This window comes from Rhinoderma darwinii, chromosome 10 (genome assembly GCF_050947455.1).
Source record: "Rhinoderma darwinii isolate aRhiDar2 chromosome 10, aRhiDar2.hap1, whole genome shotgun sequence".
NCBI classification, from domain to species: domain Eukaryota; kingdom Metazoa; phylum Chordata; class Amphibia; order Anura; family Rhinodermatidae; genus Rhinoderma; species Rhinoderma darwinii.
The window spans coordinates 89,200,305-89,256,211 of record NC_134696.1 but is presented as its reverse complement, the minus strand read 5'-3'; the positions used below and the strand labels follow the sequence as shown (position 1 = coordinate 89,256,211).

The 55,907-nt window shown below is 43.4% G+C and overlaps 2 protein-coding genes across 3 annotated transcripts in view; both read right to left on the bottom strand.

Annotated features, from left to right (window-relative positions):
- The window catches only part of LOC142662185 (ras-related protein R-Ras2-like), a 34,844-nt gene extending 24,374 nt beyond the window's left edge, over positions 1–10,470 (bottom strand). The window contains exon 1 of one of the 2 annotated variants that reach the window (XM_075840219.1): positions 10,155–10,470. In XM_075840219.1, coding sequence (XP_075696334.1) covers positions 10,155–10,265 — 111 coding nt within the window. In that variant the 5' untranslated portion in view covers positions 10,266–10,470. Of the gene's footprint in view, positions 1–10,006; positions 10,101–10,154 lie in introns of those variants that run through there. The other variant, XM_075840220.1, reaches the window with a different exon arrangement.
- A 27,970-nt stretch (positions 10,471–38,440) lies between these two features.
- On the bottom strand, positions 38,441–52,175 carry LOC142662184 (ATP-sensitive inward rectifier potassium channel 11-like). Its single transcript, XM_075840218.1, has 2 exons — positions 52,027–52,175; positions 38,441–43,350 (listed from the first exon to the last, which is right to left on the bottom strand). Exon 2 carries the CDS (start codon positions 43,297–43,299, stop codon positions 42,109–42,111), a length of 1,191 nt encoding a protein of 396 aa, XP_075696333.1. The 5' UTR covers positions 43,300–43,350; positions 52,027–52,175; the 3' UTR covers positions 38,441–42,108.
- Between the last annotated feature and the right edge of the window lie 3,732 nt (positions 52,176–55,907).

The following is a 55,907-nucleotide window of genomic DNA, read 5'->3' as shown; positions in this document are numbered from 1 at the left end:
CCGTACGATGTATCAGGCCCTTGTCGGACATGCAATATCCCCCATTAGTATGTGACTTGTTACAAGTAGTCCACACCGCGCCATTGCTTTCCAGTTGTACATAAGAGAAATGTAGGATTATAGGTATTGCGCCTCCTCTGCTTTTCACTTTGTCAGGAAAATCATTTAATCAGTGAACTATAAAAAACTAATAATAATAATAAAAAAAAAAAAAAGAGCTCTTGAAGGGATTGTCTGGTTAGCTGAAATGGAGGACCTATCCTCAAGACAGGCGATCAATATCTGATCAGTGAGGGTTCGGCTTTCAGCAACCCCGGCGATCAGATGTTTGAAGGGGACGTGGCGATTCGGTGAGCGCCGCTTCCTCTTCATCACTTACGCTGCTCCATACTGTACCATGGCATCATACTCGTATCGGCTGCTCACAGTAATACAGCATCCTCCCGTTCAAGTGAAGAAGGTTGTAATACTGTAAACAGACGCTATAAGGGCAACCGCGCGCACGTAAATATACACGGCGCATAAGTCCTAGAAGCAGCAGGGAAATCTGCCCGAAAAAATGCAACAAATTGTGGTGCAGTTTTTCAGGTGGAATCTCCGCTGTGGAAATACTGCTAGAAAAAAAAAAGTTCATACTTAACCCCGTTCTTCTAGGGATGCGTCCCCGAGTACAGCCCGGCCTCCTGGGATGTCGCTGCAGTCCATGTGACTATATGTGATATAAAACGTCTTCCCAGGAGGCCGGGCAGCAGATCGCCCCCCCTATGACAACGGCCGGGGGCAAGTATGAATCTTTTTATTTATTAAAAAACAACAACTTTACTTTCCCCTGACTTGCCATTTTTGTAGCAGAGTTGCCGCTTTTTCGCTGCAAACAAAACGCAACATCTGCTATTTGTTGCGGAATTTACCTCCCCATTGAATTCAATGGAGAAAACCGGCAGCAGAAAAGCAGCAAATCCGCAGCATAACTTGGCATGATGAGGTTTTTGGTTGTTTTTTTTAAAAAAAAAAAAAAAAACACGTCAATTTCTGATCGGTATCTCTGCGGATTTTTTCCAAAAAGTGTGCGGATGAAATTTGTTAAAATCTCATCCAATCTGCTGCTACTGTAATACGCTGTGGATTTTCTGCAACGAAATCAGTTGCGGAAAATCTGCAGTGTTTACGGTGTGTGTCTCCTTACACAAGTATCGCCGCTAAGCAGAGCTAGGCCATCAACTTTATCTCACCGGTCAAACCTTGAAGCGTCGTTCACATCTGCGTCTGGGCACCATCGGAGATCTCCGAACCCATGAACGATCGAACCCGTAGTCGACTGCGCTATGGTTTCCTAAAAAAAAACTGAACCGTTACGGAACGAAGACAAACGGAAGCTACGGTTTCAGTTTGCCTTTCCATCAATGAGTTCCTGCGATGGAAACCATCAACGGAAAGCAGACGCTGATGTGAACAGGCGCTTACATCACTCACACCTACATATATAAATGTTCTAGAGGTTCTTGTTCACGGGAGCAGGGACTTTCTGGATTTCCAGTCCTCCCATTAAAGACCAGCACAGTCACTCTCACTAGCCTGAAATAGCCGATAACAGGGAACGATTGAATGTGCGTAACGCAATGCTAGAAACACTTCAGGTTTAAGGCCCTAGTCATGAATTTTTGTATCACAATTAAAGGGGTTGTTTCACCACAGACATTTATAGCATATCCACGTGATAGGCTATAAACGTCTCATAGATGCGGGTCCCTCATGTGTTTAAGGTGTACCACTAGTGTTAGGGCCTCCGTCAGCGCAGTAATGTAAAGAGGGCCTAATGCGGACGGTTTTCACATTTATGGTGCAGAAGGAAACCTCACTTGACCCTTACATAAATATCAGCAGCTCCGCACGGACTCCAGTTCTCCAGTCTTTGTGGTGGTCAGGATCCAGGAATGTCACCTGCGGCTATGAAATATTAGACAGTGACCTCATATTCTGCTTCACGTGGAATGAATCAGCATACAGCTGACTTGGTCGCCGTATAGGACACTTACTTAAAAAAAAAAAAAAGTTAATTCATTTACATAGTCCTGAAATTGCAGGGACCGTCCCTATTTTTATTTTAAGGGTAATTCCTGCAAATATTTGTCCAACAAATGCAAGAACGGAATAAAAGATGAATCAAATAATGGCCCGATTCTCCCCTGGATCCACTATCACCTCCCATTATACTGTCCTTACCATAAGGTCCTAATAAATCGGGAAGAAATTCTTTCATGAACGAGCGATGATTTCGCAACCGACACATTTGCGTAAAAAAAAACAAACTATTACACGTAACAATCGCAAAAGACTTTGCCGTATTGACTAAACGGTGAATTGTTGTCCGCAACAAAACCAACGTCAAACAAAAAGCGCATCATCTCTTATCTGCAAACAACTGGAAGATTTCGGATAAGACGAGGAAATGTGGCGTTGACGAACGGTAAATCTATTACTCCGGTAGATGTGGCCGATCCACAGAAACAACAACTTATCGTTCGTTGCGATTACCTCTTACATTCAAAACAATTATACGAAAATGTGTATGATATTCGCTCCGTCTAATAGTAAGGAGTATGCATGGAATATTCGGGGGGGGGGAGGGGGGGTTAATGGACAGCCATTGTCCTTCATTATAAGCTTTTTCTTTTAAAAAAAAAAAAAAAAAGGGGGCCCTGCCTTTTCTTGGAAGGAAAATAATGGGGGACACGGTACTCACACGGGTTGCAAATTTGTCGCAGATTTTCTGAAGTGAATCATCAACAGCGTTTCTGGATTCCACCCCTTCCACCCCTTCTATATTGAAAAGGGTGAAGCCCTTTTTGCCCAGAAAATGTTCCGCAGCATGTGGGGTGTTAAATCTCACCCACATGGGCGGAAAGGTATTCCGCTGCAATTCAGTCGAAATATCACCGTACACAAAAGTGGCACCGCAGTTTTTAAATAGCCGAGTATACAGTGCCTAAACAACGCCATACTGTGCCACAATAAGACCACCATACGGTGCCCGGATAACAAAGCTCAAGTTCCAACTTTTTTAGCGGAGCATCAAAAACTTGTAGCCACTGTAAATCATCATGATGAGGGAGGTCTAGACCCCAAGGTCTCCCATCCTCTCCCTAATTCTGAAATTTTTCCCTCCTCATGTCACAGCTTGACTCCCACTGCCCCGAACCTGCTCAGATCAAAGAAAACTCAGATCAAGGGAAACACCATCCCAAAACTTCCTGTAATGTCATCTGACCACTGTGAAGGGTCAGTAAAACGGGTCTTGTGCAATAACTACTAGGGCCGCACGGACAACTCCCATTATGTGTGTAGCAATGTAACCAACAATATCGAATCTAGACGGCCACTCTGCCATTTGGGCCATGTGACCAGAATCGGAGACCACCACTTCATTTCTGGAGTCCTGCGATCTCAGCGCCAATCCCCCCCCCCAGCTTCCTTTGGTTGATGTCTCCGATCCCTCCTGCGTCATCTACCACCAGCTTGAAATCTCGTGACTGCGCTGTAGGCCGGAGTACAGGAGCGAAAGCCCGGTCCGAGCTCCGGCTTCATATTCCTTCTGCGTTTGCGTGAGAGATTTACATTTTTTTTTTGGGTAAGTTGTACTATTCCAAGGTATATTTAGGAAGATCTCACCAGCAACTAGATCGCAGTTTAGGGGGCATAAAACTGCAGACAGGTTCCCTTTAAAAGGAACCTTGGGCAAAACTATACACTATATTATGCTAGTGCAGGGTCTGAGGGGGTGGAGCATGACAACGGGATTCTCTTTTTGGTGTTTTTTTTAAATTTGTGTCATGCCCCGACCCCCTCTGGCCCTGCACTAGTCATACCACAGTATGGCCCTGTTCACACTGAGTTTTTTTTGCAGGCAGAAAATTCTGCCTCGAAATTCCGTTTGGAATTTTGAAGCCAGACTTTGATCTGCCTGCATACCGTTTGCTGCGGTTTTCACTCTCGAACATTGAGCGCCAAAAACGCAGTGAAATACTCTTTCTCTGCCTTAAATTTATGTCAATGGGAGGTCAGAGACGTAAACGCCCGAAGAAAGGGCATGTTGCTTCTTTTTCCCGCTGGCGGAAATCAATGGGAGGCATTTTCGGATGTTTTTTGGCACGTTTCCCGACGCGGTTTCCGCGTAAAAAAAACAAAAGAAAAAACCTAGTGTGAACAGGGCCTATCACTTTTCACCAGAGTTTTCTTACCTTTCGTCTGATTGCAACATTAGCCAACTGCAACTTTTGCCACCTGCAATTGGTCATGGGGCACAACGTTATAGGACTTTGGCCACATGATGCGTCGTGGCAGCCGAAGTCATTGCCGCCTCATAGATGTAGTCTTACGTTACAGTATTAGACCACTCAAAGTGTGCAGTCAGATGAAACTTTTGGCATCCATTGTGTCACGGACGCATTGAATTGACCCACTTTGCCACGCCATGCCACCCTATAGGACACGGTGCACACCAGTAATCGTGGTCTTGATCAAGGTTATCCCATTGGTGAACCTACACTATAAAGATTAGAGAAGTACACAAATAATTCCCTAACAAACAGTCATAATCTCTCTGCGGGCTCACGGTCAGCGACACACTTTTTCCTGACCGATTGACGCTTATTATCAGATGATGTCATTTATGGTGAGAGATTCCACTATGAAGTATATTTTATAATAATATTACAATACTTTTATATGCCGGAGTGCGAATAGTAATCCTATTTGTCGTATTCGGTTGAGGTCTAGGACGTCTCGCTAATCCGAGAACATTCCTGGACCTGTATGGATTATTTTTACAATTACAAAACCCCTAGAAAAACCGGCAAGACAGAAGTGATGTGACATATGTACTCAGTATGGAGTATAAAGGGATGATTAGAGCTGGAAGCAAATCTGCCCTAAGGGTAAGATCAGATGTAAGCAGGGTGGGGCAGGTTAGATAAGAAGCGCTGAGGCCTCCTGCTAGAAATCTGTTCTGCACAAATCCCCAATCACCGGCTGGAATGTAAGCGGAGGCCACTGCATGACGGCTAACGTTTACCTCAAACTAAAAAAAAAAGTTCTGCTAAGCCCCCTCCCAAGATGGGACCATAAACAATCTGGGAGGAAGGTTGGCCATACACATAGAATTTTCATTGGCAAGGAAGCGGCCACTCAATCGTCCGTAGGATCGGATCCCACCAGCAACATGCCAAACTAAAGGTCCTTTTACACGGCCAGATATGGGCGTTGAAAACGAGCGCCGATCGACGAGACAGCTCATCGATGGGCGCTTGTTCGCTTCATTCTCAAGGAGTGATGATCGCTAATGTAAGGGGACAAACAATCGTTAATACGGTCATTCGACCCATAATACGGACGTTCGATCCATGCATTATGTCGGCAGAACATCTTCTGGATAAGGAGACGTGCTGCCGACTAGCGACTGCCATTTTATTGTCCGAATAAACGCGCAGACCAATCGATGAACAATCGCTTGCTCGTTCATCGGCGCAGCGTTTACGCAGGACAATGATCGGGAACAAGCGTTTATATGAACGCTTATGGGACTGTGAAAAAGGGGCCTTTAGGACCAGTGAGAAGAAAAACAAAACTTTCTGAAAGTTGTGCCCCTTCAATTCTACAAGATACCAAACTCACGGACTGATGGCAGGAGACCATTTAATGCTGGGTTCCCCCTTAAGCAATGAATCTAGTCTAAAAACGACTACACATACTCCTTGTATAGTTCACTTTCCTTCAAAGTATGAAGTGAACCTTCTATGTAACAAGGGGTTAAGCGAAGACTGAACGCAGCATTAATCAGCAGCGTGCAGATGTGCCCTACGGCGGTAAGAAGGCTTACGCAATAATTGAATTACATCAAAACTGAATCACAGCAGGAGGAATCCGTCTTCCCTGTCCTACCCTGCAGGCGGAGATCATGATTAACCTTGCACAGGGTGGAGCTGGATTTGCACTGTCTTACACCCTCTTTGCCCTTTTACACGGGCAAACTACGTTTCTTTTGAACGGTCCTTCCCGATCATTGTTGTCCTGTTTACACAAGGCAATCAGCCAATGAACGGGGAAGCGCACGATCCTTGGCTGATCGCATCTTTTACGCAGCTAAAAAAACAAGAACGCTAGTGGGCATCAAACCTCCCTGTGTAAACAAGGAGATGTGCTGCCAACATGATGCAAGCGCATAAGGATGAGCGATCGTAGGAATGATAGTTTGTCCCCGTACTAAACCATCATGGCTTCATATCAAGGGAGCAACGAGTGCCGATCGACAAGATGTGAGGTCGATCTGCGCTCCTTATAAAAGTGGTAAACTTGGACGAAATCTGACCGTGTAAAACATGATCCATAATTAAAACCGTGCATACATGTGACCTGGTGATCGATCATTGACAAACGTTAAAGAGGATCTGTCGCTAGTTTAGTGATGCCCCGTCTCCCAACTAATCTAATAGGCGCTGCCACACTGATAAGTCCAGTAACCATTGTGTGCCAAAACGCTTATTATTTTAATAGTTATGAGCTTTTATCTAAATATGTAAATGAGCCTATACTAGACAACTGGGCAGTGATTGTCCTGAGGTGGAGCTTCCTCACAGCCTCTGACGCTGTCCAATCAGCATGAAGCTGCTTCACACAGTGTGAGAGACTGAGGCTGGAGGGAAGGGGGATCACTTCAAATGGCCATATCTCCGGCTGTGGACCACCTAGAACAGCGGTTCTGGTGGCATATGAAAGATGAGATTCTAAAATTTCATATGGCACCAGAATCACAGCTGTGACAGAACCGGAGATATCACCAGTTGAAAACAGAGTCAGGAAAGGAAGCTATATACTATATGATCAGGCTGTGTTGCTGGGCAGGGAAGAAGGAGAAGCTGTATGCTGATTGGGCGGTGTAATGTTTTCTGTATGACGCTGTCCAGAGTGAAGAGTCCCCTCCTATTTGGCTATTAGACCCAAATTACCATATTCAGAAAAATGGCAGTAACTTTGATAAACTTTTTTTTTTTTTTTTTTTTTTAAAACAAAATCACACTGTGGTGATCAGCATGATAGCGCCTATTAGATTATTTAGGACATAGGGAATTTATAAACTGGTGAAAGATCCTCTTTAAGTCTGTGGTTCTTAAAGGAACGGTTCCAATCTTTGGAAGCTGCTTGCAGAGCAGAACCTGCCTACAAAATGTCACATATAGTTGTAGTGGCACGATTTTATTAAAGGGTAACTAAACGTATGACAAACTTCTGACATGTCATAGTGACATGTCAGAAGTTTTGATTGGTGGGGGTCCGAGCACTGAGACCCCCACCAATCGCTAGAACGAAGCAGCAGAAGTGCTCTGTTCAGCTTTTCCGAGAAATCAATGTATCGGAGTACGGGCTCAATAGAAAGTCAATGAGCCTATACTCCGATACATCGGCTTTCCGGACAAAGCTGAACAGAGCACTTCTGCAGCTTCGTTTTAGCGATTGGTGGGGGTCTCAGTGCTCGGACCCCCAGCAAGTTAAACTTCTGACATGTCACTATGACATGTCAGAAGTTTGTCAAACGTTTAGTTATCCTTTAAAGTGATAAAAGGCCACATGACTGAAGCTGGAGGGGTCCCAAAAGGTTGACCCCCCCCCCCAAATTGAGACATTGACAATGTTTAGCCACTCCGACAAAACAGACCCAAATACGGACACTGGGATCTGATCAATGGCAAAAAGGGTCACATGTGAGGGCTTGAAGAACAAATCCTCTATGACAGATTTTCAGCGGACAATTTTAAAACAGAAAAGCAGAACGGAAACCTCTGCCAATTGATTTGAATGGGAAATACGGCGCTCTGTTCCGACGGGGAGTTTTTTTACGCCTCGTTTTACAAAAACGGCACGTAAAAAGACACCCGCAAAAAAGAAGTGCATGTCACTTCTTGGGACGTTTTTTGGAGCCGTTTTTCATTGACTCATTAGAAAAACAGCTCCAAAAACGGCCGTAAAAAACACGAGTTGCTAAAAAATTGTCTGAAAATCAGAGGCTGTTTTACCTTCAAAATAGCTCCGTATGAGCTACGGCTGAAAATACGGGGGCTTAAAGGGAAGGTGTCGCGAAAAAATATTTTTTTTATAGAATATTGCTTTTTAGTATGTCATTAAAATTAATTTTAATTTATTTGTGTTTTTAAAAACGGCCGTGTAAAAAAAAAACGCCTCGTAAAAAGAAGTGCATGTCCCTTCTTGATCCGTTTTTCATTGACTCAATAGAAAAACAGCTCCAAAAACGGCTGTAAAAAATGCCACAAAAAACGGCTGAAAATCAGAGGCGGTTTTCCCTTGAATACAGCTCCGTATTTTCAGACGTTTTTAGTTAAGTGTGTGAACACTCCCGTTCTTTTTAGCCCTACTGGTGCCATACACAAGAAAGCTGGAATGCAATTGGTTGCTAAGTGCAACGGCTCCAATGCCCCCCCCCCTATTTTAATAAATCTCATCCGTGATCTCACAAACATGGAGCACAAGAATGACAGGTCAGACTCGCAGAGAAGGTTTTCGATCGATTCCAGATGTCAGCACCCATATTATGGGCACAACGCCCGGACCTACCTCGGGTCTCCTGACCTGGACTCAGATTACCATAGGATCTAAGTTTGGTTCAGTAGAATTTGCGGGAAGTCCAAGTATTGCAAAACCCGCCAATATTCCGGACATCTGGAAGACGTCTTCTTCAGGACTAGAGAGACATTTACCATAAGACACTGTTCACACTATTAACAGTTTTACAAGAGGATACGTCCGCCCCACTGTCCCCCATCACATACAGCAAAACCACCTCTATACGGAATAAAAACAGAAGACTGATAACGCCACAATATATACTGTACTACCGCGTGAGATTATATCTATAGGAGGTCCGAGCAGTATAAAGGGGGGGGGGGGTAGTCCTAGAACAACCCCCATGAAACACTACCAACCCCCCTTGACGAGGTGATCATCTGTGACCAACCGGGGTGGGGGGGGGGGGGCACCCACGTAATACATGGTTGCCCGGAGTTCTCCGAAGCCCTCGGCAGCAGCTCTCCACTCTTGGTCATAGAGGAGGGGTCCCAAGCGGGGACCCCCCCCTAAGCATGTGCCAAGGGACATGATTAAAGGGATTTGCCCAATCGGACACAGAGGGGGGGGGGATTCTGACTGATTCCTAGAACAGCGCCACTCACTGGTGCCATGTCAGGAATTGCAACGCAGCTCCATTCAAGTGAATAGGGTTTAGCTGCAATTGCAACGCAAGTTCAGTAGTAGCGCTGAATATCTAATCATCAATTTGCATTCATTAGATTTCCCCTTTAGGGTGCCAAGCGGTCTGTAGTCTAGAAGACATTTTGTATTCACAGCCCCCCCCGATTTTGGACCCTGCAAACTCAAATACAGTTCCTATCCAATGTCCTGACTGGTCAGGGTATGCTGGGAGTTGTAGTTTTACAACATATTGGGAGTCCCTGGATTTGTACAGCCGGAAACATCTTTCCCATAAACCGAATGCCCAAACGGTGCGCTGTACGACCAGTTATACCCAAGACCGCCCGAAACCTCCACACGCCATGTTAAGAGCCCCAGCAGGGAAGGAGTAAAAGATGTAACAATTTTTTTTTCTTTTTTAAAACATTTTTGTTGCAAATTCAGAACGATTAACGATAAACCGTGACCGATAACGGCCGGAACGACGGTCACAACTGATCATCTGGTGACAAACCTGCCACCAGTATAGTCACCGTGCCCAGTAGGTGCCACCATTACCATCAATGAACGGTCACATTTAAAGGGGCGATTTGGTGCCATGGACTGGATTGGTCGGATCAATAAAAAAAATTGGCGCCAGGCTTACTGTCGGGTGCGGTGCCACCACCTATATGCACATACATGATAGATTAACCCTTTCAGTGCTGTTTCCTGCATGCATTAGACGGGCACAGCCCATATCTCTACACACCCTGCTCAGAAGTTTTCAATCCCTGCGGCTACAGAAACTTTACAGGTGCCAGCTGTGGGCACCTCTCTGCAGCATCTTCAGTAGGTGCCCCGTTCCATGCCAGGCACATAGCCCCCCCTCCCCCACCAGAGCAGCAGCGGGGTCTTACCTGGATGAACTGGATCGTTAAAGCACTTTTGCCCACTCCTCCTCCTCCTACCACCACCAGCTTATACTTCTCCACCGGGGTGGACGAGTCCTTGGCACTCATGCTGGGCATAGGGCGATAGGCAATACAGGAATGAAATATCAACTTCTCTTCACCTCAGCAAACTTTCCATGGAGTCAGTCCCAGCAAAAAATGGCTGCCCTGCCTTCTCCCGACTCCTCCTGGGGCGTTACTTAGCTATGCTAATGAGCTCATGAATATTAATGAGGACGGAGTGACCGGGGTCTGATTCACTAAACTTCATCTCCCTATTTGGTGAAGGGGCCGCGAGGAGATGACGGTCAGCCCGGTCCCCCGCGGTCCTAGCGCCGCCGGGTTGAGTACATTATAAGAAGCGTCTCTGCCTGCAGATGTTTTTGTTGCCCAGAGTTACTCTGAATCTTCTTGTGATCACAACTGGCTCCTTATAAGGTGGACTGACTGCTTGTAGGACGATTCTGACAGATGAATTGTTCTGCAATGTGTGGAAAGAGGACAACAAGCAGCTATGCCCTGAAGGCGCAGATTTTACAAATGTTCTTCATTTATTGTCTACCATAAACACTTTTCCGCTGCATTCTGACATACTAGTAAAAATAGACATTACGCAGGTTATTTATAGGACAAAAAAAGGATATGTCGATTTTTTTTCTGCAGTGCCCCCATAACAGTGCCATCCACAATGTCTCTATTGGGCTCTGTTCAGATGTGTCGGGCTTGCGGATCGGTGCCAGAAATCAGAGGCTGACACTTCAAGTTTTGCCGAGGATGTGCCACGAATCTGGAATGGGAATAATCTACATGGCGGGATTCAGTGCAGATTCCGCAAATATAAGTGGCATGTTACTTATTTTTTTTCCCCAGCGCAGGATGAAATACGTGGCGCGAAATGAAAACCGGCCGGATATTTTCCGCTGCATAGGATTGCAGAAACCTTATTCATTTGCATTGAAGGCAGATTTGATGCGGATTTCGGCGCATTATTCACATGGAAATCCTCTTCAAATCTGTAAAGTTTGGATGTAGACTAACAATGCCTCCACACCCCCAGTGCCAACAGTGCCCTCAACATCAGCTACACTGGCCCCAATGCCAGCCACTGTGCTTCCAACACCCACCACAGTGCTATACTGTTATCTATAGTGCCAGATATAGTGCCCCCAGCACCATCCACACTGCTCAGTGCACCCAGTATCAGCCACACTGCCCACAGCCACCAATGCCAGCCACGGTGCTCTGCATAATCAGCCACTCTGCCCTCAGTACCAGCCCCAGTATCCCCAGCACCAACCATAGTGATCAGTAGCAGCCACAGTGCCCGCATTACCAGCCACAGTGCTCAGTGCCCCCAGTACCAGCCACAGTGCTCAGTGCCCCCAGTACCAGCCACAGTGCTCAGTGCCCCCAGCACCAGCCACACTGCTCAGTGCCCCCAGTACCAGCCACAGTGCTCAGTGCCCCCAGTACCAGCCACAGTGCTCAGTGCCCCCAGTACCAGCCACAGTGCCCCCAGTACCAGCCACAGTGCTCAGTGCCCCCAGTACCAGCCACAGTGCTCAGTGCCCCCAGTACCAGCCACAGTGCCCCCAGTACCAGCCACAGTGCTCAGTGCCCCCAGTACCAGCCACAGTGCTCAGTGCCCCCAGTACCAGCCACAGTGCTCAGTGCCCCCAGCACTAGCCACACTGCTCAGTGCCCCCAGCACCAGCCACAGTGCTCAGTGCCCCCAGTACCAGCCAAAGTGGTCAGTGCCCCAGTACCAGCCACACTGCTCAGTGCCCCCAGTACCAGCCAAAGTGGTCAGTGCCCCCAGTACAAACCACAGTGCTCAGCAGCATCAGTCACATTGCCAACAGCCACAGTGCCACCAACACCAGCCATGTTGCTCTGCATAATCAGCCACTCTGCCCTCAGTGCCAACCCCAGTGTCCTCAGCACCAACGATAGTGCCCAGTGGTCAACTAAACTTCCCTTAATGACAATCATAGCTCCTCCGTGCTCCCAGCGTCAACTACATTGCCCGATCATCAGTCTACTGAGCCCTTCACCCTGGGCACTGCCACTAACTTTCTGTTCCTGATCTGCCTAGGAGGTCTGACCGCTTACATTATTATATGTAAAACTAAACAAAACAAATAATAATATACTTTTCCTTCACACAACTATAGATTGACAAAATAAAACTGTCTGCCTACACCTGCCAGTAGGGGGAGCTCCCTGCATACAGCGTTATACAGCTCTTATTTAACTACTAGCCGTATACTTTCGCATGAGCTAGTGGTGGCTGCAGGCAGAAATAATTTTATAATTGAATTCTACGGTGGCACAGCTGGCCCCTTGTATGTCGGGCCTGGTGTTTGCCAATTGGTAGTTTTCCTATTGGTCACCCAACTAAGTTTCCTTTTACTCAACACTAGACATTCAGTACTTTTGATTTTTTTCAACAACTGCGCCCTGCCTGTACCCATTGTAACGGTTGAAAAGAAAATTTAAAAAATGCTGCACCCTACTGTATTATTTGCTGCAAAATAAAAAAAATAATATAAAAACATAAATTTGCACTATTTAGGGTATGTTCACACGGCGGGGGTCCGTAACGGCTGAAATTACGGGGATGTTTCAGCCTGAAAACATCCCCGTAAATTCAGCCGTACCGGCATGTGCAGGCGCTTGAACGCCGCGTCAATTACGGCCGTAATTAGCGCTGCTATTCATTGGAGTCAATGAATAGCGGCTCCAATTACGGCCAAAGAAGTGACAGGTCACTTCTTCTACGCGGGCGTCTATTTACGCGCCGTCATTTGACAGCGGCGCGTAAATATACGGCTCGTGTGAACAGACAAACGTCAGCCCATTGCTTTCAATGGGCAGATGTTTGTCAGCGCTATTGAGGCGCTATTTTCAGACGTAATTCGGGGCAAAAACGCCCGAATTACGTCCGTAAATAGGCAGTGTGAACATACCCTTATTGTAGTACGGCTGTGCAACTCTAATCCAGCATCAGATAACCCAGATATATGATAATCCAGCACAGAAATGCAATATAATGTAGAATTTCACAACCAGGATCAGACGACAGAGCAGAGGGAGCCATTTATAAATAATTTATAATCTGAAATTTGTAGGTACATTTCATCGAACTGCCTCTTTATACATTCTGATGTAGCAGAGCTGAGTTTAGCACAGTTAATTGTGATATCACGATATGTAATCTGTGGTTTTACATAGGACTGCAGGTAAACCAAATGCATGACGTCATTTTACGCGGAACAGAAAATAAATGACTATTTCAGCTCTGCTACATCCGTATATGCTTGTTCTATAGAGAGTGCTGCAGCGAGCAGGGCAGGACCCCTGCAGACCAGGATCCCCAGGGAAGGTGTAACCATGACACTACACATTCTTTGTGTGTGCACTGTGTTCAGGACGTGAGTCATGGGTGGACACTCCTCTATAAACCTATCCACAGCTTGAAAGTTCAGGAACTTTGTGCCTAGAAGTTTTCAAATTCTGTGTAAACTCATATTACTATTCCAAAAAGTCGCCCACACATGAACTGTGTCACTGGAACAGCGAGGCAGAGATTACACACAACTCAGCCTCTCTGGAGTCCACCCGCCCCGGGGTTCAGCAGGTTTCTTGTATGAAATCTATACTAATCTTTTAAAAAAAATGAACATGTCAGTGGATTTGATCGGTGGGGGTCCGAGCGCTGAGACCCCCACCGATTGCTAAAACAAAAGGGGTAGAAGCACCCGAGTGCTTCTGCCGCTTCGTTTAAGCGATCGGTGGTGTTCTCAGTGCTCGGACCCCCACCGATCAAATCCACTGACATGTCAAAAGTTTTTTAAAAGTTGAGTTACCCTTTAACTTTGTTTGATACAGCTCCAACACGGGGCTGGGACGAGGGGTAGGCGGAGTGGTCACCTAGCACGCTATTGATTGTGAATTTAACAGCAACAGAATTTTTGGAAGGTCGACAACAATTTTAATGTCTCTCTTGGGTCACTAAAAGTCACCGTGTAGCCTAAGGCCGGATCCACACGAGCGTGTTCGGTCCGTGATATACGGACCGTATGTCGTCAATATTCCCTGGACCGACGACACTAGGAGTCCCTGCCTCGCTGCGGGAAAACTGCCCCGTACGGAAAACATAGATAACTATAACGCTAGGAGCCCGGCTCCCTGCAGTGTGTTCAGTCCGGGAAATACTGCCGACAAACGGTTTGTATACCACGGACCGAACACGCTCGTGTGAATCCGGCTTAAATAAAATGTTCCCAATGAGAAATCCTAAGGGTATGTTCACACTGAGTTTTTTGCAGGCAGAAAAATCTGCCTCCAAACTCATTCAGGAATTTTGAGGCAGATTTTGCCCTGCCAGCACTTTCTTTGCTGCGTTCTGTGCAGCGTTATTCGGCCGTGGCCATTGAGTGCCACGGGGGAAAAACGCAGCGAAAAACGCTTTCTCTGTTTCCCATCTATTTCAATGGGAGGTCAGGGGCAGAACCGTGGCAAGAAGGAGCATGTCGTTTTTTTTTCCCGCAAGCGTTTTTTTCCGCCCTGGATTTCAATGGGAGGCGACATCTAACCCTATCGTCTCCTGAAAGGGTCACAGCTCACGTGGATGCTCAGACTTCTTCAGTGTGAGAAGATTACTTTCCTTTTAAAGGGAATCTGTCACGGTAGACAGGATTTTTATTTTAATGTAGTCTGCCTGCTTGACAATCTGGAGAAGTAATCACCTATTAAGGGGGCATTATACTGTATGGGGGGCTGATATGAGGAGGGCATTATACTGTATGGGGGGCATTAAACTGTATGGTGGCTGATATGGCGGGCATTATACTGTGTGAGGGCAGCTATGGGGGCATTATACTGTGTGGAGGGCAGTTATATTGTAGAGGCTGGGCATGCAAATGCTATGTGGCATTTAGAAATGAACTTCTTCTTGTGCATGCCATGGCACTGCCATAGCGACTACCTGCAGCCGCCACTAGGGGAACTCACTGCACACAGATTTATACAACTCCTGTGGAGTTCAATACTAGTGGTATAAATCCATATGTCATTAGCTCCCCCTGTTGGTGGCTGCGTGCAGCCAGAATTATATAATTTATCAAGTCAGAAAAACAGAGCTCCCCTATACAGATTTATTATTAATCAGTACAGAACATTTTGAGTTTGTCTATCATTTCTGTCTATGCCACTGGATAAACCCCTTTACTTTTGCATTCACACACAGTGTCTAGGGCAACTATAGCCCTAAACCTAATATATATTACAACGTATGATCAGTTTATAATCTGGCACTGTGAGAAACACAGGCACAATCCTAGCATCCATGGTATGTGAAGTCAGCATTATACTCCATTCTTAGCATGCACATCTCATCTAAAATCCAGATACAGTTCATTGAACCTTGTAAAGGAAATAACAACAGTTCATAAAAGTATTCAGAGCGAGCAGACAGCACACACGGATACAGCCAATATAGCAGAGATAAATATATATGTTCAGTTTCTTCTTCCGGTCATGCCGGGGCTAAACATTTACAAGTTAACATGTGGCCCCATAGCAAAACTCGTAATGGGGCCTTACTCTACCCTGACCAGCAGCAAGTTCAGAACATGAAAAGCTTATGATTATTTTGGTTTCCCTAATGCCCAGTGGGAATCAACACAGTGATGTCACGGTATAGGGTAATAGATGTAGTGATGTCAAAGTACAGGGGTAATCATCATAGTAATGTCACAGTATAGGGATAATCATTAAAGTGATATCACAGTATAGGGATAATAGACGTAGTGATGTCACAGTATAGGGATAATAGACGTAGAGATATCACAGTGCAGGGATAATACACGTAGTGATGTCACAGTATAGGGATAAGAGACGTAGTGATGTCACAGTATAGGGATAATAGACGAAGTGATGTCACAGTTTAGGAAAATTAAACACTGTGATGTCACGGTGCAGGAATAATGTACACATTGATGTCACAAAGGTGAGATTATGTGCACAATGATGTTACAGTACAAAGATTATGTACACAGTGGTGTCACAGTAAAGGATTATTGTACACAGTGAGGTCACAAAAGTATGCTTATGTGCACAATGATGTCATAGTACAGGGATTATGTGCACAATGATGTCATAGTACAGGGATTATGTGCACAATGATGTCGTAGTACAGGGATTATGTGCACAATGATGTCATAGTACATGGATTATGTGCACAATGATGTCGTAGTACAGGGATAATGTGCAAAGTGATGTCACAGTTCAGAGATAATACACAGTGATGTCACAGTTCAGAGATAATACACAGTGATGTCACAGTTCAGAGATAATACACACAATAATATCACAGTATAGGGATAGTGTACAAGGTGATCGTTATCATTAACTGCATCTTATGTCTGAGTGGAAATGGCCACCCTTGGTTGTTGGGCCCCATAGCAGCGGCTATGCCTGTAATGCTGATTTTCACGCCTTTGCCACCAATCATGAGAAAGTTTCCCAATGACATGGCGTGAAAGCGAATTAACCAGTTTAAAGGGTATTTAGACTTTTGAAACTTTGCAAAAAGTCATGATTATAAATATCCTACCTTTTTGTGTATAAAACTCCTATGTAGACTTATGTATCTTCATAGATAAATGGCTACAAGATCAAACTTAGTCTCTGGTCTGCAAACATGGAAACACTTTGGTCTGCATTAGAGTAGAAGACACAAAACAGTGGTATGGTTTTCCACTTTCTGACAACGGATGACCTATCCACCGGATAGGTCATCAGTACATGATCTGTGTCGGTCCGACACCCGAGCCCCACACAGATCAGCTGGTCCAGTGCCGCGGTGCACCGGACGTCCATGCCGGAAGTAGTTGGCTCTGGCCACGGAATAGCGGTCGAGCTGCAGTACTGTTCAAGTGAATAGGAGCTGACCTGCAGTTCTGCAGCACGGCCGCTATTCAATGTACGGAGCCAACTGCTTCCAGGCTCCATACATAGCATTATGTGCCACAGCATCCGATGCCGCAGGCCACTGGTGCGGCTTATCGGTGCGGGGTCCGGGTGTCAGATCTGCACCGATGACATACTGATGACCTATCCAGTGGATAAGTCATCAGTTGTCAGAAGGTGGACAACCCCTTTAATACTATTTGATTGATTTTTTATTTTGGATGCATTAAAAATGGGGGAAAAACGGTTGCACACGTGCATATAGCCTTTTGTGTGGGATTGTGCACCTTGATCCTGCTGTAAGCCAGAACTACAGATAAAGCTACATTCACACGAACGTAGCCAACCTCGGACGTGAAAAACTACAGTTTTTCACGTCTGAGATGCATCCGTGCAGGACGCGTTATCACGCATCCCCCATAGACTAGAGTCTATGGAGGGATGAGTGAAGCGCAAAAAAATAGGACATGTCCTATTTTTTCACTGACCCTTCACACGCTCCATTGAAACAACGGTCATGTGAACGGCCCCATTGAAGTACATGAGTTCGTGTGACGGCCGTTGTTTTAACGGCCATCACACGGACTACAAACACGCTCGTCTGAATGAGCCCTTGGACTAACATTTAGATCAGTAGGAGAGAAAGATCAGGGGATGCAACAGTACGATATATATGACATCTATGGTCTGTGAAAATCTGTGTGACAACCCTTGTGTAACCTTGTGGTGAATAGTGGTTGTCACCCAGCATCTGTTACTGTAGAGAAAGTATTGCCAGATTTAACATGAGACATATACTTGCTAAAATACTTTATATCCTATAGCAACCAATCACTAATCCCATTAAAAAGTGGGTTTTAAAATGAGTCTGATTGGTGGTCATCCAGTCACAGGTACCATTACTGAGCATAAAAATTGAGGTGCCCAGTCACCCTTCATCAGTCTCGGGGAGATATTGACCATACAAGTCAGTGGTGGGAGAAACCCCTTTAATGATATATTGCTACAGAAGATCGTGTCTTCCACCTTTCGGACTAGAGAAGTGCTCCCTGTAGGCTTGTAGCAGTGCTCGTCATCAGCAGATAACATCATTATTATCTAATTATGGAGAGGATATATTCAGCAGCGTGATAATACTCTACTGCATCTGGATTTCATAATCTCATCTAAAGCTTCATAGATAATAATTATCGGCTTATCCAGACAAAGGACAGAGTTTCCTCCATTTTACTTTTCTAGAGATAATTTACTTAACTATTAAAAAACGTAATGTAAACCCTTATAGCGCATCGGTCTTGGAGGAGAACTCTGACTTGAGAGCTCCTGCTTCCGCCACAGGTAAGGCCCAGGTTTGAACCTCTAGATTTTACTCACAAAACATCTTGTAAGGCTATGCTCTTACAGCGTACCGAACCTTTCAGAATAGGCTGTCATATGTGCGTACATGAGGAATAACACATTGCCTGACCATTATAGGACTTGTATTCCGCAATCTTTTTTTTTTGCTGTTTTCCCTTCTGCAGGCTCGATGTATAATTCTCAGTTTTCTCTGAGTTAAAGGGTGGAGCCTAACAGCTATCATGTCTTGGGCTAGTGGGTGGAGCTATGGGGTGGGCCTAACTGCTAGTGGGTGGAGCCTATCTTCTATACACCACACTACCTCTATCTATCGCATATATATGTAGAAAAGATTATACACCAGTAATGAGCAGCGTAGCTGTGAGTCCAGCACTGGGGTAAGATATAGCACTTACTAGAAGCTGCAGCAGTGGATCTGTGTGGCTCTCTGCTCCTGCTCCCTTCTCCCCCTCCTCTCTATAGACTTCCATGGGCAGCTGTAACCTTATCCCTCAGTGAGCTGATAGTCCATCTTGTCTCGAGGAGAAGGAAAAAATAGTAAATTCAGAGTGAGTGGAAAGTTAGGAAGCAAAGGAGAGGCTGATAAGTGGAGAAAGTGTCATTTTTCTCTAATAAGATATATTACAAAGTTTCTTCTATTTGCTTGTACTATTAATTTATGCAAAGGTTGTTGACTAGTTAGTGACCATGTAAGCTGCTGGAAGAATCTGCAAGACATCCGCACTATATCTGCATATATGCATTGGAGAGTGGCATAAGAATAGGAAAAGACACCTATGCCTGCGGCTGTAAGGGCTTGATGGGAGTTGTAGTTTGGCAACAGCTGGAGAGGCACATGTTGGAGATCACGGCTGTAAGACATAGCACACACATAAAACATATAGCATGAGACTTGTAACATACTGTACAATAGGTGAACCTACAATATAAATGAACATTCCCTGGTCTACATAGCTTTTCCCCTAGCGTAGACTCGCTGGGTGTAAATATAGCCACATTATCACAGAGCGGCCGTACACTCGGCACATTTAACACAGATTATCAGGAAATACACAAATAAAATGTGATTCATCAGCACAGGTCTAGGTTTGGGTGACACAGTATAACATGAGTCACGTCCTCGTCCGGAAATATGTAGGACAGGTAACAACAGCTCCCAATACAAACACTATGTGGGTGTCATCTGTTCAGTGAACCGGGCAGCAGAGAGGGTTTTTTTTAGCCACATAGCAAAAAACTCTAAAAGGACACATCAAGTCCCCCGCAAGATCCCTCTGATCACGTCCTCCAACTATGATGCCAGGGGATCTAAAAAGGCGTAGGGGGGATATTTCCATACTGTTGGCACATATACTATTTCTCTTACACGGACTGTTTAGGCATTTACAGATGATTGGTAAGATGGTGCCGGAGTTAAAGGGGTTATGTGGGGACTGAAAATTATTAGCAGTGTAGTCCCTGCAGTATGTGAGTACACTCGCTAATATACTTTCCGGTCCCCGTCGCGCTGATTCTGAGATTTTCATAGATTTTTATAGTGCTGGCGGGGCACCGGAAGTCTAGTTGCACAGCCTTTTTTGATGACGATACGACTCTTCGTCATGTGACGCTGTACCCTATGTAATCGATGTACTACCGCTAATACATAGAGTACAGCGGGGTCGATCACACGACGAATACTCGTATCGTCATCAGAGAAGACTGTGCCACTAGACTTCCGATGCCCCGGCAGCCCTATAAAAATCAATGAAAATCTCAGAATCAGCGCGACGGGGGACCGGAAAGTATATTAGCGGGTGTACTCACATACTGCAGGGACTACACTGCTAATCATTTTGGGTCCACACATAACCCCTTTAATGTGTTTAGGGCAGGAAAGTTTACCAGTAATTTAATTCTGTTTAATCTAAACAGATCAAAACATCTACATAGAACTCTGTTGGTGTCCGTCATGCAACGGATCCAGCACTTCGGCTTTGATGGAGCACAACAGAAAAACCAAATATGCAGCGATTGGGGTGACACCTCCAGAATATCTAGTGTAGCACTAACACCACCTCGGTAGTTGGATTGTGTCTGGTAAGATCCTTTGTTGCAGCCAGTCTATTCCCTGGAGTGTCGCTCACTATTCAGGTAGTCCCTGTATCATCCGGACCTGCTGCCTCCATCCAAAAGGACCTGGACTTGACAAAGCATGGAATCGCGCAAAACGGCCGTAGACCAATATTTTCCACATCCTACAGACCATAATCGTTGAGTAAAGGATTTTTTTGTAACAGGCATATCATTGGCCTACTACGTAGATCGGATATATAGGATACGTAGCTATGGGGCGTTCAGAGGTAGCATTTGCACCCGGGCCCCTCTACCACATTAAAAGTCACTAATATTATAACGGCACATGGTAGGTGGGGGTCCTGTTACAGATTTTGCGTTGGTGCGAGATGTTGACGTGCGCGGTGTCTGTCTCCTATTGTAGATCTGTCTCTACATAAAAATGCACAGTGCCTGGTTTCTATTAAAATAATAAAAATAATCTGGTCATAAATTCCGCCCCAGTGATGTAATACTTTAGCTCGTAGGAAATCAAGATTAATTAGTTGTCTGATTTTATACATTTTTATTGCTGCAAATTAATAGATACCCTCAGACGGAGGAAAACTAGTCATTCGGTTGCAAACTCCAGAGCTACACATGATATCAGGACCTGGCAGCTCGTCCCAGTATCACCATATATTACTGTATAATGGGGGTCATTTATTCATGGGGCAGACCTCACCATATCCATGGCCTTCAAGCAGCCACACATTAGATATTTGACGCTGGAATCCGCTGATCTCGGCATGATTCCGCTGATCTCGGTATGATTTGCTGTCATTCTAATTTGTATGGGGACACCCCAACTGTCCACAATGTCTCCCTTTAGGAAGAAGCAAGGATCAGACAAGTCTGACTAGTTTCCACCACAGATAAGCAGTGCCAGTGGTGTCTGTTAGCCACATATCTCCTACTCCCTACTGTTGACTCATAAGTTTGGCTGGTGGCTATTGTGTGTATAAGGCTGTGTTGACATCAGCATTGATTTCTGTTGAGTTCCATCGGAGGAACCCCTTAACGCAAAGCCAAACGGAAACCATAACTTCCGTTTGAATCACCGTTGATCTCAATGGTGACGGATACTTTGCTAATGGTTTCCGTTTGTGAAAGGGTTCTGTTGTTTTGATGGAATCAATAACGCAGTCGACTTCGCTATTGATTCCGTCAAAAAAACTGAAACCTTACACAACGGTGACAAATGGAAACCATAAGCAACGGAAGCGTTACCATTATAATCAATGGTAATGCAAACGGAACCTATGGTTTCCGTTTGCCTTTCCTGTTGACGGGGTTCCTCCGACAGAACCACTCAATGGAAAAAACCAACGCTGATGTGAACAGGCCCTAAGCAGCTCAAAGACATGATTTTTTGGTGAAATCCCATACCTATGGAGGCGGTGTCTGCGGATGGGCAAAACAGTGATCTGACAGGTTGGATTTCAACATTTTTCTTTTATTTCCTCAAGATAAAAAGCAACAGAGGTGTGTAGGAGTTACTTGCTGCATCTCCCCCTCCATAGAAATAAAATGCCCATTTGGGCTTAAACAAGAGGATTTGGGAAATATAGCCAAATAATTCTTCAATCTGCAACCATCATGTCTATGGCCAGATGAAGGTAACCATAGACTTTAGATATATGTTGGTAAAATTAGACTTTTTTTTTGGGCCTCGTAAGGTGGCTTCGGCAAACAGCTATTCCTCCCTACCCCCCCCCCCCCCATACACATGCAAGCTCGGCCGAGCGTACATGTTTACGTCAATAGGGAGAGTGAAATAAGTCAACGCCAGTTCTCCTGTGGTCAAAACCCAACATGCCGATCCTTCTGTCTCTCGACATGTGCTCACGGGGAGGGTTGGATCACCCCTTTACATGTTAGATGATTGTAACGTCTCGCAGAAATAGGCAGCCAATATCCATCTAATGTCTATGGGCACCTTTACTTCTATGACCCCCAGATCCCACCAACATTTTTAGGGTCTGGATACAAAACTCTAATGTCTATCGCCACCTATATATCCAAAGGAGCTTTCATCTTTAAGATGTTCATTATCTATCTGAACTTGCCGCCATAAGAGTGTAAAGACAAAAAACGTCCCCCAGGTCCGGTGCAAATGAAGAGACTGGTCTGCATGGTCAACATGGCCTCAGTGCGTGGTCCCAATGGCAAGAGATAGAGGATTCATTGGCTGCGCTGCACCTTGTGTAGTGAACTATATATCACTCCACACCTGGTTCATTTTGTACCCCCAGGTCACTATTACGGCGCCATTGACTCTATCGGAAATTAATTATATTTCGAAACTTTGTTGCAACTGCTACGTAGGTTATGAATGCACGGAAATGATGCAACACTCTCTGACTCGTGTATATAAAAAAAACGTATGCACAAAATGTAACAAATCCAGAGGTATCGCAGAACACAATGTTACCCCTTTCATCAGAGCTGGCCCTTATCCAGGTCCCTGTGAACCACAAATGAAAAGTCCTTGTCGTGGCACCTTCTATATCCTGCGTAGTCACAATATCTACAGGGTGTACGACTCCACAGCTTCTCTATGGCACCACACAAGAGCATATCCTCTTCTGTCACAGTTCAAGGACTATGCAATCATATGATGTTCTGTTCCCACGAGGTGTAATTTTACGCGTCGCTGTCAAAAGGCGGCGCGTAAAAAGTCGCCCGCGAAAAAGAAGTGCATGTCACTTCTTGGGATGTTTTTGGAGCCGTTTTTCATTGACTCTATTGAAAAACAGCTCCAATAACATCCGTAAAATACGCAGCAAAAAACGTGAGTAGTTACGAAAACGTCTGAAAATCAGGAGCTGTTTTCACCTAAACATTACTGCAAACAAGTACCCCCTTCATGGTAATCCTTAACCCTTTCCCATCGCTAACATGCCTATTTACGCTAATGTGCAGTTTTTAAAAATGGCGCCCGCTCAGAAGCCAAGCTGGCACCATAGCCGTCGGGTCTCTTCTGTGTTACGCAGCAGGGACCCAGCGGCAATGCTTCAGATCAGAAAAATTTCTGATCGCAGGCCTTTAACCCCTCAGACGCCGGTGTCAGATGTGAACACTGGCATGTGAGGGGTATTTAATGCCCGCTTTCACTTCGCGGCCGGTCACCGGCTCCCATTGATCTCGCCGGGGATTCATATAGCAGCTGGGAGCCTTGTGAACACTCCCAGCCTTGCTATAGGAAGATTGATATTGAGTCCTGCCTGTGGCCGGTCTCAATAGCAATACACTGATTTTACCATAGACTGCAATATTATGATATTGCAGTGTATGGCATAAGTGATCTAATGATCACAGGTTCAAGCCCCCAAGGGGGGCTAAATAAATGTAAAAAAAAATAAAAAGGGTGGAAAAATATTAAAGAACATATAAAATTTCAAATCACCCTCCTTTCCCTAGATCTCATATAAAAATGATACAAAAAGAAACAAACATTCGGTATCTCCGCGTCCGAAAATCCCCAAACTCTAAAAATATTTTTTCAATACGGTGAACTTCATTTTTACCTACCGCCAGTGAGACGCCACATTTTAGGAGGAAGATTCTTGAGGAGAATGAAATGTTGAATGTCTGATGTCGGGTCAGTGTTTAGCACTATAGTCCGGGGTCCTGGAATTGAGTATGACCAGGGCGATATCTGATGGAGTTTGTATGTTCTCACCATGTTTTTGTGGGCTCCCTCCCAAATTCCAAAAACATCCCAAGGCTGTGTTCACACATGACGATTTGTTTCAGATTTTGACGCAGATTTTTGAGCCAGTAGTGGATTTAGAAGGAAGGAGAAGTATAAGTACTTTTTTTTTATATCTCCCATTCCTTCTACAGAGACTTCTGGTTTGGGTTTAAAAATCTGCATCAAAATCTTCACAGAATTGTAATGTGTGAACATAGCCTTGAATCTGAGATTTTTATATAATTATATTTTTGTATAGATGAGTTTATATCTGAGATGTTTATATAATTTATTAGGCCCTAGCAGATAGGCCTTGTTCACACAGTGCAGATTCGCTACAGATTTTGCAAGCATTTTTTCAACCAAAACTAGATCCAGGGGAGGAGACCTATAAGGCCATGTTCACACAGACTTTTTTTGGCGCTCTTTTTGACGCGGAAACCATGCCAAAAAACGTCTGAAAAAGCCTCCCATTTACTTCAATGGGAGGCGTTTTGTCCTGAGAGCGGAGGAAATAAGGCTCGCGGGAAAAATAAGCGTCATGCCCTTTCTTCAGGCGTTTCCGTCTCTGACCTCCCATTGACATCAATGAGAAGAAGAGAAAATGGTTTTCAGGGCGTTTTTTGCCCACGGCTCTCAATGGCCGCGGCCGGAAAAAACTCCTGAAGGACTTTTGAGGCAGATTTTTCCACCAGCAAAAAAACTCTGTGTGAACAGGGCCTTAGGGCCTTTCTTTTTATATTTATTCTGTTTAGGTTCTGTTCCTGTTTTTGGCTTAAAAAATACATGCAAACTCTGCAGTAAATATACACTGTTTGAACAAGACCATAAGAATAGAAACTATTCTTCATCCCCTTTGGGCACTTGACATGACTGATCACGAGAACGTAAAAGAAAATACATGAACCAGCACTTCAAAACCATTTGCCTGCAGGGTGTATCCCGCCTCACATGTAATGATCGTCAAATGCGTGCTGCCACCTGCTGGTCATTTGTCATATTGGCACCACTCTAGGAATTCAGCATTTGTAAGGTGTCTGTAGTCATAATAATCTACAATTTAAAAGTACATAAAATTAAAAAAAAGTGCTGTGTCATGGTTTTAACAGGTGTTCTGAGGTTTCATATATAGTCCCATTGCTGCAGGCGAACAGTAGAATACACGCTTGTTTGTGATAATGAGGGGCAACAAATGGATTATATCACCTGAGAACGGATATAAGGGACAACCTAAATGTAGGGGACAATGACACGGACATCACCATGGAAGTCAATGCATTCTTATATGTTTCTAAACTTCTCAGGCTTAGGCCTACTTCACATCCGGGGCAAAATAAAGTTACATGCTGCAATTTGAGAATCTGCACCGCAGGTCAATTTCCGCACTTGTTATCTGCAGATCTTTTCCGCAAACGTGTGGATGAGATTTGATCAAATCTCATCCACTTTGCTGCTACCATAATACGCTGCAACATTTCTGCACGGAAATTCCGGACAGAAATTCTGCAGCATTTCTGTCCCGTGTGAATGTCCCCCTTTTTTTTCTAAAATAGGTAAAAAAATTCGGTGTATTATTATATCTTTAGGCCAAGTTCACACTTGCGTTGTATAATCTGTTACCCAGATCCGTTTTTAGATCAGAATAAGGATAAAAACTGATCTGTTAAAAATCCCATTGAACCCCTGGATCTGACGGACTATCTAACGACTACTACAGTACAAAGCCTTTGTGACTACTTTGATTGACCACATGTTACTGATGTTTAAGTGCCAATATAAACTGGATCTTTTCCTAAAGAGGTGCTTAAAGCTCCTATTGTCACGTTACCTGAATCAGCAAGACCAACAGACTCCACCTCCAATTATCGCCCCATCTCTCTATTGAATGGTGACGTAAAAATAAACTCTAAACTACTGGCTAATAGGTTGTTGTCAGTAATCCCTACCCTTGTTAAAAATGACCAAACAGGCTTTACCCCGAACAGACAAGCTCCAGACAACACTAGAAGATGTCACGTTGGTTACGTCAACCCACTGGGCCGTACCGCCTTGACGGTATGGCAGCTGGCCAACAGGACACAGGTCACAGTCTATAGTTCGTATAGATGTACCTGTGGTTGCTCAGACAGTAGCAAGACAGGCTCGGCTGGGTCTAGGCAGCAGGCAGGCACCAGGCGTGGTGCAGCAGGACAGGCGTGGTACTCAGCGCAGCACGACTTCAGCTCAACACGGCACTTGGACCAGGATAGCACGGGATACAGGTTACAGGTAGCAGGAACAGGAATACTGGGAACTGGAAAACACTTAAGAGACCATTTGCAAAGACAGACTAGGGTAACGACAACAAAGCTCAGGCAATGCAGAAAGGGGCAGAGCCTTTCTTATAGTCCAGGGTGTTCGTGTGCTAATTTGGTACTTTAACCTAGGTGCGTGTGCTGGCCCTTTAAGAGCGGGCACGAGCGTGCGCGCGCACCCTACGGGACCCGGCCGAAAGAAGCGGAAGTGAACGCTGGCGTCTCCTGAGGAGGAGATGGGGGCCGGCGCTCACAGATCTATGGCTGCGGCCGTCAGGAGGTGAGTGAGCCTGACGGCCCGCAGCCATGGGCATGAAGGAAGACTTCTCTCTATATTGCAGATAGCCAAAAAATCCCTTTCTCCCACCACATTCCTCTCCTTGGATGCTGAGAAGGCGTTCGACAGGGTGAACTGGGAACACGCGTTTTCTGTCCTTGCAAAATTTGGATTCGGGGGCTCAATATAGTCCGCAATCCATGCTCTATACCCCAACCCAGCTGCTAGCGTCTATGTAAACGGTACCCTGTCGGACACTATATCCTGTTTTGGTAGAGTGGCAGCATATAAAATGTTACTCCTACCCTAATTGCTTTATCTCTTTAGGACTCTACTGATTCACATTCCTTCTTCTCACAGGCTTATAAAATGCTTTTACACTTTATTTGGAGCAATAAACGCCCCCGTAAAACTCCTAACTAAGCATAGGAAAGCTGGAGGCATTAGAGTGCCTAATATTAGAGACTATTACAGGGCTTGTATTCTTGACCAACTATCTCACTGGTGGCGAAACCCTGGGGACAAACAATGGGTGGATATTGAGACGCATATGTGTGGGAGTAAGTCTTTACAGTCCCACCTTGTCAATACTCTATGGCAATGCAAAACTGACCCTGCGTCATTTTCGATCACAATTACCAACAATCTATGGCTTCACCTTACATCTACCACCCCACATCTACCACCCCACATCTACCACCCCACATCTACCACCCCACATCTACAACCCCACATCTACAACCCCACATCTACAACCCCACATCTACCACCCCACATCTACAACCCCACATCTACAACCCCACATCTACAACCCCACATCTACAACTCCACATCTACAACCCCACATCTACAACCCCACATCTACAACCCCACATTTACCACCCCACATCTACCACCCCACATCTACAACCCCACATCTACAACCCCACATCTACCACTCCACATCTACAACCCCACATCTACAACCCCACATCTACCACTCCACATCTACAACCCCACATCTACAACCCCACATCTACTACCCCACATCTACCACTCCACATCTACAACCCCACATCTACAACCCCACATCTACAACCCCACATCTACAACCCCACATTTACCACCCCACATCTACCACCCCACATCTACAACCCCACATCTACAACCCCACATCTACCACTCCACATCTACAACCCCACATCTACAACCCCACATCTACAACCCCACATCTACTACCCCACATCTACCACTCCACATCTACAACCCCACATCTACAACCCCACATCTACAACTCCACATCTACAACCCCACATCTACAACTCCACATCTACAACCCCACATTACCACCCCACATCTACAACTCCACATCACCACCCCACATCTACAACCCCACATTACCACCCCACATCTACAACTCCACATCACCACCCCACATCTACAACCCCACATCACCACCCCACATCTACAACTCCACATCTACAACCCCACATCTACAACCCCACATCACCACCCCACATCTACCACCCCACATCTACAACCCCACATCTACAACCCCACATCTACAACCCCACATCACCACCCCACATCTACCACCCCACATCTACAACCCCACATCTACAACCCCACATCTACAACCCCACATCTACAACCCCACATCTACAACTCCACATCTACAACCCCACATCTACAACCCCACATCACCACCCCACATCTACCACCCCACATCTACCACCCCACATCACCACCCCACATCTACCGCCCCACATCTACCACCCCACATCACCACCCCACATCTACCACCCCACATCTACAACCCCACATCTACAACCCCACATCACCACCCCACATCTACAACCCCACATCTACAACCCCACATCACCACCCCACATCTACCACCCCACATCTACAAGCCCACATCTACTCGCCTGTCCCGCTTAAAGATGTCCCTCTTTCCTTTATAGAGGATCGGATTCCGTCTCTAGGCCTATCCAAGTGGCGAGTGGCGGGTATTATTTAGATACAAGACCTATACGATAGACACAACACACTCCATTTCCAACACCTCACAAAAAATTTCGACCTTCCTAGCAGGGAATTCTATAAGTTTCTACAGGTGAGGGATTTCCTCCAGCGCTCCATTCCTCTCTCCAACTGCGTTGCGGGGGAGGTTGTTCGGCATCTCAACTCCTCGAATAGGTGATGAAAAAGGCATCTAGTTTTATTACAACATACTGGGGGTTAAATGCAAATTTACTAAAACTACTGCCATGCTTAAAAGGGAAAAAGATCTAAAACTATCCTTCTCGGATAACAAATGGAGTGGAGCGTTTGACTCTTTATGACTAATATGAGATGGTACTTCACGCCCTCCATACTCCACCTGATGTTCCCCGCCACCTCTGCTTCTTGCTGGAGGAGGTGTGGAGATCCAGGAACTCCCTTGCAAATTCTGTGCACACTAGCGTTAGTATACGTTTACCTCTCTTCCATCAGAGGAAGAGAGGATCAAAACATTAAACGGAAAGAAACGGTTTCGTTAGAATTACCATTGATTTCAATGGTAATTCTTTTGTATCAGTTGCTTTCCGTTTGTCTCCGTTCGCTAGGTTTCCGTTTTTTTGAACGGAAACAAAAGTGCAGTCTGCAGAACTTTTGCTTCAATGGTAATTCTAACAGAACCTTTGCTTTTTGTTTAATGTATCGATCCTTTGTTCCTCTGATGGAAGAGAGGTAAATGTATAGTAACGGTAGTGTGAACTGAGCCTTAGTCCTTCGTTTTTTTGACTGTGATAAAAGTGCAGAGTACAGGACTTCTTCTCCACCCAAAAAAAACAGATGTCTTATGGATTTATTATTTTTATTATTGGTGTCAATGTAAAGCGGATACAAACAGATTGTAATCCGTTTGCATCCATTCGTTTGATTTCTATGGGATTTTTAACGGCTCCGTTTTTATCCTTATTATAATCTAAAAATGGATCAGAGTAACGGATTATACAACAAAATTGTGAATTCAACCTTAGGCTATGTTCACATGTAGCGGATTTTCTGCAGATTTTCTGTCCAGATTTGCATATGGAAAGCTGAATACAGTAGCATCAAAGTGGATGAGATTTAAACAAATTTCATCCACATGCCGCCGAAATTATGCGCGCAGAAATTGACCAGTGGTGCAGATTTTTAAGTCAGCAAGAGGTGAATTTCTGCTGCAGGAAGTGCACGGATTTGTTGCGGATTTTGCTGCGGATTACCTGCTGATCTGCAGCAAAATCCTCAAGTCCAGACAGTAAAATAAGTTTAAAATAAACAGAGATAAATGATAAAATACTGACTGCCTAAAGCCATCACTAGGGGGAGCTGCCTACTGCTTATATACTGTATATTATAATAAAACAGTATACAGTAAGCCTCTTAACCCCCTAGTGGTGACCGCAGGCAGCCAGAATTGTATAATTTAACTATGCATGGGATTTGAAGCTCCTTATAAGAAAAACTCAGATTACTATAAAGATATACTATGAAATTATAAGGTAAATATAATAATTATCCAATTAAATAACCTATAAAAATGCAAAACTATTATGCACGGTGCCGTCCAAAATATGATAAATGACAAAACCAAAACAATAAAGATAATTGGACAAAACCAGCACACTCTAGGTAAAGTAAATTAGTATCAAAAGAAATACCAAATATTTATTAACTAAAAGGTGTAATAGATACCGTTTCCTTCAATGAAATATAACACTCAAAATATAAGGAAAAAGGATCTATTAATGACAATTGAATTGGTTAAAAAAACACAAAAGGTCAGCTGAAAAGATGGGTATAACACAATAGATACTACTAAATCCAAAAAAGCAAGGATGTCGATTTATATATGTAGATATTACACAATATTAAGCAGAGCTCCAAGATAGTTTGAATACAATATATATAATATATGCACATGGATCCAGTAGTACTCATCTATTTGTAGACGTAATCAAGGGGCCCCATTAATAGAAATGTTGAGAAGATCTTATATTTGACCGATTAGTCGTCCATCGGTGATGGTACAAAGAGCTTGTTTGTATGTGCCGGAGTAGAGAGGAACAGCAATCCCTTGATAGGCAGCTCACGTTATTCTAAACAGAATTTTTTGAAGGAGAGAGATGAACTTGGCTCCCCAAACAAAACAGCATGATCCAACTCAAACCACATGGCTAGGTATACATCCACCCATATCGCAAGGCTTAAGGTACAAAGTTGCGTCCTTCAAAACTAGTTAATTTCAGTTACTTATATAGTGCCAACATATTATGCAGTGCTGTACAGAGGTCCTCTTTTTTTTTACTGTCCCCATTGCGGCTCACAATCTAAATTCCCTACTGATATGTTTTTTTTGGGGTGTGGGAGGAAACTGGAGTACCCAGAGGAAACCCACGCAAACACAGGGAGAACATACAAACTCCATACCATGTCCTTGGTTGGATGTGAACCCAGGACCCCAGCGCTGCAAGGCAACAGTGCTAACCACTGAGCCACCGTGCACATGTAAGTTCTTGGCACTGCTCACAGAACAGCATGATCCAGCCCAGACCTCGTGGCTTAGTCTATATATACCCGCATACCATAGCTTTGGGTACAAGGCAAGTCCGGATTACCATGACCCAGCATGGAATCAGCTCCAGAGCTGATGCACGGCGTGTGACGTCAAACACGCACGTGTCAGGTAACAATTTGATTGGCTAACGCATTTCATCCCCTCCGGGACTTCCTCAGAGCCATCCTGGCCATCCAGGTATCCACATACTGTATATAGTGTCCATTTTAAGGATGTAATACTACTCCATACGTAAATCAAATATTAAATAGACTTTTTCAGGGAAACATTGTCCAAACCAAGCTATCATGCGAGTACATGTGTCTATATATCCCATGAGATGGAGCTACCACCGGGGCGACCTATAATCTCCGGGGTTGGGTGCCCTACTGATCACCTTGGGAAGTATGTGGGTGAAAAACTCAAACCATTCGTCCGCCAACTTCCATCGTTGGTTCTGGATACTGGATTGTGGATTCTAAATCAATGACTTACGTTTTGAGTCTGACTTCTTATTAGTAGGCTTGGACGTTGAATCCTTATATACCTCAATCCCCCATGAATCTGGCCTGAAAGCCTCAGGGTCCTTTCGTAAGGGACGGGTGGTGACTGGGCACACCAGAACGAATTTGTAATTGAAATGTTGGAATTCGTTTTGAATTACAATTGTTTCTCCTTCAATGGTAAATACTATCGCCAGGTTCAGGGGACGCCTGCCTGCATCTGGGATGGTGGGGGTAACATGTGGTCTATGTTGCCTGCTGGTATAGATATATGGATGACATCCTAGCAGTGGCGGATTATCATTAGGGCGGTTCGGGGGGCCCATGGCCGTCCGAACCACCCATGATCGAACGGCCCCCCTCATGCCCGGTGTGGCGTCGCTAGCACCGGAGGGGGCCCCGGTGCTAGCGGCAGCCACATTCACACATCAATGAAAAGTTACTATAGTAACAGGGGCCTATGTAATAAACTACACGGGCCCCTGTTACTATAGTAACTGACAGTACTTACCCCTCCTCTTCCTGGAGCGCATCGGATGTTGTGACGTCACAGCGCTGTGCGCAGCGCATAACGTCACGATGCTATGCGCCGCGCACAGCGTCCCGACAGTTGATGCAGTGAGGACCTGCGGCCGAAGAGGAGGTAAGTTTAGTTTTATTGTTTTGCTGATGGGTTGGGGTCAGACACCCGGGACCCCCACAAATCAGCTGTTTTGAAGGGGTTGCAGCCGCTCGTACGAGCGCTACTTCCCCTTCATTCCGGTCACTTTCTCACACTGAATCGCCGACACGGACGTGTCAGCGATTCACAGTGTGAGCAAGTGAGGGAAATGAAGGGGAAGCAGCACTCGTACGAGCGGCTGCAACCCCTTCAAAACAGCTGATTAGCGGGGTTCCCGGGTATCTGACCCCAACCCATCAGCTATTGATGGCCTATACTGAAGGTAGGCCATCAATGTTTAAACCTTTAAAGCCTGTATCTAAGCCTAAAGTGTGTTAGGCTTAGATACAGGGCCCAGCTTATACTGCATAAGAATACTGTCTGCTGGACCCTGTATCTAAGCCTACATTAGGCTTAGATACAGGGTCCAACAAACAGTATCACACATGCACATGGGTCCTCTTCACATCAACGCCGCCCTTCCGTTGAGGGTTTCCGTCTGGTTAACCCCTCAACGGAAAGGCAAATGGAAACCTTAGCTTCCGTTTGCATCACCATTGATCTCAATGGTGATGGAAACTTTGCTAAAGATTTCCGTTTGGGGGGGATATTCATTTGTATCTATAGGGGGCTGTGTGTAACGCTCTCTATGGGGGGGATGTGTGATATCTTCAGGGGGCTGTGTGTGGCGCTATGTATGGGCGGGTGCAATATCCACAGGGGCTGTGTGTGGCACTATGTACAGGGGGCTGTGTGTGGCACTATGTACAGGGGGCTGTGTGTGGCACTATGTACAGGGGCTGTGTGTGGCACTATGTACAGGGGGATGTGTGTGGTGCTATCTATGGGGGGGGCGTAATATCTACAGGGTGCTGTGTGTGGCACTATGTACAGGGGGCTGTGTGTGGCGCTATCTATGGGGGGGGTGTAATATCCACAGGGGCTGTGTGTGGCACTATGTACAGGGGCTGTGTGTGGCACTATGTACAGGGGCTCTGTGTGGCGCTATCTATGGGGGGGTGTAATATCCACAGGGGCTGTGTGGCACTATGTACAGGGGACTGTGTGTGGCACTATGTACAGGGGACTGTTTGTGGCACTATGTACAGGGGACTGTGTGTGGCACTATGTACAGGGGGCTGTGTGTGGCACTATGTACAGGGGGCTGTGTGTATGTGGTGTTTTACAGTGTGTGGTATTATTATTATGGGCTGATTACACATTAAAGTCCGGTGCGCGCTGCCCCTTTAAGAGCGGGCACGAGTGTGCGCGCGCACCCTACGGGACCCGGCCGAGGTGAGTGTAAGTGAGCGCTGACGTCCCCTGAGGAAGAGACTGGGGCCAGCGCTCGCAGACCTATGGCTGCGGCCGTCAGGAGGAGAGTGAACCTGACAGCCCACAGCCACGAACATTACAGTATCCCCCTTCTTACGCCCCTTCTTCTTGGGATCAGAGCAAGAGAGAAACTTCTTCAGAAGGGTAGGAGCATTGAGGTTCTCCTCTGGCTCCCAGGACCTCTCTTCAGGACCAAACCCCCTCCAATCCACCAAATAAAAAGTCTTTCCAACCACTCTCTTGTCCACGATTTCCTTAACCTCGAAGGTGTCTGAAGGGCCGCTGGAAGCAACCGCAGGGCTAGGAGTCTTGGTAAAGCGGTTCAGAACCACTGGTTTCAGGAGAGGGACATGGAAGGAGTTGGGGATCCTGAGGGTAGAAGGCAGCCGAAGCTTGTAGGCGACAGGGTTGATCTGCTGCAGGATCTCGAAGGGCCCGAGGAACCTGGGAGCAAATTTGTACGATGGCACCCTCAGTCGAATATTCCTGGAGGACAGCCAGACCTTCGTGCCAGGAAGAAACTGAGGAGACCATTTGCTTAGACAAACTAGGATACGAGAAACAACGCTCAGGCATCGAAGCAAGGGGCTGGGCCCCTCTTATAGTCCAGGGCACACATGGGCTGATTACACATTAATGTCCGGTGCGCATGCTGCCCCTTTAAGAGCGGGCACGAGCGTGCGCAAGCACCCTACGGGACCCGGCCGAGGTGAGTGGAAGTGAGCGCTGGCATCTCCTGAAGAGGAGACTGGGGCCAGCGCTCACAGACCCATGGCTGAGGCCGTCAGGAGGAGAGTGAACCTGACGGCCCATAGCCACGTACATGACAGGGAGGATGCTGGAAAAGCGAGAAACCAACATGTCTGAAGGTCAAATTCTGCAGAGACTCGTCGTGGCTGGAATAAGTCGTCACAGTGGTCTGGGCCAGATGGAGAAAAAATGGCAAAGTGAACAACTCTAATCAGAGAAAACATCACCTGTGAGTCACTGGATATAAACGTGCTGTAATCACTTATATCGTCTGCAGAGCTCCTGTGTATAACTGGCATCTTCCACTATATGTTGGTAATATTGGTCTTTGTTTAGTGGTTTTTATTCAGTAACAGTATGAGGGTATTACTCAGTCAATATGTGGTGGTAATTATTTGGCCCTTCTATAGTGGTTTTACATGGTAACTTTGTGACTGTATTATTTAGAGGCCTACTATCTTACATAGATTCGTTTTTATGACAGGGCAAATTATTTGGGGACAGGTCTACTATGAATACGTTTCAGGCACCAAAGAAAATCTATCTATCTATCTATCTATCTATCTATCTATCTATCTATCTATCTATCTATCTATCTATCTATCTATCTATCTATCTATCTATCTATCTATCTATCTTTGAAGGAGGGTATACAGTATGTCTTGGGGCTTGTGCCCATGATCTTTTAAGACCCCACTTTTAACGCCCCCGTCTATCAGACTGCCAGATAAAGAAGCGTGATTCATCATTCCACAGAACACGTTTCCCCTGCTCCAGATTCCAGTGGTGGCGTGCTTTACACCACTCCATCCTACGCTTGGCAATGTGCTTGGTGATGTGAGGCTGGCATGCAGCTGCTCAGCCATGGAAACCCATGCAATGAAGCTCCCGGGCACAGTTTTTGTGGGGATGTTAATGCCAGAGGAGGTTTGGACCCTCCAGTTATTGAGTCAGCAGAGCTTTAGCGACTTTTATAAATTATGCGCCTCAGCACCCTGCGTCCGCGCTCTGTAACTTTACATGGTCTGCACTTCATGGCTGAGTTGCAGTGGTTCCTAAACGCTTCCACTTTGTCATACCACTTACAGTTGATCGTGGAATATCCAGGAGGGAAGACATTTCACAAACTGACTTGTCCTATTACAGGACCACGCTGGAATTCAATGAGCTCTTTACAACGACCCATTCTATCACTAATGTTTGTAAAGGTGACTGCATGGCTATTGCTGGTTTTTATACACCTGTGGTAATGGAAGTGAATTAAAGGCTATGCAAACCTATAAAAGGCATTGTTTTAAAAATCCAAATGTCAGTCAGTGTGTTTGGAGTAACTTTTGAAATAATTTTTATTAAAAATTATTTTTACTCTTTGATATACAGCTACTCTGTATTCTCTATACACAGCAGCTGTATCGTTCGCTAAGACCTGAATCCGTCAGTCCCACGGACCTGACGGGTTCAATGTGGTCATGAACATCTAAGTTATGAGCACGCAGGATACGCTTTCACTGAACCCGTCAGTCCTGTGGACCTGACAGCAACAGGATTTAGCGAACGATACAGCTGCTCTGTATAGAGAATGCAGAGCTGCTGTTTTTTGTTTTTTTTAAATAAAAAGATTTTTAATAAAAACTATATATAAAATTGCCTTTCAAAGGTTTATATAGCGTTTAAACACCTGAATTCAAGAGGTGTCCCAATATTTTTGTCCATATAGTGTATGTTTATCTTCATGAATAGAGAAAACACTATCCAAAAAAATTCAATAAATATAAATATATTGATACTTACTTTCAGAAACACCTATCATAGGTTGTGTTTGGTATTGCAGCTCGGCTCTATTGAAGTGAATGGAACTGAGTTGCAATACCACACACAATCTGTGGACAGGTGTGGCGCTGTTTTTGGAAGAAAGCAGCTACATTTTTCTAACCCTGTAGAACCCCTTTAAACACATGTTTAGTTCAATCATCCCTCCTGTAATGTCATTGGGTCCTGTGTGATAATTCCAAAAGCTTTAAAGTAAAAAAAAAAACCTTTCTGTGTAAGATCTACAAGTGACCAAAATATATGATTAATAACCATGTGTAATTACCCATGTGATTAGCTAATTAAAAAAATAATAATAATAATTTATTTAAAAGATGCCAATCCTAGTCTTAAATCATAGAGTGGTTAAAGGGGCTATCTTACGACAACAACCTCTATCCTATAAACATCATAGAGCAAAGTCCCCTGGCAGATCACGCCCCCCTTTAGCCACCACGAAATCAAAATTATAAAACTTAACAAATTGTTCTTGCTTTGGCAATGGAGAGTGGCATTCATCCTGTCCTCTATCTGGCACTGGCTCAGAAGTATAGATTGTATAAAATATATCAAAGGAAATGGTTGATTGGTTACTGGGTCTAAGAGCAGCCATAGATAAGCAAATATCACAAAAATTTGTGTGACAATATCTGAACCCACCATGTGCCACCATGTCTATACCAATACCGGGTTTAGACCCTCCCATGCATAACTAAGCCCCACCCCTTTTTGCTTGTACTGTCCTAGAATTGATAAATTGTTACAGTAAAAATAGATATTACTCAGACTGTACAATCATTGTTCTAACATGGGTCATTTTATTTGGTCACTGGAAACATGTCCACATTCTATGAACGCCATGCAATTTTTTTATTTTTTTTTTACATTTGTCCATATAAAAATCCTACCCAAAGCATGATCAAAGCTGAAAAGGAAGGCATTCAAGCTGGCAGAGCACATGAGGTAGTTACTGATATGAAAGGACTTTGAACCTGTCCTTTAAATGATAATATATTATTGTATAAAATGACTAGGAAGCAATAAAAGCACTCACAACCTATAATAAAACCTCTGTCTGTGAAGGCAAATTATGGAAGGAATGTAAATGTAAAACACAAAGGGACAATTTTCTTACATTGAATTTTGGGGGAAACCTGCAGGAAAACCATGACAACCAATTAGACGTTTACATTCCGTGTCTCGTTTGTGCGAGACGTGTAAACGTTAATTGCTTATTGGTTTCTATGGTTTTGTAAGAGAGTAGATCCATTGAGCAATGGGAGAAATTCAACATATTACGATGCTAAAGTCTTGTTCACACAGAGCAATCTAATCGGACAATTGCTGACGCAGTTATTGCAAAAAATATATATTTTTTTTGTATTATCACTTTGTGTATTAAAGGGGTTTTACAGCAATATACATTCTCTTGAATGTGGCTATGCTGCAGTTCCCAACAGAGCCTCTAGTCTGGAGTGGAGCTGTTCCGTACAAAGGCTGAAGGGGCCACAGCTCTTTCCATCTGATCGTCAGTGGGGGTTCCAGTGGTCAGACCCCTACTGATCAGATATTGATGGCATATCTAATTAATATGCATCAAATGTTTATCGACATTTTTTCACTTAAGGCTGCGTTCACACGACCATGTTACGTCCGTAAAGTACGGAACGTATTTCGGCCGGAAGACCCGGACCGAACACACTGCAGGGGGCCGGGCTCCTAGCATCATAGTGATGTACGATTCTAGGAGTCCCTGCCTCGCTGCAGGACAACTGTCCCGTACTGTAATTATGATTACAGTACGGGACAGTAGTTCCACGCAGAGGCAGGGACTCCTAGCGTCGTACATCACTATGATGCTAGGAGCCCGGCCCCCTGCAGTGTGTTCGGTCCGGGTCTTCCGGCCGAAATTCGTTCCGTACTTTACGGACGTAACATGGTCGTGTGAACCCAGCCTAAGGGGTTGTCGCATGAAGAAAACCCCTATTAGGGCATATGTATGTCATAGATAGGGCCCCCGGTTCGGGACTCCCCTCTATGAGCCCAAAAGGAGAGCCACTCTTTTTGAATGGCAGCCATGTAACACTAAAATATTACTGGAATGCTACTGCTAATGTCTGGCTGGCCATGGCTTCCACTGGCAAAATCAGTTGTTTACCGGGGGTGACAGCATCCATATGAAAGGTGTTGTCTTTGATGAGATGGGTCTCAAAATGTCTTTGTTGCTCATAGCAACCAATCAATCCGAGTTTTGATTTCATTATCTAAACTGCACTGGGAACATTAAATGTCACTGTGGTTGCTATAGAATTTTGTACCAACTTTCTTCATTCATTTACAAAACTACGTTCAAAATTCAGCTGGTTGCCCTTGGAAACAGACAGCTAACAGAACTAACAGCTTAAAGGGGGCTATACTGTTAACCAGTTTAATACCAAAATGCAATAAAATATGTTTTAAAGTAAGTTGTAGTGAAACAATACTAATCGATTTCCAACAAAATTTATTGGAAACGAAGGCGTCTAGTAAGGTACCGACATTGGTCTCCGGAAATAACCCACGTTCTTTGTTACCGATACTAATTAGCGTGCGGTTGCATGTATTGCATATATCGATATTTATTTTATTAAATGTTGCTCCGGCTTTAGTCACTTTGCTAAAATGAAATATTATAGGTAATGTTTTAGACTACGATAACCCCAGTTCAAGTGTTTTTCAGTGAAAGGTAAAATTAATTTAGCTGTGGGAAAATATGTTACGTTATTGGTCAGTGAAAGTACTTTGCTGTAACTTTTTCATAATTTTTTTTGCTACTGTGTTTCCCTCTTGGCGCTGCTAGGGGAGCGGAATCAGACTTCTTCCCCCTCTGGTCGCTGATGGTGTATTCCCTTCTTACTTTTCCTGCAGAAGGAGTCTTCATACCTATACTGCCATAGTACTGCAGAGTATCTGCTACTTCCCTGACAAGCAGGGCAGAAAGATATTTCGATTGGCTGCTCAGCAGTGAACAGAGGATCACTATGTTGAGACCTGGCTGTGGGGTGAGTGACTGAGAAGGCATGTCCACCAGCACTCAGATGATGAGGTGGACTTGCACATTGCTATACACTTTGAACACCAAGTGGTGCCATACTATGCAAGTAAGTGTCATAACTCTTCACAAGATCGTTTTGGTTTTTCACAGCATGTAAATGGCAAACATTGGTAATTTTTTATGATCTATACAATAGATATGATATTTAATGGTGGGATAACCCCTTTAACTCAGGCTTTGCTTTCCTACAATTCCACCATGTCCCCTGTGCAAGCTGCACTATAGGAGTAGGGAAATTGTTCATTAGGACGTTTGACTACATCTTTATTGCTGTCCATTGGGCACATTTTATAAAAATAGAGAATCCATTTAATCAGGTTTTTATCAAAATAAAAAATTAAGGGTGAGAAACACTTTCTTAAGCTCAATTGTGTTCAGAATGCAACGGAGAACGAGGCAATAAGCGAGACAATGAGAGCTAATAGTAAAATCACACTACTGAAACTAAACTCCAGGGCCTGGGGGGTGGTGCATGACACAGGGATTCCCTTTATGGCACTCTTTAAATACCTGTGTCATGCTCCGCTCCCTCAGGCACTGCATTTACCATACGTTTTTTCCGGAATGTCCCTTATATTTTACTCTATGACTTAAAAATTAAAATCCTTTCTTCCTCCAGATGATCTGCGTTAAATTCATTTCAAGTGAATGTGGATATTACAGCTAAGCAGTCAAGAAAAACAGACATTTCTGCAACTGCTACAAATTATGTAACCTGTAAATTTTCAGCAAATGCCTTTACCGGATCAGTGAAACAAGCGCAGTGGAAGGAGCCATTTTGTGGGCCGGATTACATAATGACCATGAAACATCAGATGATGTCATTTGAGTGGACTGTTATTTAATTTAACTGGTTCAGTCCATGAAATGGTTGCTTCCACCCTGCCATCAATGAGGCCTACCAGAAGAATTGTAAGGCGGTGTTCACATCAGCATTGACTTTCAATTGAGGGGTTCCGTCAGAGCATTCCGTTGGGGGAACCCCTCAACGGAAAGGCAAACGGAAACCTTAGCTTCCATTTGCATCACCATTGATCTCAATGGTGACGGAAACGTATTGATTCCATCAAAACAACGGAACACTTTCACAACGGTGACAAATGGAAACTATTAGCAAAATTTCCATCCCCGTTGAGATCAACAGTGATGCAAATGGAAGCTAAGGTTTCCATTTGCCTTTCCGTTGAGGGGTTCCCCTGACGGAAAGCTCCGATGGAACCCCTCAACGGAAGCAACGCTGTTACCTTTTTAATACCTTATTTCTATACTGAAATACTGTATGATCGATTGACATTGAAGGTCCAAAGCCTGAAACTACATTTCCGGTTCTGATTGCAAGTAATTTTTTTTTACCCACAATAGCAAGTTCAGGTATTGTTGCATAATAAGAGTGCGTTTGTAGTTCGGTTACTTTCTATTTGGATTGGATATTACCCATTTGCCAGGCCCTTTTATCCCTAGGAACATCAGCAGCATCAGGACTAGGCCAAGTGTGGGATTGGCGCCGGCGGGAGATGGCAGCGGGCAAGGCAATAGAAAGCCAGAGATTCACATTCAGCAGCTGGATATGCGCACACTGCTGTCCTGTCCAAGAGCGATGGTTGTGGTGGGTGATACTAACGGGATTACAGTAATTGTCTGTCTGAGGCTAAATTGCAAATAACATTCAGTGTGAAGTCACGTCTCACACTTACTGGGGTGAATTTACACATGGTGGCTTTGCTGCAATTTGCGCAAAACCAAAGTAAAAAATAAATAAATCGCAAAACTGGCTTGTGTAGCTAGACCATCAACCTGGCCATCATTTTTGGGTGAAAAAGATGTCTACTTCAATTAGACTATGCATTATAATATTCATACAAAGTAAAAAAAGGTATATAATTAATAACCGGTATTAGGCCCCCTACGTTTAACATATATGACAGGAAAAGCTCATGAGCTATACGTTAAATGTAGACTCCTAACAGTAGCATCCATCACCCATGGAATCCGTCTAATGGATATATCATGAACTCTCATGACCCTTTTCATGACATACCATTACAGCCTATAGGTAGTGGATACCACTATTAGTCATCCGTCACATACATTCATCACCCATAGACTATTATTGTATCTGTTTAATACATACGTCATGAAAAGCTATTGAAAAGGCTATGATGTATACGGATGCCTGTGACACCTGCCATAGAGTGGCTTACATCACCTTACATCATCTTTTGGCTCTTTGGCCTCCGTCGGGCTAATGGAGCCCTATGGACACATCTACCATATACATTGGGAGCGTTCCCAAGCTACACACTAGACGTATGGGTAAAAACGAGATGTGAACATGGCCTTAGCCATTTTTAAAAATAAACTGACTTAGATATGTCAGTTCCATTCCCAGTACCAATAACTTAGCCTACAAAATGTTGGCCGCTCCGCAAAAAGTTCCATTATTACAAAAATATTCTCTTTTCTGCTGTAATTTTGCATCCTGATATAAGCAGTAAAAAGACAAACACTAGGAATCAGATGAAGAATCATTGGATTTTGTATATGTAGCCATTTTCTTTTCCATTAGTAATGCTTGCTGGTTGTCAACTTTCCTTTTCTTCACTGTTCTCGAAGGCTGACCACCAGAAAGTGGATTATACCTGCCTTCCATCAGGTCTTTAGCGCTGCACTGAGGTCCATGTACTTTAACTGTTTTTCCGAATTTGGAATAGTCCACAGAATACATGCCTTCTTCTTCTGTGATAATAGGAAGAAAACGATGGCCCCAGCGGATTTCTTCAGGCACGTAGGATGTCCTTGCCTGAGTAGTTATTCCTGTTGTCTCTACTACCCCTTCAAGGATTGCTACCACCTCCAAATCTTGGTCGCCAAGGTCATAGGCAGAGAAATGAAAAAGAGGGCTTCTCTCATCAATTGTATGACTTATAATAAGAGGTGACACCAAGAAAATGGAATTTGTTCCCACTGGGTTCTCCACCTGGATATCTACCTGAGAAATGGGAATGACCTCTCCCTCATCTGTTGTGGTCTTCTTGACTACTTGAATTTTAATTGAAGCACTAATAATCATACTCTTACGTAAGTCACCCACTCGGAACATAAAGCGATACTTGCCATCCCTGCAGGCTATGACAGCATTCTTACTGAAGATTAGGGTCTCCGCTCTGCGGTTTGCTTGAGCAGTCTTCATGAAGATGCATCCCAGCATGACAGCATTGATGATTAACCCAGATATGTTCTGGATTATGAGGACTATTATAGCCAAAGGGCATTGCTCTGTGACCATACGACCTCCAAAGCCAATGGTCACCTGGACCTCAATAGAGAAGAGGAATGCTGAAGTGAAAGACTGGATGTTCGTGACGCATGGTATAGAGGAGCTACGTTTGGGGTCAAGATCTCCATGTGCAAAGGCGATAAGCCACCAGGCCATAGCAAACAGCATCCAGCTGCAGATAAATGTCATTGTGAAGATAACTAAGCTATGCCACCACTTCAGGTCTACCATGGTGGTGAAGATATCCTGAAGGAAACGTCCTTGCTCTCGAATATTCTTATGGGCCACATTACAGGCACCATTTTTCGACACAAAGCGTGCTTTTCTGGGTTTCGTCTTGTATTGAAGATGGTCAGCTTTATCTTCTGCAAGCCGAGTTATCAAGAACTCATCATGGATTAGCCCCTTCCGAGCCAGCATGTTTATATAGTTCAATAAATTGTATTACCTTATTGAGAATTGGCAATTCATCTGCAAAAAAAAGGAAGATTCATTGTATTATGAATACCTCTCAGGTGTCTGGTACAAAGAACAATAAGCCTATTTCCTAACTTATCTAAAGAGGCACATGTGCAATACACCATAAAGGACAACCAGACATCTGCTATGGTTTCACTCCATTTCATAAGACAGATAAAACATAAGAGATTATTAATTTCTACAGTTTAAAAAACTATTTACAATGAACATGAATAAAATGGCTTTGAGTTACTAAATATAATTCACTTCCCTATCTTGATCCATAACCTAAAGGATCCCATCTTGAAACTCACTCCCTATCACCCAGTCATGGAAATGGGAGCTCTCCACTTAGGGTATGTTCACACGGCCTATTTACGGACGTAATTCGGGCGTTTTTGCCCCGAATTACGTCTGAAAATAGTACCTCAATAGCGTTGACAAACATCTGCCCATTGAAAGCAATGGGCAGACGTTTGTCTGTTCACACGAGGCGTAATTTACGCGCCGCTGTCAAAAGACGGCGCGTAAATAGACGCCCGCGTCAAAGAAGTGACCTGTCACTTCTTTGGCCGTAATTGGAGCCGTTATTCATTGACTCCAATGAATAGCAGCGCCAATTACGTCCGTAATGGACGCGCCGTTCAAGCGCCTGCACATGCCGTTACGGCTGAAATTAAGGGGATGTTTTCAGGCTGAAACATCCCCGTAATTTCAGCCGTAACGGACGCCCTCGTGTGAACATACCCTAAGGAACACTTGGGTAGGATTGGAGAAGTTAGGATGACCAATCTCCATCAAAAACTTTAAAGGGTTCTCCACTTTGGACAATCCCTACTTGTTAGAAAGGTCTCTCAACAATAAGAAGATCACAAAGTGTCCACCTCCTGGAACCCCAGTGATCAGCTGTAATCTGTGGGGAAACCTGGGAGTATGTGTTCAATTTCCCTGCAGCGCCACCACAGGGAAAATAAAGTATTACATAGTGCCAATTTAAATCAAAGGTTTGTCTGTGTAATGCAGAACTGGATAGGTCCTCCAGAACGAGAACGCTCTTTTCAACTGTTCTATACTCTGCCCATGAGATGAGAGTCCTGAATAGTGGATAACCATCTATTAACTCAGAATTCCCTATAAGGGTGTGTGGAAATGGGTTTTTTAAACTGTACAACCCCATTAAAGGTGTTTTACCACCATTAATAGATTATGTCATCAATGTCTGATGGGTGGAAGTCCAACAGACGGGACCCCCACTGATCCGTAGAACTATGGGTCTATGTAAAATGACATTTTTGAAGTGCCAGTCCTGACTTACTATTATCTGCACACAGTCTGGTCGAAGGGGCCAGAGCCATTGTACTCTAGAGATCTGTGGGGGTCTCATTGGTCAGATTCCACCCACCAGGCATTGATGACATATATGCTGTCAGAGATGGCCAGAATATAATAATATCTGGTCATGTCAGTAATGGACACTATGCAGTGAAACAATAGGTGGTTGTCACCATTGTTGTAATACCTGTTACTGTAATATAGGATGAGTGATGATTTCACAAGTAAACCTGGGATAAAATAAAATAACAGAGTAGTAGAGGAAAGTTAGCATTTTGGATAGAGTTTATTTTTTATTTTTAATCAGATCCATTGAATAAAATTGTTGCAATAAATAGGTGCTCAAAAAATAGGTAAAGGGGTTTTCCCATCCTGGACATTTATGGCATATGCACAGGATATGCTATAAATATTTGACAAATGTGTGTTCCACCTCTAGGACCCGCATGAATCTCTAGAACAGCGCCCCCGGACCCTTGTCCTATTTTGACTGCCTCCCGTTGCTCCCCGGGCCACCATTTGAGGAGGTGGTCAGGACTAAGGAAACAGCGTAGCTCACTGTGCTACGCTTTTTTCGGAACTGCTATTTACTTCTATGGAAGTTACAGAAACAATGTAGCATACACTGTTTCCGTACTCCCAATCACGTCATCAGGCCCCATGCACACGAACGTAAAAACGCCTGTAATCACGGGGCCGTAATTATGGCCCGTACTTACGGAACCATAGACTTATATTGGCCATGGGTACCTCCCCGTATGCTTACGGGAAGGTGCCCGGGCCGTTGAAAAATATAGAACATGTCCTATTTTAGGCCGTAATTACGGCACGGCAGGCCCATAGAAGTCTATGGGGCTCCCGTAATTACGGGTGACTACGTGTGTGCACCCGTAATTACGGGAGCGTTGCTAGGCGACATCAGTGGATAGTCACTGTCCAGGGTGCTGAAAGAGTTAACTGATTGGCAGTAGATCTTTCTGCACCAGGGACAGTGACTACCAATCACAATATAAATCAACGTGTAAAAAAAATAGAAGCTCATACTTACCCAGAACTCCCTGCTTCTTCCTCCAGTCCGGCCTTTAGCGGTCACATGGACTGATGCGTCATCCAGGGAGGTCGGGCTGGATGTCGAAAGAGGGACGCGTCACCAAGACAATGGCCGGGTAAGTATGAATTTCTTTTACTTTTACCTCGGAAAGGGCTGCCCCTTCTCTCTATCCTGCACTGATAGAGAGAAGGGGCCGCCGATTAGTGCAGTGTAATTTTGCAACGAAAACGTGCCCGTAAATACGGGTGGAATACTGGTGACACCGGACCCGTATTTACGGGCACAAGTCCGTAAATACTGGTGCAATACGGGTCGAATACGTGTGACCAAGGACTCGTATTTACGCCAGTATTTACGGGAGGGAAAAAATACGTTTGTGTGCATGGGGCCTTAGACAGTGGCAGGGGAGAAGTGGGAGCCGGACAAGGTAAGACTGGAGTTAGGGTGCCCCGTTCTAGAGATAGGAGCGGGTCCCAGAGGTGGGACAGATATCTGTCGGACATTTATGGCATCTCCTACAAATATGCCATAAATGTCTAAGATGTGAAAACCTCTTTAAAGGGAGACTCCATAACAAATTAAACACAATGGGGTAGAATTATCAATGTATTTGTATAAGTTTTCTGGTGTAAATACATTGAAAAACAAGGTGTTCCGGCCCGATGCCATATCTATGAAGTTCCTGTAATACTTTTTCTGACACATATGAATGTGTTAGAAAATAAATAAGCGGAGTGTAACCTGATTCTAAACATTTTTTCGACCTGACATTGTTTTTAGTCTATGCCAGATTGGCACCATTTTGAGTCTCCTGCACTCTGAAATACCAGCTGACCCAGTGTGCCAATATGATTACTGTTTTAGGATTCCGCATCAAAAATTTGTGCCAATTTACAGTACAATACAGGTGAATGATTTTTTTGAAAACCCCATTCACACGGTGCAGAATAAATCTGTGCGGAAATCAGAGCATGCTGCAGATTTTTAAACACTACTACGGTAGATTTGTTGCAGAATTTACTAAAATGGGACATATATGGGACAATCGCAGACATTTCTGCCATAAATCTGCTGTGTGTAATTTTAATTTTACCATAAGGCCTTGTACACACAGTACAGATTTTATGCAGATTTTGCATGTATTTTTACGCAATAACCAGGAACGGAACCTAAATAGACTAACTATTTAAAGAAAGGCCTTAGGCTGGGTTCACACGACCTATTTTCCGACGTAAACGAGGCGTATTATGCCTCGTTTTACGCCTGAAAATAAGGCTCCAATACGTCAGCAAACATCTGCCCATTCATTTGAATGGGTTTGCCGACGTACTGTGCAGACAACCTGTAATTTACGAGTCGTCGTTTGACAGCTGTCAAACGACGACGCGTAAAAATACAGCCTCGTCAAAAGAAGTGCAGGACACTTATATACATTATATGCAGGACACATATACATTATATGCGGGACACTTATATACATTATATGCAGGACACTTATATACATTATATGCGGGACACTTATATACATTATATGCAGGACACATATACATTATATGCAGGACACTTATATACATTATATGCGGGACACTTATATACATTATATGCAGGACACTTATATACATTATATGCAGGACACTTCCATACATTATATGCAGGACACTTATATACATTATATGCAGGACACTTATATACATTATATGCGGGACACTTATATACATTATATGCGGGACACTTATATACATTATATGCAGGACACTTATATACATTATATGCGGGACACTTATATACATTATATGCAGGACACTTCCATACATTATATGCAGGACACTTATATACATTATATGCAGGACACTTATATACATTATATGCGGGACACTTATATACATTATATGCGGGACACTTATATACATTATATGCGGGACACTTATATACATTATATGCGGGACACTTATATACATTATATGCGGGACACTTATATACATTATATGCGGGACACTTATATACATTATATGCGGGACACTTATATACATTATATGCGGGACACTTATATACATTATATGCGGGACACTTATATACATTATATGCGGGACACTTATATACATTATATGCGGGACACTTATATACATTATATGCGGGACACTTATATACATTATATGCGGGACACTTATATACATTATATGCGGGACACTTATATACATTATATGCGGGACACTTATATACATTATATGCGGGACACTTATATACATTATATGCGGGACACTTATATACATTATATGCGGGACACTTATATACATTATATGCGGGACACTTATATACATTATATGCGGGACACTTATATACATTATATGCGGGACACTTATATACATTATATGCAGGACACTTATATACATTATATGCGGGACACTTATATACATTATATGCGGGACACTTATATACATTATATGCAGGACACTTATATACATTATATGCAGGACACTTATATACATTATATGCAGGACACTTATATACATTATATGCAGGACACTTATATACATTATATGCAGGACACTTATATACATTATATGCGGGACACTTATATACATTATATGCAGGACACTTATATACATTATATGCAGGACACTTATATACATTATATGCAGGACACTTCTATACATTATATGCGGGACACTTCTATACATTATATGCGGGACACTTATATACATTATATGCAGGACACTTATATACATTATATGCGGGACACTTCTATACATTATATGCGGGACACTTATATACATTATATGCAGGATACTTATATACATTATATGCAGGACACTTATATACATTATATGCGGGACACTTATATACATTATATGCGGGGCACTTATATACATTATATGCGGGACACTTATATACATTATATGCAGGACACTTATATACATTATATGCGGGACACTTATATACATTATATGCAGGACACTTATATACATTATATGCGGGACACTTATATACATTATATGCGGGACACTTATATACATTATATGCAGGACACATATACATTATATGCAGGACACTTATATACATTATATGCGGGACACTTATATACATTATATGCGGGACACTTATATACATTATATGCGGGACACTTATATACATTATATGCGGGACACTTATATACATTATATGCGGGACACTTATATACATTATATGCAGGACACTTATATACATTATATGCAGGACACTTATATACATTATATGCGGGACACTTATATACATTATATGCAGGACACTTATATACATTATATGCAGGACACATATACATTATATGCAGGACACTTATATACATTATATGCAGGACACTTATATACATTATATGCAGGACACTTATATACATTATATGCAGGACACTTATATACATTAATATGCAGGACACTTATATACATTATATGCAGGACACTTATATACATTATATGCAGGACACTTATATACATTATATGCGGGACACTTATATACATTATATGCAGGACACTTATATACATTATATGCGGGACACTTATATACATCATATGCGGGACACTTATATACATTATATGCGGCACACTTATATACATTATATGCAGAACACTTATATACATTATATGCGGGACACTTATATACATTACATGCAGGACACTTATATACATTATATGTGGTACACTTATATACATTATATGCGGGGCACTTATATACATTATATGCAGGACACTTATATACATTACATGCAGGACACTTATATACATTATATGCGGGACACTTATATACATTACATGCAGGACACTTATATACATTATATGTGGTACACTTATATACATTATATGCGGGACACTTATATACATTATATGCGGGACACTTATATACATTATATGTGGGACACTTATATATATTATATGCAGGACACTTATATACATTATATGCAGGGCACATATATACATTATATGCAGGACACTTATATACATTATATGCAGGACACTTATATACATTATATGCAGGACACTTATATACATTATATGCAGGACACTTATATACATTATATGCAGGACACTTATATACATTATGTGCAGGACACTTATATACATTATATACAGGACACTTATATACATTATATGCAGGACACTTCTATACATTATATGCGGGACACTTATATACATTATATGCAGGACACTTATATACATTATATGCAGGGCACTTATATACATTATATGCAAGACACTTATATACATTATATGCAGGACACTTCTATACATTATATGCGGGACACTTATATACATTATATGCGGGACACTTATATACATTATATGCAGGACACTTATATACATTATATGCGGGACACTTATATGCATTATATGCGGGACACTTATATACATTATATGCAGGACACTTATATACATTATATGCGGGACACTTATATGCATTATATGCAGGACACTTATATACATTATATGCAGGACACTTATATACATTATATGCAGGACACTTATATGCATTATATGCGGGACACTTATATACATTATATGCGGGACACTTATATAAATTATATGCAGGACACTTATATACATTATATGCAGGACACTTATATGCATTATATGCGGGACACTTATATACATTATATGCGGGACACTTATATACATTATATGCGGGACACTTATATAAATTATATGCAGGACACTTATATACATTATATGCAGGACACTTATATGCATTATATGCAGGACACTTATATAAATTATATGCAGGACACTTATATACATTATATGCAGGACACTTATATACATTATATGCAGGACACTTATATACATTATATGCAGGACACTTATATACATTATATGCAGGACACTTATATACATTATATGCAGGACACTTATATACATTATATGCAGGACACTTCTTTCAGACGTAATTTGAGCCGTTCTTCATTGAACTCAATGAAGCACAGCTCAAAATTTACGGCTGTCAGAGAAGCCTCGCAAAATGTGAGGAGGAGCATTTACGTCTGAAACGAGGCAGCTGTTTTCTCCTGAAAACAGTCTGTCATTTCAGCCGTAAAAGCCAGCTAGCGTGTGCACATACCCTAACAGTGTCTCCTCTCACGGATCCAATTCTGGTTTGGGCGTAAAAAAATGCATGCAAAATCTGCATCAAATCTGCACTGTGTGTACAAGGCCTTAGGGCCTTAGGGTAAGTCCAGATGTAGAGATTTTCTGCCACAGATTTTGCCATAAATCCGCATCGAGACCACGGCGATTCCGCGTCAAAATCTGCATGTGTATTTTGCTACGGATTTCGCCTTAGCATTCACCTTTCTGCGGCTTTTCCACAATATAATTGACATAGTGGAGATTTGAAAAACTGCAGCATGTCCTGAATTCTGTGCGACGTTTTCCAAACCCCGTACAGATGTATCGTACTGTAAATTTTAGATTTTAAGTGTGCGGAAACCAGACAAAAAATATGTGACGTCAGATTTAAAAATGTCTCAGAACACTGGTTGGAGACTTTTTTCAAGCAAGGAAGAACAAATATCTCCGGAAATAAATAAATCTACTGTACTTCATATTTTAACCAAGCAACAGAAATGACTAGACGCACTAACTAGCATGAATATATTTTCCATACGTTTTTTAAAAAAAAAATCCGTTTTTGAAAACAACTAATTTTTTCTCTAATAATCATTTACAAGATCATTTTATATAGATTCCAAAAACCATTTTAACACACCCATATAATATTATACTAAAATTATTTTGTATTAAATGATTTGATATTGGTGCAAAGGACAAGTTTGACCTATAAACTATCAGGTCTTCAACCTGTGACTCTTCATCTGTTGTGGGACTAGAACCCCCAGCGCCTGTCAGGGTATGCTGGGACTTGTAGTCTCACATCAGCCGGACTGCGGAGCTATAGACTAACCATATTTAAAATGATAATACAATTGGGTATAGGACAAGCTGTGGGTTCTTATGTATCGGACAGGACTGGCATCTCATGTCACACTACTGGCAGGATAAATGGGTCAGTCAGTACCGATCAGGATCAGCATTCAACATATGAATGACCTGTCTGGTTCCAGCACCAGGGACAGCGTCAAATGGATGGTAAAGGGTTAAATCATGCCATTTGCACTAAGCTCTGCTCTTTCATTTGTCTCTTTTATATCCGCTGCTGGGGTGCAGTTACACTGGGCCTCGCCACTGCCATCAATTATTAACTGAGATGCAAGACTTGGAAACAAGAATCCGGGCTAGATAAGGGGCTAAATAAAATCCAGCTCATGCAAGTGATTTACTTACTTGGTCCCCTAAGGAAATCCTGCAGACATTCAGTGATGACTTGGGTTTTGGAGGCTTCTCCCCTTTTATCAATGAAGAATGGTATAGTCTATGGAAGCAATTTGAGGCTGTGATGTTACCGGTGCTGTGTAGTCTCGGTGGCTGCACCCTGTGATTGGCTCAGTGCATGGGTTGTTCTCATATGACACATGATGTCATGATAGGGACGTGGGCTGGTACAGTGCAGGTGTAATGTGCGGGGATGGCGCTGCCCCCACACTTTATGTCCCATACCCCATATGGTGCAATAATACTCAATAGCTGCACAAATATTACAATTCATGATTCAATGCAATGATACATTTCACATTGACTCAATAGAAACATTTTGCTAATAGGGTGCATGAAAAGATGGATGATCTGGCAATATTATCAATAACGGTGCAAAAGTACATTTAAAATAATGTCATTTATTATACATTGTTTATATAGCGCCAACATATTCCACAGCGCTGTTCAGAAATTGTCATCACTCACATCAGTCCCTGTCCACATTTAGGCTTATTATCTAATTTCCCTATCTTAGACACGAACTAGGACCAATTTCATAGGATGTCAATTAACCTGTCAGTATGTTTATGAAATGTTGCCTTTGGTTGGATTTAGGCCCCATGCACACGAACGTGTTTTTGCGGCCGCAATTCCCCCGAAAATCCACGGGAGAATTGCGGCCCCATTCTTTTCTATGGGGCCATGCACACGACCGTAGTTTTTACGGTTCGTGCATGGCCCGGGAAACCGCACCGCAGAAAGAACGGGCATGTCCTATTACGGACATCTTCTGCGGTCCGGGCTCATTGAAAACAATGACGGCGGCCATGTGCATGTCGTACGATTTGCGGGCGGCCCGCGGCTGACAGTCCGCTGACAGTCAGCAGCCGCCCGACCCGAAAATCACGGCCGTGCACACGGCTACGGTCGTGTGCATGAGGCCTAAAACCCACAAACCCAGAGTTGCAAGGCAACAATGCTAACTACTGAGCTCCCATGCTGAATAATAGGATTAATAAGAATAATTACTATGCTGCCTAATAATAATAATATATATTTTACAAAGACTGAGCCACCATGCTGCCTAGTAATAATAATAATAATAATATAAATAATATTATATAAATTACAACTACTGAGCCACCATGCTGCATAATAATAATAATAATCACTGAGACAAAATGCAGCCTAATAATAATAATATTGATAATAACCACTGAGCCACCATGTTGCCTAATAATAACCACTGAGCCACCATGTTGCCTAATAATAATCACTGAGCCACCATGCTGCCTCATAATAATCACTGAGCCACCATGCTGCCTCATAATAATAATAATAATTACAACAAACACTGAGCCACGGATCTATTAATAAACTGTTACGTATATTATATCCACATATGTTTATGATGCTGTCTAGCTTTTATCATGTGGGATTTTATCCCTTTTTGTTAACTTTTCACATTTTAAATTGCCTTTATTAGTTTGGGACATAAACACATGAAGTTTTGAGATGTGGCGAGGTAGCGGGTTCGATAATGTGTACCGTATCTTTATGTGAATTCTGATATACTTTATATTGTATAATACCTGGACATACTGTATATTTTTTTTTTTTTTAGAAAATAACTCTCTTTCACCCCTGTATACCCCTGTCTTTCTATTATTTACAATGGGAACCATAAAATGCTTCACGTGGAATGGGGTTGAACAATACTATTAAACGTTCCCTAATACTACGATACCTTAAAGGGGTTTTTCCACGGAAGACATTTATGACATATCCACAGGACATGTCATAAATGTCAGATAGATGCAGGTCCCACCTCTGGAACCCCCACCTATCTCCAGAACGGGGTCCCCTAAACCCTGTTCAGCTGCTCTGTGTTGTGGCTGAATGAGGTGAATTCCGACCATGAAGAAGGTTATATGGTCGTGAGTTACGTAAGCAGCGTAACACGCTGAGCTACGCTGTTTCCATAAGTCCCATAGAACTGAATGGTCGTTACGGAAACAGTGTAGCTCACATGCTATGCTGCTTCCGTAACTGCCATTCACTACTATGGGAGTTACGGTAACAGCGTAGCTCAGCAAGTTACGCTGCTTACGTAAATCACGACCATATAACCAGGAAGTGTCCGGGACTCGGCGAAATCAGACAGAGCTAGAACGGAGTTTAGGGGGCCCTGTTCTGGAGATAGGTGCGGGTCCCAGAGTTGGGACCCACATCTATCTGACATTTATGACATATCTTGTGGCTATGTCATAAATGTCTCTCGTGGGAAAACCCCTTTATATCAGATTGCTTTGACATTATGTGCCTCCAAGAAACACATCTAAAAGCCATGAATAGGTTGGGTTCAGGGCCGGCCTTAGGTTGGATGGCGCCGTGTGCGAGATTATCTATTGCTGCCCTCCACAACCCCAAAATTAACCACATATATAGACACGCACATACTGGAACATAAATACTGTACATACATAGAGGGACATATTTAGACAAACAGGCAAATATATACACACACATTCTGGAATATATACATCCATAAAGGTAAATATATAGACATACCGTACATACACATAAACCTTGTGCACACGGCGTGCATTTGACGCGTTTTTGCCGAGTTTTACGTCCCAAAAAACACAGCAAAATCACAGCAAAAACTTTTGCTTTACGCTTCTCGTTGACATCAATCAGAAAACGCATTGTTGTGCTCGTTGATCGCGCTCGTTTGCTCACTCCAAAGTGAGCTATGTATGGGTTACTAGGATCGCTCGTTCTCAAACATTTCTATCATGTCGGCAGCACATCTCTCTGTTTACACAGGCAGATGTGCTGCCGACAACGATAATATTTTAGGGTGCCAAAATTATACGATCAGCGATCAACAAGTGTTTGCTCATGCATCGGCTGATCTCTCTGCCATGTTTACACAGAGCAATGATCGGGAATGAGCATTCTGTGAATGCTCGTTTGCCCGATAATTGCCTTGTGTAAAATGGCCCTTACTGTATGTGTCACATTGTGCATTTTTATCTCGTTCCATTTCGTACCATTCCCCTGCTGAAATTTATCTTGAATGGACTGATCCTCCTTCTAGATACTTTTGGAAATTTAATCCATTCTGGCTAAAATTAGTCCATCGTTCACTTACTTCATTAATAAATGGATGGAATTTTTAGCTATTTATATGCATAACTTCTCTCTTTTAGCTACCTGGGATCCCTTCAAATATCAGAGGAGAACCATTCACTGCAATAGAAGATTTGAAGCGAGTATACATCTCCAAAGAAACCACTCTCCAACTTGTAGTCTCACAATCAGAGCTATTATATACCCACAACCCAATATTCGGCCAAGAAATCCTAATGGCTCCTACAACAACAATTATATGCGTAACTTTGACAAGAAAGCGAAACAGCCACAAGATATTCCTCATCAAACAATCTTTTTATATCAGAGTAAATGTTGTGGTAAACTATTGGCCTATATGGCCAAAAAAAAACACATGAACCCCCTGTTGTCACTACTCTACTCAACTATTTCCAAGTCTATTTAGCAAAGATACCAGTACCAGTCCTCATGTTTCCTCAACCAGACACTTTAGATGCTCCATTAACAGCAAACGAAGTTCAAGAGGCCATCGTTATTCCAAAATGCTAAATCTCCTTCTAAATAATTTTTGTTAAACAAGACCCGGAATATTTTGCACCCTCATTACTTCAACTATACAATGAGGATATACAGGCATCTGCGCTACCCCACTCCTTGACTGAAGCAATGATAGTTGTAATACCCAAACTAGGCAAGGATCCTACTTTGTGCTCTTCCTATCGCCCCATATCTCT

Excerpts from the sequence above, each read along its gene's own strand:
- LOC142662184 (XM_075840218.1), bottom strand. The coding sequence starts at position 43,299 with ATGCTGGCTCGGAAGGGGCTAATCCATGATGAGTTCTTGATAACTCGG.